Source organism: Protopterus annectens, chromosome 1.part1 (assembly GCF_019279795.1).
Source record: "Protopterus annectens isolate FY-2018-M chromosome 1.part1, PAN1.0, whole genome shotgun sequence".
Taxonomy (NCBI): Eukaryota; Metazoa; Chordata; order Ceratodontiformes; family Protopteridae; genus Protopterus; species Protopterus annectens.
The window spans coordinates 1,975,693,198-1,975,765,286 of record NC_056726.1 but is presented as its reverse complement, the minus strand read 5'-3'; positions in this window follow the sequence as shown (position 1 = coordinate 1,975,765,286).

Below are 72,089 nucleotides of genomic sequence, written 5' to 3'. Positions count from 1 at the left end.
TGTGTATTTGGACTGACATGGTGAAAATGACAATATTATAAAAGAAAGACAAAGTCAAAGGAAGATTGTCAGGGGTCGTACTGCAGACATATGAAATGAATCAGGAAACTGGACAGTTTTGCAAGGGATACTGTACTATGAGAACTTTTTGTAAGTCCTGGACAGTGTGGTGGATCATATGTAAAGTACAGATATATATATATATATATATATATATATATATATATATATATATATATATGGGTTGAATTGCAGTTAAAGAAAAAAGGGGCCTAAAAAGATGAAAGAAAGTACGTTGAATAGTTTAAAAGAGAATAATACTGATTTTCTCTGTAAAGAAAGGAAGGTTTATGAGAAGAATACAAAGAAAGTTGAAAAATGATTGTATAAGCAAAAATATTCTGTTAAGGAAAAAAAGGAAGCGGTATTTATATACTTGACAAAAATGGTAAAATATGACAAGTGTGTGATAAGGAAATTGAAAGATGAAAAAAGAGAAATAAAATACAATCAAAAAATATTATGGATATTATGAAAATTTATGTCAATGACGTTTATAGAGAAAGCAGTGCTGTATGTAATTACATATTCTGTGTAAAGTAGAAGTAATTCAAAATTTGCAAGGTAAGATCGCTTTTGATTAATTAAATAGTGTGCTTAAGCTAGTAAAGCAAGGCTTATTACCAGGGAAGGATGTTATATGTTATAATGTACATAAAAATTAAATGAGCAACAGAGAAAGTTTTTTTTGAAATATTGAATAAATGGTTTAATAATGGGATGCAAGAAAGTAGTATATGTGAAGGTATTATAAGGTTTATATGGGAAAAAGGAGAAACAAGTGATATGAAGAAACTGGAAACCAGTTACATTGAAAAATGCAGACTATAAAATATTAATGAAAATATTACAAATGAGGTTTGGCAAGGTTATGCATGAAGTAATGTTACCTAATATGTATTGACTGAAAGGTAGAATAAGTTATGAATTATTAGTTGTGGTAAAGAAAGTAGTAGATGATACTCTATGGAAGGAGTGGTGACAAATTAATGGTGGGAGATGTAAGCAAGTCATTTGATTATGTGACTCATAAAGGTTTATGTTAATTTTGATGCAATATGGTCTTAAAGGAAAAATAATGAACTTATTACAGATGGCATATAGTAATAACAAGTTAAGGATTAATTGATGGTTTACTGAACGGGTGTGTGTGAAGAAAGGTATAAGACAGGGCTGTCCTATAAGCAGTGTATTATTTTATTTTGTGATGAATGATATTGCTTATGTTATTAGTGATATATTTGGTTGATTGGGCATATAAATTATTTAATTCTGTTGAGATTACTATTTTTTTCATATGCTGAGGATGTTATATAGTTGTTGCAAAAAATGAGAGTTGAATGAAAAAATTATGACAATATTGAGTGATGTTCTAAAGAAAGTGAGATTAAAGCTGAATACAGAGAAAAGTAAGGGCTTAGGTGATATAACTAAAATGGATGATATTTGCTTTTTTCTGATCAAAAATTGAGCTGCTTGGAATAGTGTTTGGTGAAGTGAAAGAAGTAAAAAAAACAGTGTGAGGAAGGAAAAACAAACAAATAAATAAAAGGAATAAGTGCTGTCTGGAAAACATTTAAGTTATTTAAATAAAAAAGTTTATTTGATTAATTCCATTACTGTAGGTATATTAGGTTATATAGCCAATATACATATGAGTCCAAGTCAGTAAAATAAATAATGCATCTGGTGTTTAGTGTCATATAAGGATCAAGACTGAACCCAGTAAAAAGGAGGACTTCTGTACCTGGAAGAAGAAAAAGGAAGGTAGACTTAATACATCCAATTGTGCAAATGGCATTTTTGCACCTATACTGGGTATTGAGATGTAGAAGGAAAAAAACATTTGTTGCAAAAATAGTTGAAGTTAAGTATGGGGTATTTTGGGATAAAGTGAAAGTAGGAAAAGGATAAAAAGTTTATTAATGAAGATGTTGATACCAGAAAAATATTATGAAAAATAAATATTGAAGAATTAGAAAACATAGGAAAGAATGGTATCATAAAGCAATGTTTATTTTTTATTATATTAATCCTTGGGAAGGATTAGGAAATGTGGTTGTTGAGGCTACTAGGAAAGGAAGGAGGTCAAGAATATTGTGCTTTTATAGAGAGTAATCTGATAAATTACCTGTAAAAGGGAATATGTCATATAAGAGAATATGTGATAGACTGTGTATATATATTACAATCATATAGAAACAGCAGAACATTTTTTAGGATGTGAAAGGCAAAGAAAGTCTGGGATTGGGTATGCAGAAAAAAATTCTTATAAGCATAAGAAAAGCAGAGGAAGTGAACATGAGTATGATTTTGTATGGATATTATGGGAAAGAATATGATGGTATAAGGAAAATACCTGATAAAATAATGTTTGAGGTGATATGGTAAATCTGGAATAAAAAAATTAAGAGACATTGTTTAAAAGATGTATTATTTTGGACATTTTGGAAGGGATAAGATTGGTTGTGGAAAAAAGGGCCAACAAATGCATTAAGGAAGTTATTAATAGGGGTATGTACAGATAGGGATTCTGCAACCAGTGCACACTTATTTTAGATGTGGAGAATGTTAATGTGACATGATACTCACATATCATTTCCCCCAGTGTTCAATTTGATTGTAACATCAAAGAGGTGGTATTTGTGGAACAATGCTTCTTTTGTCCCTTTTTTACTTGGGTAAGACTGAGCAAATGTTGAGAAAAATAATTTAACTACATTTATGTGCTGTAAAAATGGTGATTTGGTCAATGCCTTGTACAAGCTCTCCAAGGATTGTGTGCAATATAAAAAAATATATATTTTTTGTTCTGGAAAATGTAGTACTGGATTTAAGAGGGGGGGGGGGGATTGGCATGCCAGGTTTGAAGCCAGGAAGATTCATTGGCAGAATGAACTGAATGCCTCTAGCCCCACCCATCTCCATGCCTTCAAAACCAGGTCTAACTATGAACTCCTTTCTAATTTTTATATAAAACATGTATATGTGGTAAGTTTTGTTGCGCAAATGGTTTTAAATTATTTTTTAAAGTTTTATTACAATGTATTTATGTGTTGTGTTCTTTGAAAGGAAATGTTTTTTGCATTCATGTAATTCATTCTCTGGCTATGTGGTGATAATGGATATGTTTATAAAGGAGGAAATGGTGAATGAATGTTTGATCTGATAACATTCCCCTCCATTTTTTCATGTTTCAAATGAAAGCACTTTTTTTTTTAAACTTGTGCTACTTCCCTAGGCTGTCAATTTTTTTATGCTTGTTATTAAAGATTGTACTTTTCCTTGCCTCATCCTCAAAAACAGCCTCTTGGGTGGTGAACCTCCTGCTTCTATATTTTTCTTCAGACGCATTAAAAACCTTGCCAGTTATATCAGTTTTGCCATTATCAGACAAGCTGGCTCAAATGGTATATATAAATAAGGCAATATGTTAGCAGATAAATCCTCAGATAGTAATGGAAGATTAATTATAATTAGATATATACTGAACAAGTCAGGATGGCACAGTGGTGTAGCGGTTAGTGTTGTCCACTTACAGCAAGAGGATCTCTGGTTTGATTCTCAGCTGAGGTGCCTTCTGTGTGGAGTCTGCATGTCCTCTCTGCATTCGCATTGGTTTCCTCTGGGTGCTCCTGTGTTCCTCCCACATTTCAAAAGACATGCATCTGGAGCATTTCTCCTTGGGCCCCCACTGAAAATAGGCTCTGTCACAGTCAGACTTTCCCTGTAAAGAAAGGTTAAATAAATAAATAAAGCAGAACATAAAGGACTAATTTAAGAAGTAAAACAAGCAATCTGAAGAGCTATACTCAGAAACAGAGCAGCCAACCACTAGTACCACCTATCTTCCATGTGATTTCACAACTGGTTGCAATTGTGGTGTTTGAAGCAGTCTGTATCTGTATTTATGAAGCTGTGTTTATCCACTGATTGATCTAATATAAGTTGTCTTGCCTACTGTGTACATAATGAATTTTCTCTTGGATCATGGTCAAAAGGAGTCATTGGACGTGTCAACATACACATTATACAAATATATAAAATAAAGCAGGACAAAATAGAAATTTACTGGAAATTACATATTATTATCTCTAATTATTTCATAGCTGATAATGTTTATTTGAGAGGCAGATATTTTTGTCTGTATGACTTTAAGACCAACTTCTGTCTTTAGTTTTTTTAGCCATGTAATGTTTCATCAGTCCATCTAACTTAAAGCTTAATTCCTATTAAATAAATTTACTTCTGATTAATATGCGAGGTCTTGGGAATAAAACATTTGTAATTATTTCTTTGTTCAGACTGTAAAATGTCCTGTTCCTTTTCTGTGTTGTTGAAACTGGATTACAATTGGCATGGTGGTTAAGGTCTTCACTTCCCATGCACAAGGTACAAGGTTTGATCCTGACCTCCAAACAAAGCCTGCGTGTTCTCCCTGTGTCTCTGTGGGGTTCCTCCCAACTCTGAAAAACATGCTGTGTGTTTTCATCTAAAACTCACCAATGAATGGAGCTGTGGACAGCAGCACAGACTCTACATGGTGCCCTATAGGGGGAAGAGATATACAGATCAACCACTTTGGGTATCTACTGTGGTGTGTAGTATCCTCAAGATAGGAGAACATGGATCATAAGTGGCAGAGCTAGCCACTTGATGATGTAAAATGTGGCTGTAGGTGACTCATGTTGACTAATGCTGCCAAAATGGATAAGTGAGATGAGGACTCAGCCTACTCCAACCTATGCCAGGGATCTATGCTAATGGTGGGAGGGGTGTATGTGCCTGTATTGGTCAGTGTGTGCTCACCATATAAGCTAATTGCTGACTGGTGTCTAGTTGCCCATGCTGGGTTACCTGGTATACCTCTGTTGAACAAAAGCTGGACATAAAACCAATCAAACCAATCATGAACTGAGCTACACTTAATGTAGCTTCACTGAAAGGACACAGCTTGGAAGTGGATGGCATAGTGATATGGAGGAAGCTGGGCATCCTCTGTATCCAAGGGCAGTGAAGCTACTCAGGAGGCGGCATGCTAGAATTGTGGTGAGGAAGAGAGGCTTCAGAAATGTGTGACTGACTCATGGCAATCAGACTCCAGTGTAATTATACGGCAGCATCAGCCTATAAGTCTCAGCAGGGCTGTAATAGTGAGGAAAAGAGTGCATTCAGACAGCAGTTGGAGGACCTGCTAGATAAAGTGGGACAATGGTGTCGATACTGGGGGACTTGAATGCACATAGCAGGACAGAACAGGATTTGAGGATTGCCTGGGTCTAGGATAGGGCATTCTAGACTTCTGTCCGGCAAATGGCTTGATACTAGCCAACCCATGGTTCAGCAAGAGAGAGAGTCACAAGATCACATACAAGAATGGTCAACATGCAACTCAGGTAGACATCATCCTAGTAAGGACTCAGTGATTGCAAAGTCATTCCCAGTGAAACAAGTCGGCCCACAGCATAAACCACTGGTTGCCACAATCAGCTGCAAGCAGTGGACAGAGAAGGCTGTAAGGCTGAAGGCCTGGAAGTTGATAAACTGATACGCAGAGTAGGAGAATGTAAGATGGGAGATGAACAATTCAGATTCATATCAGGATGCAGCACGGCTGACAAAGTGTTTGCAGTGAGACAGATAGTTGAAGAAGCTAGAGATGAGGAACGGGACTAACTGGGCATTCCTAGACTTGGAGAAGGCAAATGACAACATCCCAAAAAAGCTGATTTGGCCACTACTGTGAAACTCTGGTAGAATTAGTGCAGGCTATGTACAAGGACCCAATGACTCAAGCACAAACAGTGTTCTGTCTCACAGAGTAGTTTCCTTTGGAAGTGGGTGTACACCAGGGTTCATCTCTGAGCATGACCTGCCTTTGACAAAACCAAACTGGGATGGGACAAGTGTTTGGAGGTTTCCTATGTCCTTATGGATTAATTCCATGATAAGTCTTTCCATGGGTTTAGATATAGGCTGGCCACACTTATGGGTCAACAGTTACATTCCCTTGTACAGGAGTTGCTGGCCTCCATTTGCTTAGTAAAAATCCCAGTTGGAGGTTGAACAGTGTTGTTAGGGGTATGGATAAGATGTGCTTCATGCTATTTAGGATACATCCAGGGATATTGCCAGAACACATAGGTGCAGTATCTTTGGCTTTTGAAAGAGAACTTCCAGGACTTGGTTCTATGCAATAATTGGGGGGGGGGGGGTGCATTTATTGGTGACTGATATTTCATGTGAGATATTTGGGGGTGAGAGAGCATGATGTTGGAGTTGAGTTTGTCAGCCAGCAGGTTTTCTACATGTTCAGTTTCAGTATAGGTGGTGGTGGTCACAATCAGCTCAGTGCACTTGTTGCATAGTGCTTTTGAGATTACGGACACAGCTGAAGAAGGCCTTGTGGTTGACCTTGGCCTGGGTGGCTATTTTTGACTCTCAAATAATTTGGCCTTGGTAGTTATAATTATACACCTGGACTGATTATTTAATTTAATGATGGGGTTTCTAACAACTGGATGCTGCATTTCTTATTTTGGGCCACTGTTTTCTTCCTTTTGTTGAGCTTATTGATATTGTGGTTCCACCAGGAAGGTTTATTTTTAGGGTTCACCCTGCACTTGTTTCTTCTGGGTACAGCTATTTTTATACAGTTGTTTGCATGTTGATATAAGTTAGCAGCATATGTTCCCACATAAACAGCAGAATTTTCTGAGTTTGTGGGGGATTTGGAACTTGCCACGGTATCACTTGGCAGCTTACCTTGGACAAATTTCTAAACGTTCTACAGGCAGTGGAGATCTCAGGGGATATCACTTAGCAGTTTACCTTGGATACATTTTTAAAAGTTCCACAGGAAATGGGGATCTCAGGTTTTACTTTATTTCAAAGGATACTACTTTGTGGTTGAACCTTTGAAGGAAGGTTGTTACATAAGGAATGGAGCATAAAACCCCCATATTTGTGAGGACAAGGTCAAGGATGTTGTTTCCCCTAGTGGGTACTCTGATTTTTTATCTAGAGGGTTTGTGTGTTAACAAAGCCTGGGAATTTCTGAGCTTGCACACTAGTAGTGGTATATGTATCGCAGTCTATAGCTGCATAGTTGAAAAGGCCCACAAAGATGGTATTTGCTTTAACACTAAGTGACTCCAGTTCATATAGGTTGGTGCTATGACATTCCTTGGTCATAGAGGGTGTTTTGTAGATAGCTAGAATATACTTTGTTGATGGTGAGCTGGACATGAAGAAGGTCTAGGGCATTATGTTGCTTTACCAGCCTTGATGTTAGTCTCATCTGTATGAAGACTGAGACATCTTCACCTTTTTCCCCCTTCTTGTCAAGTAACTGATCTAAATGTGTAGATGGCATTACAGTCTTGCACAGCTGGAGTGCCCTCTGCTGATTTAAGTCATGTCTTGGTCATTACATGGACATCTATGTTCTCCAAGATGAGGAGGGCTAGCAGAGAGTTTAATTTCTTGTTTAGGCTCCTAGCATTGGTCAGTAGCACTGTTATATTTTCCTTTGCTTGTTTCATTATGTTGATAGGTTTATCTTGTTGGCATTGCTGACAAAAGGCACTATGGGGGATGGATAACATTTTAGTAAATATTCAAGAGCCTATAAGGGACGGGTGTGGACAATATATGGAAAAGCAGTGTGGCCTGGTGATCTTATTCGCCCAGACAGACAAATACCCATGGCATGCTTGGCCACTTGTGTGTCATCCTATGATGTCATTTTCTTGCACTATGGAGATTGCAGTGACAAAAGGGGAGTGCACTACTGGAGATGAGACCACTCCTTGGGCAGATGTGTGTCTGCATCTTCCTGTCCATTGGTGTCATTCTGGATATGTGGATTAAGTTGCACAGACATACACTCTGTACCTTTGAAATAATGTGGGGATGTGGCTATCACATATCCTAGGTCTACCACTCACATCATGACTGCTGACCATACTGGGATTTGGCTAGCATCATTATCAGAACTATGCAGTTCCCCAATATCAGGCAGGTCTATATCCATGGTGGAGGACCTTGATAACATGATACTTGTGAAAACTCAAAAAAAGTTACCCAAAATAGATATGAAGCTTTCAACAGCCCAGTAAAAATACTGCTGTTTAATAGACCGGCATAAGAAAATAATGGGTAACATACCTTGGGCAGGTGGCCTTTGCAGCTGTACACTGGATGTTCCTGTAAAATAGAGTCATGCTTGAATGCTGTATCACCTCACAGTGCACTACAAATGTAAATAGTAATCCATGTTCGAGCATACTCACCTGAGGCATCTTCAATGGATGTTTGCATTGCTTCTACAACTCAGCACTGATGTCTATTATTCATCCATGGAGGTCAGAACAATCTGCACACCCATGCAGAGATGCCAAACTCTTCTATCTCTGTCAAAAGTGATTTTATTGGTGGACCCCCTCCTATGGGTCTGCTCCTGTACCTGGCTGGCTGTCCTAGATTATGCAGCAATGATCATTTTGGTGGCCCTTCATCAGACTGGTTTCTAATTCTATTTTGGGCCCTTGACAGCACTGATGTCATCTATCATATCCTGCTAGGTACACTCATTGAAGGCCCAGTCAGAGCTGTCATGAAGGAGTATCCACTGACTATGCTATAATCTGAAATGTCAAACAAATATACCTGTGGGATGTGGTAAGGTACTAAACAATATGCCCTTACACAGCTGCACAAGTAACAAGGCAGAGTTGGTAAGACACGTGTCCTTTTAGTATGTTAGGGGGATTACACATATACACCAGTAATCCTTGTGGAGGTGCTATATATGTTGTGCCTGCAGATGTGTTATGCACATGGGCAGTGGTGACCAAGTATCCTGGAAAAGAACACAACATGCACACATGGGTGTATGCAGGATATCTCCTGACATCTGTATGTGCCTTAAATACACAGTCAAACATAATGGCTCCATGCACTTTTTAGAGCAACTACATCAGTGTTTACTGGTATACTGGTACACTTCCATAAAGTGTAGGTGCCACAGACCCAGAGCAGGCTCTGACTATCGCTGTTTGGTAACCTCCATCTCAATCACATACATTCCTGCCACATGATTCACTACATCTGGTCCCACATCACAGTTACCCTAGTATGACATTAGACAGCATGTACAGGCATCCATGAGGTAGATACAGGCCTACAGTATTACATCCTGTAAAATGGGAATGCATTCACCTTAGACTGTACACAGATGCCCTGTATGTGGGTATGCTCTGTACACAGGTGTCCCTGTATGTGGGTATGTGCTGTACACAGATGTCCCTGTACGTGGGTATGTGCTGTACACAGATGTCCTTGTATGTGGGTATATGCTGTACACAGATGTCCCTGTATGTGGGCATGCAGTATACACAGGTGTCCCTGTATGTGGGTATGTGCTGTACACAGATGTCCCTGTACGTGGGTATGTGCTGTACACAGATGTCCTTGTATGTGGGTATATGCTGTACACAGATGTCCCTGTATGTGGGCATGCAGTATACACAGATGTCCCTGTATGTGGGTATGCCCTGTACACAGATGTCCCTGTAAGTGGGTATTTGCTGTACACAGATGTCCTTGTATGTGGGTATATGCTGTACACAGATGCCCCTGTATGTGGGTATGTGTTGTACACAGATGTCCCTGTATGTGGGTATGTGTTGCACACAGATGTCTCTGTATGTGGGTATGTGCTGTACACAGATGTCCTTATATGTGGGCATGTACAGTACACAGATGCCCCTTTATGTGGGTATGTATGTAGGCTTTTCCTCCCAAACTCCACACTCCACACCAAAGGAAATAGCCTAGGCTGACCTACAATGTCCCAACACTAAAATATGCAGATGATGATACTAAGTCTTGCACTGGTCTTGGAATGCACAACCCCTAGAATGATTCCTCACTAAGGATACTTAGCTGTGGTCATTCAGGAACCCATGGAATCTATAGCCTTAAAGCAAGATGATTCTTTGGAAATGTAGGCTTCTCATAATTTTTTAACTAAAAAAGTTAAATGCCTTAAGTTAAATCTTTTAAACTATCCCAAAAGATTAGCACAGCTCTCCTTATACTCTGTGGCCTACAGGCTGCTTTGAGGTGACCTGGGCCTCACTTTTTTTGAGGCATGAAAGACCCAGTCTTATTTCTTCTCCTGTTTCTTCACAAATTCAGTAGTTCTAAAACACCCATATGAGGGACCTAAAGTTACATCAACAAATAAAAAATACTGACTGGAGGGATAACTTCCTAACTCAATATATTTCTAGCCTTTGGAATAAGTTACCATTACAGCTTAAACAAAGTGCTACTTTGTCTGCCTTGAAGGTTAGTCTTGCTGACTGAATAGGTTATCATATATGACTCTGCTGATCTGGGAGGGGAGCACTGTTAAGTACTCACAACGGGTGACAGGAACTTTAGTGCATCTACTGAAAGTTGTATATGGTTAGACCTCTTATTGTTCTAGTGTTGTTCCTATGTCCCAATCATTACTACTACTACTGCAGACACTTCTCTAGTATCTCCATTACATGGGGGGGGGGTCTTGTGCAGTATGCATGGTAACATGTAAACATTACTGTCCGGGATGGCTACTGAATGAATGCTTAGTGTATGTAAGCCTTTGCCCTGTGCTCCCTCCCAAATTTATAGCAACTTCCACAATAACCCCACCATAATGACAAGTACTAGGTATAACACTCCCACAGAATAATATGCACGTGAGGTATGCAACCCTCAACACATCACCCGAGCATTACTGTCACAGCTCATGTTGCAATTATCACCCAGCACAACATCTTCTAACACTGTTATATGAATAGTTAGCGGGGTGAACTTTCATTCCTTGGCCTACACATAGGACTATTGTAGATATGAAATCTAACAAGACAAAACCCTTATAACTTAATAAAACATGCCATGCAGCATCAGTTCACCTCCATGTTCCTGCCATGGCAGTAGACTCTGTCTGTACACAAACTAAAAAAAAATGTGGTATTCCTGTACGGAGAAAAAACAAAGTGCACTAAAAGTAAAAAACAAGTTTAATGGTAAGCGGTTTCACTGTTAACCACAGCTTCACCAGACATCAAAGAAAGCTATCCATTTATATTCAAAATATCCAATCAACATAAAAAAACAATCAACTAATTGATGGAGATGACTGATGAATCTGTTGTTAACAATGAAAGCGCTTACCATTTAAACTTGTTTTTTACGTGGTTTTTCTGCCTACAGGAATGCCACATTGTTTTTTTAGTTTGTACATTTGTTTTACTTCAATTGTGTTTCGTTTCATGATCCCTGCATTTTTCATTTTTTTCCTTTCTGACTGTATACAGTTTCCCCATTGTAACAGCATGTTGACACTTACAACCATCAACCTAATCAAATGTATACAGTGCACACTGTCATAAACACCAAAAAAGCCCAACAGCAAAACCATTCCTCACTAACTTTCCTTTCTGTAAGACCCATTTACTTGTAGTAATCAGCATAAATAAGGTATCTGCCCCACAGTTTGTTCTGCAGCAATCTTCAGCAGCATGTCTGCTTTTATGCTGTAATTTTGCAGCTTCTCAAGTGGTCCTGATGCTAATGAACCTCATGTGAATGAATGTTCTGGAATCACACATTTATTTCTTTGTGCAGTCTGCCAGTGCTGCACTAAGGCTTGCTCAGCTTCATGAATTTAAATGGGCACTTGTGATGGGCATTGAACACTTGTAAGAGGGACATTGACCCCAGCTGGGACATGGGGAAATATACTGTAGTTGTATAGCCTTTACAGGCATTAAAGAGCAAAATTGTTAATGGACATAGGTACCATGATGCTTGAACACTCTTTCTATGCCATTGTCCACACTTAAACACCATCATTCCCTGACATGTATTTTCACATTATGCAGTGGAGGCACTGTGACTTATGTTGCCTCATTATGTTTCATGTGTTGACAACACCAACATTGATGATCATGAGAGTGTTATAGTTATTTGGACTGTGATTTGGTGGATTACCATGGCTTCCAGGGACACTAATGTTGGCAGGGCTTCCACATTGTACTCTAAATGAAGCAAACTCTTTCTTTCTTTTCCTACTACACAGGTACCATGAGAAATGCATAATTTGGGACTCTTATGAAGGTCTTCAGTAAAAAGTGGATGCTTGGAACTGTCTTGCAAGGTTGTTGTCTGATGCCATTGTCATACCTTGGTCTGGTGGACAGTGCTGACACTACTTCAGTGACTAGAGGAGGTGCCATCCTGACCATCTATGCTGATAGGAAAAAGAGGTCAGATGGAGGGCCACTGAGATGTACTGTAAGTATGTAGGGCTCATCACTGCCCATTATTTGTGATCTTCGTGGACATTTGACTGATGACTACTGCATTTCATTTTATTGTTTTGCAGCTTAGGAGGGGATTATAGTGAACTTCCTCTTGTTCCAGAGGAGAATGGAGTGGCTCTCCAGGTGAAAGGGTGAGTATGATTTAATCTACTGTTACGTAGTACTCTGTTATAGTACTGCAATTTAGCTTATATCATTATCTGTAAACCTTTTGTGGTAGTTTGTTAAAAGTTCTGCAGCTTATCTGTTACCACTGTCATATGTTGTATAGGTATTAATGAAAGTTATGTAGTATTTTCTTATAGTATTGCAGTTTAGGTATAACAGATGCCACAGTTTTTATAGACAGAAGTGAACTATCTCTGTCTCATTAATTTGCTCGGTAAGACAAACCCTGTAAATATGTACTGCTTTGTACACCCACATGCAGAATACACACACCCATGGCATACAATTAGTAGTTATCTGTAATGAGATGACCAGCTCTGTCTTTTTGCAGTGCATGCTTCTTATAGGCTAACATGCAGGGTGGTTATACCCCTGAGCTGTGCACACTGTCCAACTCAGGATATATGTGGGTGGGGGAGTTGTGCGGGGGGAAAGGGGGGGTTGAGTGGGAGTCATGGGGAAGGCATAATGTGGAGTGATGTATGGGGTAGGTTGTGTTCTGGGGTGGAGGTGGGCACCTTGGTGGCATATTGCTCATGCTTTACTCTAATGTTTGTCCCTGTTCATAGTTTCATCTGGCATAACCCTGATTTTCTTACTACAGCCATGTTACTTGGGCTGAAGCGTACTAAATAACATTATGGTCTTTGCAAAGCACCTGTTGGAAGTACTGTCTGTTGCACATAGTTGCTTGTCTACTTATGGTACAACAGAGTGCCCTCACAGGAATGTTGGGTTGCCAATGTGTAAGTTCTCATGGCATACCTCTGAGCATGTCCCTTCCAGCAGGTCACTACCTTACATACTGGCCATAATGTTTGCTGTCCAACATTCCTGTGCCACAACTGTAGCCTCTACATCACCACACCTATTCAACACTACATATAGCCATATCTAACAGAACTAATAATAATGTAAGTTTTTGTCTCTCCCTCTTTTTGTTTCTGTATTTCAATTAATGTATTATCTGTTGCTTGCTGTTTCATTTCTCTCCATTTAGTTACAGATTTTACTGCAACTGTGCCAGTGGTGTAGCACAGGCCCCTAGCCACCATCAGGCCCAGCCTTCTCCCATCAGCACTCTATATGGCTCCAGATCTGCCTCCCCATTGGGTGCAGTTGGGGAGGGAGTGACCTGATGACATTGCCACTGGTCACTAGCAGTTATTCACTGAAAAGGAGTGTTACTGTTCCCTCCAGTGGTACTGCCAGGGGCTCACAATTTGTCACATGGTGGGAGCTGGTGGAGGTGCTAGGGAAAATAGTGAACTGGCAGCAGGAGGGCAACACTGTCCACGTGGAATGGTCTTCATGCAGCTTCAAGAATCTCAATACTTTCTGATTCTCCCTTCACTACCTCAGGTGAGGCCCATTGGGGAGGGTAGTCAGGGTGGTGACTGACATGTTCCTGGGTCTAGCTCAGGAAGTGTGGTGAAAGGAGTGGTATACCTAACCTATTCCCCCATCCTAGTGCTGTCTTTCCTTGTGGGTCACCTTGCTCTTCTGTTTGCTGTCCAGTCCTTCCCATCACCATGTCTTCCCTTTGTCTGTAGGTTCATAGGTAAGTACTAGGCTAGCTGCCATTATGGACACTTTTAAGCCTAGCCAAATTCCCTTTTTGTTCCCAAATAACCTATTCAGTTTAATTATAGATTGGCCTTACCCAACTCATGGTTGATAATTATATTATCATCAACCCTCTTTTTCCTATTTTTCAAGGTGGCATCTGGGAGTCTTGTCAACTGTCTTCATCTCTCTCTGTTCAGTGCCACTCTTCTACCTTCTTCGACACTCATGCCTGACTGTCACAAGTCTTCTCTCACACAATCCATCCACTTCTTTGCTGGACACCCTCATTTCCTCTTGCTTTCTTCATGTCTATCCCAAATCTTCTTCAACAGACTGTCTTTGGCTTCTGCTCTTATGTTCTCAAGTCTTCATTTGTTCCACTGTGTGCATCCTACCACTCATCTCAGGCACTTCATCTCTATCACCTCTAGTTTCCTCAGCTTCTCTGCCCATACTGTCCAGGGTTTTGTACCATACAGCAGTAGTGGCCGCACCAATATTTTGTACACCATTCTTTTCAGCTTCTTTGGCATTCTTCTGTCATACACTAATGCTGCTCCAGTGGCATAGAGGGATAATGCCCTGACTATGACCCAGGCAACGTAGGTCCGATTAGCTTTTTGGGTGATTGACAGAGTGACAGGGAGGAATGGGCATGCCCATTCTGGAGGCAATGGTGGTACATGGGTATCTCTTGATGGTGATCTATAGTGCAGGCTGCAGATGTCACAAGAGGAGATGTGGGCAATAGGTAGCAGTGGGCCTGGCTGAGTTGTGGAGGTAGTGAGATATACTGCATACCCATATTGTACATCTTCCATGGACAATATTATGAAGCCACAGAGGGGACGCGAGAAACAGGGTAGGCCCAAATAAGACCCTCCCCCCCAGACATAAGGGAGAAAAGGCAAAAAAAAATTCTTCTGTCATACACTGGTTATGACACTATATTGCAGTTGGCTGCAGCCCCTCTACTTCTAGCTTTGACTTTCTCATCTCAACCACCTTTCCCACATACTTGAAGCTATTAACCTGTTCCACTATTTTCCCTACTATCTCAGTCCTCAGCTTCTTCTGATTTTGCACATTTGTTGCCATTACAACTGTCTTAGCTGTACTCAGTTACATCCCATTTGCCTTTAGTTGTTTTCATTCCATTCCCCTATCCTTTGCTGAAGTTCTTGCTCAGAGTCTGTCTGTAATGCCACATCGTCTGCATACAGCAACTTTGTTGATCTGTCTCCTCCGACCTGTTTGTTAATATAGTCCATCACTAGTATGAACAGCAGCAGTCTCAGAGCTAAACCGTGATGCATACCCACTCCCACTGGAAACTCCTCTGTGAGACTGAACATTGTTTGCATTTGAGTCATTGGGTTCTTGTACATAGCTTGCACTAATTCTACCAAAGTTTCTGGGACTTCAAACCACCACAGGACTGCCCAAATCAGTTTTCTTGGGATCTTCTCAAATGTTTTCTCCAAGTTTGGGAATGCCCAGTTGGACTCTTTCCTCATTTCTAACTTCTTCTCAAGTATTTGTCTCAATGCAAACATTTGGTCAGTTGTGCTGCATCCTGATTTCAAACTAAACTGCTCATTTCCCTTCTTACTTTCTGCAACTCTGTGTATTCATTTATCAATCATCCTCTCCTGAGTTTTCATGCAATGTGACAGGAGTTTGGTACCTCTGTACCATCCACATTTGAGGAGGTCCCCTTTATTGTCAAACACTGGCACTAGTATGTTTATTCTCCAGTCATCTGGGTTACATCTTTCTCTCCATACTGTCATGAGCATGATAATTATATATTACCCATAATGATAATAACTGGAATCTTACCATAGATAATTTGAGGGGACCCATACATGAGATAAAGCATTTAGAGCTGCATCTGTCCATTTGTAGAATGTCTATAATTCAACTGTCAAGCCCCCAACTGTCCTTTGTCTCTGTTTGTCTGTGTGACCTTTCTTCCAACCCCCTGTAAGCTTTCCATTTCAAGCCTTACCCTTGAATTCTTTCCCCTCTTTCCTTCTAAAATAATTTATCTGCACCCCAAAAAATATAACCACCCCACTCTCACACTTATCTCTTCCCTGTCCTTGTACATGTTCTCCTGCTTACTCTGCCACTGTCTTACTGTCCTGTATACTAATTTTCTCCCCATTTAAAATGATACAAATAGGTATAAACATTTCTACAGGTCATTTGATGTGGCTTCCAGTTATTTTCACAGTGTCTTTATGCATCAGATGTGCAAATGCTTAGATGTGTACAAACAGGTACCCATGCTTAGGAGTATACAAACATCTGTACATGCTTATGTGTGTACATACTACCTGCTCGCCACTTCTCTATATGGTATTATTGGCTAATTAACTGATAATTACCTTTAATTGTGTTGTGCACCTTGGCTTCTCTGTTGTAGCCTCCATGTTATTGTGGTAGGCATGTTTCTGAATCCTAGGGCAAGCTTCTTGGGAACTTTAAGACAAAGTATTATGAAGATTTTTTTTTAACTACTATGCACAAAATAATGGGTTTTAAACTTTCAGGACAATAGTGTTCGCTTTCTTGACGAATATTGTTTTTACTTAGCATTGCACTACTGCAATCTTTTGTTTAATGGCAAGCCATCTTGGTTACGGATTTATTTTAATGTGCAACTTACAAATTGGACTCTGGGTAGATAAGTACTTTACAGATATGATAATCAATAGCTCATTTCTAAACCATTAAAGTAACATTAAAGTAACATTAATCTCCCACCTCATTTTATAATTGAACGCACCATTATTGCTCAATAATCACTAAATGTTCCCCAAAAAGAAATACATTTAATATCTAGCTACCATCAAATAGCTAAAAGTCCTTGCAAAAAATGTGATAAAATTTTAGCATATAGTTGTTGTGTCTTTCGGCTTTTCCCGGTTAGGCATCGCCACAGCGGAACTCCATTCCGCTAATGATTGGCAGTAGATTTTTACGTGCCGAGTTGCCGGCCCTGATGTACAACCTTCAACGAAGGTACGCCCATTCACGCATGTCTCCACACAGAAGATGCTCTAACTGAGAATCGAACAGGACAACGTCTTACTGTGAGGTGACGACGCTACCGCAGCACCACCACTGCAGTACTATGGGTATAATAAATTACTTTACAAAAATGTAAACAATGGTAAATATATGGAAACAAGTTTTCTTATCTTTATTTCACTTGACAGGGTACAGAGTTTTAGACATTGCTATTAGCACTGATTCTTTTCATCAGTTAGAGTCATGGAACATATTTGCTATTGCCATATGTTGTTTTATATATATATATATATATATATATATATATATATATATATATATATATATATATATATATATATATAAATTGCCTGCAGACTAACTATGAGGACATCATAGCTGCATGAGATAAGATAATGCTTGCTTTGTGAGTCCTGACAACACCCAGAGTCTTATTTTTTAAGCTCCTTTTTCAGTCCCTGCAAGTGACTATCAGCTTTTGCTAGTTCCTCTCCTAATTCACAAGGTTTACTGGACAAGCCTTAGTCTCTACCAGGTTATGTCTGTCTCATGCCTGGGGATGGTACTCTACCAGGTTATGTCTGTCTCATGTCTGGGGACGGTGCTCTACCAGGTTATGTCTGTCTCTTGTCTGGGGACAGTACTCTACCAGGTTATGTCTGTCTCATGTCTGGGCATGGTACTCTACCAGGTTATGTCTGTCTCATGTCTGGGGACGGTACTCTACCAGGTTCTGTCTGTCTCATGTCTGGGGACGGTACTCTACCAGGTTATGTCTGTCTCATGTCTGGGGATGGTACTCTACCAGGTTATGTCTGTCTCATGTCTGGGGATGGTGCTCTACCAGGTTATGTCTGTCTCATGTCTGGGGACGGTACTCTACCAGGTTATGCCTGTCTCATGTCTGGGGACGGTGCTCTACCAGGTTATGTCTGTCTCATGTCTGGGGATGGAACTCTACCAGGTTATGTCTGTCTCATGTCTGGGGATGGTACTCTGCCAGGTTATGCCTGTCTCATGTCTGGGGACGGTACTCTACCAGGTTATGCCTGTCTCATGTCTGGGGACGGTGCTCTACCAGGTTATGTCTGTCTCATGTCTGGGGATGGTACTCTACCAGGTTATGTCTGTCACATGTCTGGGGATGGTACTCTACCAGGTTATGCCTGCCTCATGTCTGGGGACGGTGCTCTACCAGGTTATGTCTGTCTCATGTCTGGGGATGGTACTCTACCAGGTTATGCCTGTCTTATGTCTGGGGACGGTGCTCTACCAGGTTATGTCTGTCTCATGTCTGGGGACGGTGCTCTACCAGGTTATGTCTGTCTCTTGTCTGGGGATGGTACTCTTCCAGGTTATGTCTGTCTCTTGTCTGGGGATGGTACTCTACCAGGTTATGTCTGTCTCATGTCTGGGGACGGTGCTCTACCAGGTTATGTCTGTCTCTTGTCTGGGGACAGTACTCTACCAGGTTATGTCTGTCTCATGCCTGGGGATGGTACTCTATCAGGTTATGTCTGTCTCATGTCTGGGGATGGAACTCTACCAGGTTATGTCTGTCTCATGTCTGGGGATGGTACTCTACCAGGTTATGTCTGTCTCATGTCTGGGGATGGTACTCTACCAGGTTATGCCTGTCTCATGTCTGGGGACGGTGCTCTACCAGGTTATGTCTGTCTCATGTCTGGCGATGGTACGAAAGTGAGGAGGCTGGTGAAGCATTATGCTTCCATTGAGGAATGTCTTCACTATTTTCCTACCCCTGTGTGGATACCCCATAACATCTCTGAGGGAGGGACATACATTAGATATCAGTGCTGAATGACCCCAAACTTTTTGCAAATGGTTGATATCAGCAGGAGACCCTGTCTGCCCTCAGTAGCACCTTCATTAGTTATTTTCATGGACTCTACCAAGAAAATCTAATGTGCGCTGTACACTAATCGAACCCAGGCTGTAGTCAAGACTTTACCCGTTGATGCTATGGTGCTGGCATCTCAGGTCTGTTTTTGACAATAGTGGAAAGCATAATAGTTTATCCCTAATAATTTTTATTTAATAAATGTTTAAAATGCAGTCTTGTGCAATGTATGTGTATGTCTACCAGTGACATACTTGTCAATAAAGTCTAAGACAGATTCCAGTAGAAAACAAAAAAGAGCTTCTGTGATTCAATATTTTTGGCTAATTCATTAAAAATGAAATTGGCAAAGAAAGGTTTGATAAATGAAGACATTTGTTCTTACATCCAAGGTATGTGGACCATGGAGCTGATTATATCAAGTGGTGATATATAGAGGAAAAAAATAACCCAAAAAACACTTAAAGGTATGGGCACTTTCCTTGGCATTAAAACAACATTTTGCAATTTGAGACTGAGTGGACTTTTCAACAATTTGCTTCATTTGAAGGTCCTTTCGGTTATAAGGCTCTTGAACATGGCTCATTAGTGAACATTTGATAGTTCTGAAACTGAGTCACAAAACATCAGAATCACTTAATTGTAGGGCACTATAGAGATAAAAGAACCATCAACGAAAGTATTTTTCCAAATGGGTGGGGCAATTGTCCCATACCCCTATATACTTATATATGTACATATATATATATATATATATATATATATATATATATATATATATATATATATATATATCTATATAGGGTCTATATCAGTTCTGCGAAAATCCATTTCAGCGAATACCAAAAGAGCGACATGTATTAATTGAACCACGAATAGACCGAATGTACTAAATCGTGAAATTTAAAATGTCGAACAGTCATAGTCAGCCAACCCCACCACCCGCTACATACCACCTACCCAAACAAAATAAATAAACCACATACATACACTAACCAAACCCTACTCCTAACCCTAAAGTAAAGCACCAAAACCCAACTTCTAACCCTACACTAAACCCCACATAAACAACTATCAATATGCACTATCTTTAACCCCTCCCAAACCCTAAGGTCCGTAACTACCGCACGCTTCCCCTATGGAGATATACCCTAATAAAATAAATAATACACATAAATACATTTAACAAAACCCTATTTCTAACACTACACTAAATCTTACATACGTTACCTATCTATACACTTACCTTAACCTGCACCCTACCCTAAGGTCCATACCTATCGCACACTTACCTTATGGAGTTATACCACAGACGGGCCAACCAAAACACTTCAACTTTTCGGATTTCGCTGTTTTGGATGTTTGGTGTTTACATAGTTCCCGCAATAGGTGTCGATCATTTCATATTCACGGAAATGGTGTTTCGATCATCTGATAGGGAGCCATATATATATATATATATATATATATATATATATATATATATATATATATATATATATATATATATACACCAACTCAAAAAGTGCACTATCCTGGTGAAAAGAGAACTCTCAAAGACAGCACAATCTCAACCTTCAGTGTGAAAACCCTGGTATGGCATTTTAGTGCTCAACTATTTAGGTGTTACTCACTAGTGTAGTGATAATAAACCTGGTAGCCTTAAACATTAACTCTGGACCCAGCACAATGAGATAAGGCCTTTGTGAAATATTTTGAAAATGATTGTAATCAGATTACCAAATAAATTCTGGCAGTGCTCACCACTAATGAATCAAAGCTGATGCATGTAAATGTTTCAGTGTATAGGTTAAGAGTGACCATCTTCTAATAAGTAAATCTTTTCTCTCTAAATTTGTGTTACAGAAACTGATTTAAATACTGCAAAGACATTTGATATTATACCGTAAGATTTTATTGATACCTTGGTTAATCCTAGAATAAAACATTCATGAATTAGCCTGAAGAAAGAAATGGAAGATCTGGAAATATCAAAGAGCAATGGCTAAGGGTCAATCTTCTGATGGACTAATAAAGGAAGTGGGGTAAGGCATGCAAAATTCATCTGTGGATCTTTTTAGTTCAAACCATTTTATCATAACAATTAATCTCAATATGGAATTAAGGGTCCACAAATCTGACACAACTGCACTATCATAGTCATAATTAATAACAGAATAGTATACAATTCTATAGAGCAATAACTAACAGTGTGACACAATAGTTCTAATTTAATGTGATGCTTTTTAATAAAATGTATTATTTATGTATTAATTGTTTACCATAAAAGTGGTCCAGTCATTTGACACTTTTCAGTCTGATGTCCATCTCACCAGGTTGGGTAAGGAGAAAGTCACGTTCACTTGCTTATTAGGGGCTAGGATCTGCCATATTATGCACGTATTCAGGTCACTGGACTACAAGTACCGGTATGACTCAGTCATAATTCATCCATCCGTCCATCCATCCAGCCATCCTCAACCCCTTTTCCCATTTTGCAGATGGGGTCAGGGTGTCACTTCAGCAGTGACAATCATCTTGAGCCAGGGTTTACACTGCCTGGTCATAGTCCATGTTGGTGTAAATGTCGTGAAATGTACCTCCCTAGACTATATGAAGACAGACATCATGGAGCTCTCGGAATATGTGACCCAGGTTGGTATGAGCCTAGCACTGAGCAGTATTCTACCTTCTCCAAGGATGATGCCACAATATGAAATAAAGATGACTTATTTTAATAATTGGCTTAGTTTCTGGTGTCATTCTAAGGGACTAGGGGGTGCAGTATTTGCCAGCATGGAAGGAGATGATCAACAAACCATGCTGCTTTGCCAGGTCTGCACCTCTTCCCTCTAGGCTTTTGAATATTAGATAAAACATTGTCATTCCCCATAATGCCTTTTTTAGGCAATGCCAAACTGTAAGTACGTCCGACATAGCAAATCAAAAACAACAAAATCTAAAGGCATTATTGCTCAATGCTAGGAGTCTAAACAAAAAAAACTCTACTCCCTAGAAGCTCTCTTCACCCTAGAGAATGCTGATGTCTGTGTGGTCACTAAGACATGGTTTATAGCTGCGGAGAGCACACCAACATTGCAAGGTTAGAATGCATTTTATACATTTAGACCAGCTACTACACAGACAGGGACTAAACATAGAGGTGTCTTGATTTACATCAAAAATAAATATACCTCAAGGCTGGTCAAACAAGACAATGCACTTGAGCTTCTCTATGTTCAAATCACCATATGCAAAATCCAATACCACCTCCTTGCAAGCTATAGGTTCCCCTGTATGACTCAGGAAACTCATACCATGTATTTAAACTTATTGGAAACACCATCCAACCAAATATCATATTCATGGGCAACTTTAATTACCCCACTATTAGCTGGGAATTCTATACAACACCATCCAACCCAATATCATATTCATAGGCTACATTAATGACCCCACTATTAGCTGAGAATCCTATACAACACCATATGGACAAACACAGAGATTTCTGGATTTCATAGGATCATAGGATCATAGAAGGTTACTAGGCAATGGCCCCAGGTCCTTACCAGTCTAGCCAAGTTCAACCCATGTTTGCAAGGTTGTCTGATTCAAATAGACACTAAAATCAGCACCTATTGCCTCTGCCCAAGAGGGACAGAGGTGGAAGCCCTGGGGTGAATTTCCAGTTAACCATCCAATCATTCAAATTATGCTTAAATAGGGCCAATGAGGTGCTTTCTTTAACATGAATAGGAAGCTTGTTCCATAGGTGGGGTAACCTCTGTAAGACAAATCTGTATGTCCAGCAAGTTCTGTTGATGTTACATACCAGGTTAAGGCCCTTTCAGTGTGTGACCCATGTGCCATTTGACTTGCTGATGTACAGCATTTCCATTAAAGCTGGATCAGAGATTGCTCTGTATGCAACACAGGTTGCCTCTGCGCAGTTGGTAAGACACAGAGTAAAGTGACAATGATTTCAGTTTGTCTGCATAGGACAGATCTTGAAGACCCTGAATTTTCTTTGTAAGGAACCTTTGTGGTCTCTCCAATTACTGCACTTGTTTTGAATGGAACATACCAAAGGCAGCATTGTACTCTATTGTTGGCCTGATGAGGGAAGAGTACAGGGGGTTATAACCTCTTTTTTCTGGAGGCAATGCCCTTACTTATCAGATGAGCAATATAAAATGCCTGTGTTGCCACTGTGGAGACATGGTGATTGAAGTTAAGATTGCTGTCAACCTGTGTGCCAGATCTCTCACCACTACCAGTGTGCTTAGGGTATTGCTATTGATGTGGTAGTTTGCAGGAACATCATCCTTGCTGAACGGGATGATAATGCATTTTTTGCATTAAGTTTAAGACCATGACTTTGGCACCAGTCATTAGTCTGCATAAGACCTCCTTGCAGGATGTTGACATCCTGAGGGATTTCAATGATCGCTCCCAGTTTGCAGTCATCAGCAAACTTTGCCAGCCACAGTCCTTTAGTTTTAACTTGTACCTCAGAGAAGTAGATTCCAAACAGTAGGGGGTCCCAGAACCGATCCCAGTGGATCACCACTGGTTATGGGTCTGCTTGAGGAGGTGGACTTCCCTACTTTGACCATATGAGTTCTATCAGTGAGCCTGTTTGCAGTCCACCTGACAATATGAGTTTATAACTAGCTGGGTGAGTTTCTCAATGATGCCTGAGTGGGGGATTGTGTCAAAGGCCTTGGCTAAGTCTAGGTAGGCCATATGCACAGAGTCACCCTTGTCTATGGCTTCGGTGACTGTCCTAAAGAAGTCCACCAAGTTTAACAGGCATGATCTCCCTTTCACAAAGCCAAACCTCCTGTATCAAATTGTCAGTACAACAACCAGGGTTGCAACCATATTGGATCTGGTCCTAACTAATATGGGAGAGTGTTGCACATTCCCTAGTGTAATGTCTTCCCTGGTAAGGCCAGACTGCAAAAATAGTCACATCTGAAGTAAAAATAAAACCTGTATCCTCAGCTAACCCTGGAATATTCAGGAACTACTCTAAGGCTAACTTCTTGATATTAGGTTATAAACTGGGAAAATTTCAAGCCCCCATAAACCCTGAGAACACTGCTGCCTATGCAGAACTGTTCACAGAAACCCTATACAAGTACGTTAATAGCTGCATATAGGCAGCCGTACCCACCAGAAAGTACAGAACCAACTCAAAAAACAAGCCACCCTGGTGGAATCACAAAATTAATAGGCTGTATAACAGAAGGAAGAAAATCATGGCAAAAATTAGGAGATGCAGCACCCAGCAGGATAAAAGCACTTTCATTAAACTAAACAAACAACTCAGAGGACAAATAAAGTCTACCAAAGCCATATATGAGGTAAATTCGGCTTCCCAGGTCAAGGACAGCCACAAGGCATTCTTTAGTTATGTGTACAACCTTGAAGGCAATACACAATTGTGTGCAGAACTCATTGCAAATGGAACCACCTATAGTGAGCCAGAAGATATAGAAAACCTACTGGCTGACAAATTCAGCTCCAACTTTACTCCTCTCTCCCCTTCAACCTTCCTTCATGAAATACCATCAAATATACCTCCCACTGCTATATCTAGGGAACAGGTCCTTAATGCTGTCTCTAAGACCAAGAACACTGCATCAATGTACCCAGACAATATCCAAGGATGCCTTCTACATAGCATGAAACATGATCTATCAGGCCATCTGGAATTGCTATTTAACTGTAGCCTCCAAACAGGCTTCGTGCCTCATGAATGGAGAACAGCAACAGCCATCCCTCTGTATAAAGGTGGGCCATCTACAGAGCCTGGAAACTACAGTCCCATAAATTGCACTAGTCTCATAAGATATGAAAAGCCATGGAAAGAATTATCATGGAAATGATCAATTATAATATAATAAACCTCCAGACACTGGCCCAACCTAATTTTTGTTTCGTCAAGGGCAGGTCATGCCTACTCAACCTGGTGGACTTCTTTGAGAAGGTCAAAACAGCAATGGATGAGGGTAAAATGGTTCACACTGCCTACCTTGACCTGACCAAGACATTTGACACAATACCCCACTCAGGAAGTGCTGACAAACTCAAGAGGTTAGGTACAAACCCTTATGTCACCCAGTGCATAGCAAACTAACTCACAGACAGGACCCAGAAAGTTAGAACTGGGGAGTCCACCTCTACAAAGAGGCCAGTCTCAAGTGGAGTCCCTCAGGGATCAGTCCTGGGACTGCTCCTTTTTGCTATTTACTTCTCTGAAGTCAAGGTCAATGTCAATGGCCTCTGGCTGACTAAATTTGGATATGATTGCAAATTAGCAGCTGTCATTGAATCCCAGACCAACACAAATGTTTTCCAGAAAGGGCTGACTCAGACATACAACTGTATCAGCGTCATGAACTAAAACTAAATGCCAAGAAATGCATAATAGTATCCTGTGTGAAGTCAACCACCCCTGGTAACTATCATATTGACAACACACCCCTTAGAGCTGACCTAGTAGTCAGGGATTTAGGGATACACATAGACAATAATCTAGCTTTTGACCATCATGTGTCTACAATACTGAGGAAAGCATTCCATGTTGCACAACTTATAAACAAAGGCATGGCAGCTAGGTCCAAGGAAGTCATTGTTTCACTGTATTTGGCATTCATCAGAAGTATCATTGTGTACAATGCCCCCTTTGGTAAGCACCTAACTAGGCATACCCAACAATTGCAATGTCCACAGAAGTTCCTCACTAAAAGAATACATGGCATAAGTAACATGTGCTTTACAGACTGCCTCAAGGCCCTATCCCTGTATTCTGGCTCCTACAGGCTGTTGAGGTTAGATCTATGCCTGGTATACAGGCCATTGTCAGACCCCACTCCGATGGACCTCCTGCATATCCAAAAAAACAAACAGCACCAGAATTACTTATTTTAAACTTTTAAACCTTGCCTGTGATATAAATAAGACCTGCTGGAGAGACAGCTATGTATCCCAGAGACTACCCCTTTTCTGGAACAGACTTCCCATCCATGTGAAGCAGAGCTCCCCCCAACACAATTCAAGTGTAACTTTGACAATTGTATGGGAGCAGAAATTTCATCCCTGTTCTGGCACCTATGTCTCTAATGGACACAGGCAGTAAATGATTCATCTCCCAGGCACCTGCTCATAAATGTTTCATCTCCAAAGCCCTTGCTTACACTTATCAAAGGTATCAGAACTTGTCAGAGATTTCAGATGCAATGTTAGGCTTAAAAAGGCCCTTGTGGTCATTAGCCTAGTAAACACCTATAAAACCTATGATCTAGGCTCAGAAAACAAAACATAAACAGGAACATACATGGTATACTAAAGTATGTAAATATATACAAACGTAAAAAGATTAAGAAAACAATATGCACAGAAGTTAACAAAGGAAACATGAGAAAACTATATGCAATTTATACAAAAGAGAAAGTAATACAATCAGTTAGCCAAGTGGTAGAGGTAAAACTGAAGTGATTAATTTCAGTTATAGACCTGTGAAGACAAAAACAGGCAAAGTCTGTTAATTTAACCATTGCTATAAAGGTATGTACATTTGTCTCTTTGAAGAGGTGTTCTTTCAGTGAGGCCTTAAATGCCTACTAAGTTTGGTGTTTTAAAACTTCATTTAGGAGGGGGTTTCAAGTAGCTTGCGAAGGCTGTTTTACTTATAAGCTGTTTTGAAGTGTGGTCAGGAAAGGGCAGTGAAGTCTGGGAGAACGTCATTAACGGCCTACTATTTTGGACAATTATCTTCTCAGTATTGTGAAGTTAATTTGTTACTGGAAAATTAAATCAAGAAATAAACTTGAATTTGATCATAATGTGTTATTTTCTGTAGACCGTGTTCTGGTATTATCAAACTGTTATGAGACTCAGTGGCATCTTAATGACAATGTTTGTTTCCTTCGCTAGAGTGGTTATAGAGTACAACTCAGCTGGCTGCCATTATATGACCTCAAGTCAAACAGGTGGCCTGCAATGGGCATTCACAGGGTATGTTTCTTTAGCAAACAACTTATCTTTTGGAGATAAATTTAAACATACTGCAGTTGCATTTGGCCTCATATAAGTTACCTAAGGGGTATGTGTACATGACCTTAAACCCTTTCCTCCTGAATTTTTGTTTAAAGAACTTTAGCACATTATGTTGCTACAACTACCACTAACATTACAGCTCCATTTCTTACAACAATACTTAACAAGTCAGCGTACACAAATTTGTAACATAAAATCATAGAAGATTTACACTATGTTGTAATTGTAATTGGTGTATTATTTCCCAAAGTTTTCAAAAGAATGGTATACATTGACCCATGGAATATTAAGTTTAATACAGATAACTTGTGTTCTTAGCTTCTGTTTGGCTTCTTGCCTAGAGCAGAGCATTTATCTAAGAATATCTGAAATATCTAGACAATTATAGGAGAAATATCGATACTTTTGGCTTGCAAGACTGAAGAGTAAAGGCATCTTTTAAAGTCTAGTAATGTGACACAAAATTCCAGAGAAACTCACTGAAACTAATGTAAGTAAAGCATCACATGGGCATCTTAATGTTTCTCGGTTATAATTAGATGAGCTTGATTCTTGAGTTATGTATGGTAAGTGACACTTATCGGCCTGCAGAAGTGCAAGTCGTTAAAAAGAGTATTGATGAAATCACCGCTGAATGCAATATAAAGATGGTGGGAGGAACAGCTATGTTAAGGAAGTCACAGCAAGAATAAGGCTTGTAAACTTTATGAAATAAATTATACGTTTATTGATAATATACACATTAAATGAGTATAATCCTATTTGGTTAATTTGAGCTTGTACTTTTAGTTTAAGTTTGAACTATACAAAAATTAAGATAACTGTTTTCAAAGGTCACATACTAAACTGAGCTAATAATTACAGGCTGAATTCTACAATACATTAGATGGTTTGTCTTTAGAATTATTCAACTGATTTTAATCACTTTAACTCATAATGAAAGCAAAATTAATTTTAAATCAACATTTGTTGACTGACATCTTCTTTAATGCTTGTTAACCATATATAATGCAGGGGGCACCCTTCTATTTTAAGGTTTTCTACAATATAATATCAAAACATATTTTAAATGCAGCAGGATGATGTCAGTCAACAAATGTTGATTTAAAATGCTGTATTTAAAATATGGAGTGAATCATTATAGAACTCATAAATGGAGAGACTGGGAACCTCCAAACACTTGACCCCACACAGTTCGGCTTCGTCAAGGGCAGATCATGCCTCCTGAACCTGGTGGACTTCTTTGAGACAGTTACACAGGCTATAGATAAGGGAAAGGAGGTACATACGGCTTACCTTGACCTTGCTAAAGCATTTGACATCATTCCCCATTTGGGTATTATTGATAAACTCACCAACCTGAGTGTAAACCCTTACATCACAAGATGGATCGCAAACTGGCTCTCAGACAGATCCCACAAAGTAAGAGTAGCAGGATCTATGTCCGAATCCAGACCAGTAATGAGCGGTGTGCCTCAGGGCTCTGTCCTGGGGCATCTCCTGTTTGGCATATACTTCTCAGAAGTACAGGCAAGCACTGAAGGGCTGTGGCTGACCAAGTTTGCGGACGACTGCAAACTGGGTGCTATAATAGAGTCTCCAGCTGACATAGATATCCTCCAGAAGGGCCTTAATGAGACTGATGCATGGTGTCAAAGCCATGGTCTCAAGCTAAATTCTAAAAAATGTGTAGTAATCCCCTTTGGAAAATACAGAGTACCCGCGAACTACCACATAGGAGGTAACCCCCTGAAATCTGAAGAAGTAATAAGGGATCTAGGGACCCAAGTAGATAGTCAGCTTTCCTTTGATAAACATGTTGCCAAGGTGGTTAGAAAATCCTTCTATGTGACCCATCTGATCATGAAAGGGTTCACATCAAAATCTAAGAATGTAGTGGTGCCCCACTACTCTTCCCTCATCAGACCAATTATTGAGTACAATGCACCAATTGGAATGTACCTGGCCAGGCATCTCCAGCAGCTGGAGAGACCACAGAGGTACCTCTCTAAGAGGACTACTGGCCTCAAACAGTTGCCCTATGCAGCAAGATTGAAAAAAACTAAGGATTTTCTCTGTTGCATACCGCCTTCTCAGAGGCGATCTCTGTCTAACATACAGAGCCATGTCCAACCCAGAACTGTTGAACATGCTCCATCTTAGCAAAACCAAATCTACTCGAGCTACACGCTCTAGGGATATAAACTTCAGCACAACAATGAATAGAACATGCTGGAGGGATAGATTTCCTTCGCAAAGACTTTCCTTGCTATGGAACAAGGTCCCAGTCTACATAAGACAGAGCCCCTCACTATCACTCTTCAAAAGGAACCTTGACGAGTGGATGGGTAACAGAAAGTTCACACCGGGGATCATACCAACAGCTCTACTAGATAGGGACCAAGGGTACTAGCTGCTAGATCAAGGGCCTAGGAAACTAACCAAAGTGGCAGTGAATACTGCACAACGTGGCTGGGCTAATATATGCCTTTGGGCAGATAGCCCAGTACCTACCTATGAACCTATAGGATAAAATCTTTAACATTTCTCTCAGCATATAAATGAGTCCAGTTTCACTGGAATATACATCAGTGTAGAATCAGTACAGAAAGTATTTGAAATGATGTTATATCATTATACAATGAGTAATAATAAGTAATAATGAGTAGTAATACAAAACTAACTACATAGCAGTATGGAATTGCCAGAAAAAGTACTTGCAGTGATGTTATAATATTATACTACGAGTAACAGAAAATTAAAAATAAAGGCTGGGATTAAACAAGTATCAATAGCAGCACTTTTTGGGCAGGGCCATATTACACAACAGAGTGCTAACAATAATCTACAATTCAGAGACATGATACAGCTGCAATAAGCCAATTCCTATTAGCAGCTTCTTATCATTTCTTGGAATCGAACTCTGTACTTTTAGACCTAACCACTCTACTGTTCCTCCTACCAGTCCACCCAACACAGTTCTGGCACCTTCAAAAATGCCAATATACTCTGACACAAAGATAGACAGAGGGGCAGACAGACAGTCAGACAGTCTCACACACAAACACACACACACACACACACACACACACACACACACACACACACACACACACACACACACACACACACACACACACACATATGCACACACAACTTTGCAATACTTACCTGCTTTGGCTCTAACTGCCCTACTCCTGCCATGGAAGTGAATGAGTTTATGCACTCCAAAGGTTTTGCAAACTTTTTTGTTCACTGTCCAAATAGTATAATAGTATGGTAAAGCTATTGTTTGAACTGCTTTACTGTTCTATTCTGATGCTAGTATAATTTCTACCGTGCCCCTGGACTACACATTTGAATACGGCCATCATTAGTGAAACTCTGCCGCATTGTCGGCTAGTGCCTTCATACCATTGTTGCAGTACAACAGTCTCTGAATCACTAAGATACAACATACTGTGAAAACCTGGGCAAAATAGGTTGGAGCAGTTCATTATGCTTTCTGAGTCCCAAGAAAGCCTCAACAAGTGTTATTTGTCTATTAGGTGAAGTTTGTTTTCCTCATTACTAAAAGTGCTACCCTAATGAAAGTGGGAAAAAGACGAATAAAAACCTGGTAATGAAGACTTAGGGAAACAAATCCAAATGTGCACTGTAGCAGAATATTGAAGAAGTTAGTCATGTAAAGTTGCTTCACAACTTCCATGGAAAGATGTCCTTCAAGGATGCATCTGCAGTCCTTACAAATGGGTTGTCCTGTCATCAGGCAGCCCTTCGGTCGGCCGGATTCCAAAGTCTGGGTCTGGCTTCGGCTGGTGTCGCACTTCACCCGACGTCATAGCTGCAGTTCTTCGGGTATAAAGGCATCAGCCAACGCCATTTTCCTCAGTCTTTCTTGCCGCGTGGCGCCCGAAGCAGAAGCTGTTCGCAAGTGCCGGTCGGTCAGATCCAGAGATTACTACTACCGAATACTACTTCAAGACTTCTAAAAGCTAAGTACCCGTTGGGGACTCTTTCTTGCCTCAGCCGATGTCAGAAAAAGTAAATAACTGTTTAACTTGTGGGAAACAAATACCTCATAAAGATTTCCACTCTTACTGCTTACCTTGTTTAGGCCCAGACCACGACGTAGCAGCTTGTCTAGCCTGTGCTTCTTTTAACCGACGGACGCTTAGACGTCGGTCGGAGTTTGCTGAGCAGTTTTTTGGCTCTGATTTTGCTTATATTATGCCGTCGGATACTCCGACTACACAAATATCCAAAAAACGCAAAGAAAAGGACCGACACTCGCGGTCCGTGGTTTCGGCCGAAACCGCGGTTAAGCAAACCGCGAGTGTCTCGGTTTCGGCCGAAACCGAGCAAGTGGTTCTTTCTTCAGCCGAAACCATGCCTTCTACTGAGGCCTCTTCTAACCTGGTAGAATCGGCTTCTGAAATCCAACCTGCTGTTGTGGTTTCTCAGGAATTATCGGACACTATTCCCTTGGATATATCTACCCCTGCACGTGGAGCTGCTAGGCCTCCTGCAGCCATGTCCATTAAGACTTTTGCCAGGGCTAAAGCAGCTAAAGCTACTAAGACTGTGCCTGTTAAGCCCCCCTCTCACAGGCCCAGCTCCAGTTCCCAAATGCTTTCTCTGGCAGAGGATCTCATTTCTTTAATCAGGGGATCCCAACCTCATCCAGACAGGGCCTCTCATCCACCTCCAGAGAAGAGACCTAGAGCAGAGCCCCCTGAGCCAGTGTCCACGGATGATTCCTCTGATGATTCAGACAATACAGACCCTCCAGAGGCTCCTTATTCCCCTTACAAAGACTCTGATGCTGAAGAGTCGATCCCTTCTGCCTCTCCACCTGAGGAATTTTCCTTTGGGGAAACCTTACATGCCATGAGGGAACAATTTCAGTGGCAGGGCCAAGATTTCTCAGACTCCAGGAAAAGGCTTAGAACCTTTCTGCATTTACCACAACATAGGCCATTAGCTATACCTCCAGTTCTTTCTGTTGTAGATGATGCATTTAAAGATGCTTGTACTGCTCCTGATTCATTACCTCCAGCCCCTGCTAAGCCCGATAGGTTTTACAGGGTCCCGGACACACATCACCATTTATACAAGGCTCCTTTTGCAGATCCCGTGACTATCTCCCAGGGGCCTAAGGCAGTAGCATCTACCTCTGCTAAAAATCCCCTCCCCTCTGAAAGGGAATCCAGGTCCTTAGAGAGATGGGGTAAAAAAGTATACACCTCTGCTACTCTGTCAGCTAGGGCCTTGAACTGTCAATTTCATATGATCCAATATCAGGAGTTTATGCTTGATCAGTTAACTAAAAAACTGTCCTCTGATGAACCTTTAGATAAGAAATATGTTCAGGAAATGGTACATAACATTCAGCAAGTTAGTAACCATTCTTTAAAATGCAGCTATGATGCACTGGAGGCTTCCTTTAGGTCAGCCATGACTGGCACAGTTATCAGAAGGCATGCATGGTTGAAAGAACAGGCCTTACCGGACCATGTCAAATCAAAACTATTAGATGCTCCCATGGATAAGGTCAATTTATTTGGTTCTCCTGCACAGCAGGTACTGAAGAAAATGGAAGAGAAGGCAAAATCTGTACAAACAGTGAAAGACTTCTTACAGGTCCAACCTCCAAGGTTTAGCAGGAACTGGCCCTCCAAAAATTGGTCCTTTCCAGACTCCTCTAAAGCACAGAGAGGCAGGAATAGGCGTTCAAGAGGCAGAAATCAATCCAGGGGTGCCTACAGGGGACGCCAGTGGCAGGACAACAACCAGCGAGGCACAGACGCAGCCACCACCACTGCAACAGGACAATCACAGTGACTTGGCTCTGGCACCGCCTACCAGGGAACAACTAGCAGCACCCTTAGGTGGAAAGCTAGCCTTATTTTCAAAGAACTGGCATTACATCACAAGGGACAAGTGGATTTTGCAAACTATAGACCAAGGTTACAGGTTTCATTTCCATACTCTACCAGGAATAAGAGGAATGCCAAACCTACCACCAAATCAAAAGGCAGAAGCTCTAAAACAAATAGCTCAATTAGTAAGAATGAGAGCTGTGGAAAAGGTACCATCTATGGAACAAGGAAAGGGATTTTACTCCAGACTCTTCCTGGTACCAAGAAAAGAGAAAAAAATGGAGGCCTATTCTCGACCTGTCCGCTTTAAACACATTCCTCATTGTTCCAAAATTCAAAATGCTGACTCTACAGCAGCTTCTTCCCATGCTGGGCAAGGAGTCTTGGCTGGTAACTCTAGATCTCAAGGAGGCATACCTGCACGTCCCCATACGACCAAATTGCAGAAGATACCTCAGATTTCTTGCAGGATCAGAGCATTATCAATTCTCAGCATTGCCTTTTGGCTTATCTACTGCGCCCAGAGTGTTCACGAAATGCCTGGCATCAGTAATCGCTCATTGCAGACTTCAGGGAATCCAAATTTATCCTTACCTGGACGACTGCCTGATACAAGCGGACAACAAAAACAAACTAACAGAAGACTTACAAAGAGTCATTTACTTGCTGCAAGCCCTGGGATATACAGTCAATATAAAAAAGTCAAGGCTGATACCATCCCAAAGAATAACCTTTTTGGGTGCAGAGCTGGACACATCAAAGCAGATGGCATTCCTAACTGTAGAAAAGCAAGAACAACTTCCTCTCTACTTCTTGGCATTAACAAAGCAGAACCATCTAACAGTAAGAAAAGTACTGCAAGCCCTGGGCTTCATGGCATCCTGCATAATTCTGGTCCCTCATGCCAGACTGCATATGAGAAAGCTACAGTGGTACCTGAAGAATTTATGGTCTCAACACAAACACAGCCTAGAAACCAAAATTCCACTAATACCATGCCTGAAGCAAGAGTTCCTATGGTGGGCTCAGGCCTGTCAATCAAACACAGGATTGCCCTTCTACAGCATTCAACCAAGCCAAACCATCACAACGGACGCCTCAGACCTTGGTTGGGGGGCCCACATGCTGGACAAGTGCATACAAGGCTTGTGGACTCAAGATCAGCTGCACCTGCACATAAATCTAAAGGAAATGCTGGCAGTAAAATTGGCAATCCAGACATTCAGACCATTTCTCCAAGAAGGACAGTTGATGATAAGGACAGACAACACCACAGTTATGTGGTACATCAACAAACAGGGAGGCACACATTCATACCCTCTATGCCGGATGGCACTGGACCTATGGAATGTGGCTCTGAGCTACAACATTCAGTTACAAGCAATTTTTGTACCGGGAAAAGAAAACATTCTAGCAGACATATTAAGCAGAACTACCACGGATGCCCACGAATGGATGCTGCACCCGGACATCTTCAAAGCCATCACAAGGAAATGGGGACTACCACAAATAGACTTATTTGCATCCCCACTCAATCACCAGCTAAAGAAATTCTGCACAAGGACGTACCACCCGCTTGCTTGGAAGGTGGACTCCCTATCTTTCAGTTGGAAAAACCTGACAGCATATGCATTCCCACCACTTCCTTTGATGCACAAGGTGCTATTGAAGATCAAAGAGGAATGTCCAAGGATCATTCTGATAGCTCCAGACTGGCCAAGACAACATTGGTACCCATTGTTGAGGAGCATGTCTCGGGAACAAATATGGACACTACCCCTGATCCCATTGCTGTTAACACAGAACAGCTACAACACCCTGCATCCAAACCTGAAAACTCTGCAGCTGACTGCCTGGAACATTACATAAGAGCAATTAACCCAAATTTATCCCAAAGGGTTAAAGACATTATCCTTGAGGCTTGCAGACCTTCAACAAGAAAGAATTATGCAGCAAAATGGAAAAGATATCTCATTTGGAGTACTGCAAAGGGAATAGATGTGTCACTGGTAAACATAGCCAACATCCTGGAGTACTTGGCAGAGCTCTTCCATACGGGCCTGTCCTATTCTTCCATCAAGATACATGCATCAGCTATCTCGGCAGAATACAGCTTGGATCCTCCTGTCTTCTCACATCCTCTGCTCAGGCAGTTTCTGAGAGGAATTAAAAATGTAAAACCTCCTAGGAAACCACCATTGCCAGCATGGGACTTAAATTTTGTGCTAGAAAAATTGACACTTCCTCCTTTCGAACCAGCAGCAACAGCAGAATTACAATACTTATCCTGGAAGACTGCTTTCCTGCTGGCAATCACCTCAGCAAGAAGGGTTTCTGAACTGCAGGCATTAATGGCAGTGCAACCCTTCCTGATCTTCCATCAAGATAGAGTGTCCATGAGAACAAATCCTACATTTATGCCTAAGGTGGTATCCAGAGTGTCTTTAAACCAGGCTATCCACCTACCTACATTCTTCCCCAACCCACAGAACAGGGGAGAAAGACTGTTGCATACCTTGGATGTGCATAGACAATTACGCTACTACCTGGACAGGACCAAGTGCAATAGAAAAACTGACCAGCTTCTGGTAGCATATGCAACAGGAAGGGAAGGAAAAGCAATTTCAAAACAGACAATCTCCAAGTGGATAGGAAATTGCATTAGATTTTGTTACTCCTACCATGGAAAGAAAACTCCAGAGAACATCAGGCCTCACTCTACAAGGGCTACAGCCACTACTACAGCTTTCTTACGAGGGGTGGCTACCAAGGACATTATAGAGGCTGCTACTTGGACCTCCGTGCATACATTTGCCAAGCATTATAATTTACCTCTATACTCTAGATCCCGAGCAGGTTTTGCCACTGCTGTTTTGCAAGGGATCCTAACTACACCATAATCTCTCTTTTTTCCTCCTCCACCCCTGGTTTGGCTATGGTATTCTACCCATTTGTAAGGACTGCAGATGCATCCTTGAAGGACATAGTACAGTTTTGTACCAACCATAAATGTAGATGTCCGATAGGAATGCATCTGCAGTCAGGATTACCCACCCGCCTTCCCCTCTGTGGTACTCCTAGGGTATTTGCCATCCTTTAGCTAGGTTGGGGGGGATCTATTATGGTGTATTTGTTTGTATATATGTACATACATGCTTATTTTATGTGTTTGCTCTCTACTATTTGGAAACATTGGCATTTATCCAAATTTAGCCATCCAAGAGGGCACCTGGCATCTGGGGCAAGAAACACTGAGGAAAATGGCGTCAGCTGATGCCTTTATACCCGAAGAACTGCAGCTATGACGTCGGGTGAAGTGCGACACCAGCCGAAGCCAGACCCAGACTTTGGAATCCGGCCGACCGAAGGGCTGCCTGACGACAGGACAACCCATTTGTAAGGACTGCAGATGCATTCCTATCGGACATCTACATTTATGGTAGGTACAAAACTGTACTTTTTGTATCAATCCTCAAACTGGACGTGTACCTGTCATGTATCTCCTACATTTCCAGGAGTCCACATGCAATATTAACAATGGTTCATTTGTTCTTTTACTGCAGCTTGAAGCGCAGTTGTAGTTCAGTGTTAGCAGCTGTGGCTACTATTGAATCCTGAAATATAGACAATACATTTTCCACTCTATTTCTGTTTAAAGATTTTTTTCAGTATAGTAAGACAATATGCAGGTTTACGCAGTTTTATGGTTCATACAGCTGGTACAAAAATTACATTGGGCATTGGGTCTAGTATGAACGAGGTGTATGAAAACTATCTTTCACACACACACACACACACACACACACACACACACACACACACACACACACACACACACACACACACACACACACACACACACACACACACACACACACACACAAACCCACAAAAGGCTTTGAGTGAAAATACAGCTGCATGCATTTTCATTTTGAAAAATACCCAAAAAAGTAAAAGTACATTTACAAAAGTGTGACAACAGTTTTTAATTATTCAAAAACAAGCATATGAAGATAAATCAATTATATTAAACTAAATTAAATTGGTCCTGTATTTCATGTAACACTGTGTGTGAAGCAACCAATCAACAATCTTGTTAAATAGAACAAATATCATTCACATTTCTTATTGTACAAAAGTATAGATTAGAACACATTTGCTAGTTTAACAAAGGAGCATAATTCAGTGATAACTGAATCTATTCATGGCACTGAAGTGATGTGATACATGTTTATCTTTGCACTAAAATGTGTGATGACACTCATCATAACTGCACAAATGTAGATAATTATAAATGTCTGTCATGTTGTTCCATCGTCTTATTGACAAACTTTATATGTTAGTGCCTGCCACACTTTCATCATCACAGCCGCTGTCACCTGCATTACCATCTGCCTTGTCCTTGGTATCAAAGCTATTTGCACTGTGACATGCACTACTTTGTGGAAGGCCATTAGTGTCACTTGTTTGCATATTAGTGATATCTATGATGGTGGGCTGCTTGCTTCCAAAGTCAGAGCTGCCTTGTTCATTTTGCTCCTGCTGGCTTATCTCCGCAGCTTCATGGCTCTCAGGTGTGTCTGCATCAACTTCATCACTGATATCTAAGACAACTGCAACTTCTGAGAATTTCACCCCCTTCAGCTTGCCAGCTGAGGCTTTAGGTTCCAGAGTCTCTGCTTCTTGTTTGAAGATTGCTGGCCTCTCTCTAGTCACCAAATCAGTACTGAGAAATGAGCTGACAGTGTTCTGCAAAGGTTTACAAAAAGTGCAGTTAATCTTTTCATATGAGAAAAAAATAGTATGTGACAAATAACCATACAAATATTTTATACATTAAACTGCCATTCGCATTTATCACCTTGTGAGTACTATGATATAACTAGAATGCCTCAATCTTTCACATGGATTACCCAGACTCATTGCATGACAGAATATGGGAGAACTCTGCTTTAACACACATATATGCAAGTATATATGTGTGTGTGTGTGTGTGTGTGTGTGTGTGTGTGTGTGTGTGTGTGTGTGTGTGTGTGCATGTGTGTGCATGTGTGTGTATATATATATATATATATATATATATATATATATATGTGTGTGTGTGTGTGTGTGTGTAGGTTTGCTATCATGTACTCGACACACAGGTGAAGTCCACCAACACCCAAAACCATACCATGAAAGCTGGAATACCAAATACTGGTATACCTGACACAAACACTGAACCTCAAAAATCCATACAGCTCTGAACCCAGGAACAAGTAACAAATGTTACTATGGGTCTGGGAGGGGGGGGGTGGAGTTTGGACAATTGGTAATGTTGGTTTTTGACATACCAACGTTCGTAATGTGGGACTCGCTGAGATGGACTTGACCACCTGCGAGGTTTTTGCACTTGTATACAGCTCAGCAAGCTCCTGCCTAGTGCCCTGCAGAGTTCTACAGCAGCAGAGAGACAAAAGAGAGACTTTGGAGTGATCAAGTATAATTTTTCTGCATTTTCTTGCTGCCTTTGCTAATTCTGCCTAAAATGCCGATTTATTAGAATTTCTGTGATTTAAAAAGCTTCTTTCAGCTACATATTGTACTTATTTTACTGCCTGCACTTTAACAAAGTCGTTTTTGTTTTAAATTACCTGTTTAACTGTTGTAGGCTACACACTCAAGTGTGATAGCCATTTCTGTGCATTTAAAGTGTTTTTTTGATTGTATCTGCTTTATTTTTTGGAAGAAACTAAAAAAAAAATAAAACAAAAAAAAACTTGTTTTCCCACCTTTCTAAGCTAGTATAGTTCAGTTTTCAGGTTAGTGCTAAATTCAAGGTTGTGTTACAAGTTTCTGTGTTTGGCCATACTGTACTTGGACAGAAGGAAGTTTCTCTGTTCACCTGTAAGAGAGGGGAGCTTTGAGCAGCCTACCTGTCCCTGGAGGAGTTGTTTCAGCTCAGAAATTAGTAGTTTATTGACCATTTTGGGCTAATCTCTCTCTCTTTCATTTCCCTGCTATAAAACTTGCATTGACGTGGTTTTTCACGTGGGGCAGTGCTGGTTAACTAGGGTATAACTATCTGGCTCCACAAAGTCTACTCTTCAATTTTTTCCTTGGAACTAGACAAACTTTCAACTTAAGCACTCAAACCATTCACTTCTCAACCCGGCACTTGCTCAAAACTCATAGCAAGCACTAATAAACCTTAGCACTCTATTCAACCTTACCAGCCAATCAATAAAACAGTTCACTGTACTTATCCAGGCATGTCCAAAGGGCAATTTCAGGCGTACTCTTTGGTCCAGCTGGTGAATCTGGGCATTTTGAGGCAATGTTACAACTGCCTCATGTACACAGAAAACCCTCTCCTCCTACCACCAAACACTAATACATGTGAGAGATGCAATTATACAGCCAAATTGGAGGCTAAGCTCTCTCAACCCAAGATTGGACCAGGCAGTCAAGAGGAGAAGGGAATTACTTGCATCACACCAGCAGTCTCACATAGACCTATGAAACCAGCACCGGCAAAAAAACACACATAAATACACGAAAACATGCTCGGAGGCTCTAAATAAAAATCTGCAAAAGCAGCAGAGACCTCCAAAGCAGACATCCAAACAACCCACAACACAAACCATAAAACACATACTTCACAAAACCAGTGTGCCATGCAATCACAGCCCTTAAGGCAAAATTACATACCCAAAACACTAGTAATAGGTGATTCTATAGTCAGGCACACTGACGTCCCACTCACTTATCTGAACAAGGAGAAGGTTACTGTTAGCTGCCTGTCGGGTGCCAGGATCCGCCACATAACACAAGCACTCAGGTCACTCCAGAGCAAGTACAAATATGAGTCTGTCATTGTCCATGTTGGTGTGAATGACCTGAGCCAGACCTCCCTGGACTACATAAAAAGTGACATGGAGGATCTCTCTGATCATGTAGCCCAGGCCGGTATGACCCTGACCCTGAGTAGCATCCTGCCCTCACCAAGAATGATACCGCAGTATAAAGAAAAAATTATCAATTTCAACAACTGGCTAAGCTTCTGGTGTCATTCAAAGGGGATCCAGTGTCTGTCAGCCTGGAATGACATGCTTGACAAGCCACGCTGCTTTGCTAGAGATAGCTTGCATCTGTCACCCTTAGGCTTTCGAATACTGGCCAAGGCTCTTGCCAACCCCATAGTGCTTTTTTTAGGCAAGGCTCAAAAGACAAACCCACCACCGTAAATAGCACAAGTAACAAAAAACTGAGGTTAATGCTATTCAAAGCCAGAAGTCTAAAACTCAAAATGCACCCACTCGAGGCACTCCTCAGTATGGAGAAAATCGATATATGTGCAGTAACAGAAACCTGGTTTAAGGCTCCAGCGAGCACCCCAGCACTACCAGGCTACAACTCATACCATACATTTCGGCCACAATACCTGGACCGAAATACAAAAGGTGGGGGCATATCCATATTCATCAAGGAGAACCACACCTCCAGGTTAGTGGCACAGCACGATGCTTAAGAGATCATCCACGTGCAACTAACAATGGGAAAAACTGCAATTCAAATTGTAGCTTGCTACATATCACCCACCATGTCCCAGGACCCCCATTCTGCATTTCTGGAAACACTGGCAAGCATAAAGGTCCTACCAAACACCCTGATATTGGGTGATTTCAATTACCCAAACATTAACTGGGAGAACTACTCAAGTACTAAATCCCTTGCCCAACATTTCCTAGAATTTATAAACTCAAATGCCCTGGCTCAACTGGTCAACACAACCCCACCAGAGGTGACAACATATTGGACCTGGTCATCACCAACATGGGTGACCAGTGTTCCACACCGGAGGTCAACCCCTCGCTGGTTAGATCTGACCATAAACTAATCACTCTGGATATCCAGATTCCACTCCCACCCCCAGTCAAAGAAACCACTGTGAAAAACTTTTCAAAAGCAAACTTCACGTTACTTAAGACCAAGGTGGAAAGTTTCAAAGCCCCCATGCTAAAGGATAACGCTGTCCAAGCTGCAAAATCCTTTACTAATGCACTATATGGGCACTTACAAGAATGCATGGATCGTGCTATACCAAGCAAAACCAAGACTCACTCCTCCAAGAAAAGGAAACCAGTCTGGTGGACCCCTGCCATAAACAAGCTATACAATAGAAGGAGGAAACTAGTACAGAAAAGAGTAAAATCCCAAGAAGGGAAGACATCCCTGATCAGTATCAGCAAAAAACTACAATCCCTCATAAAATCATCCATGGCTAGCTTTGAAAGAAAAATTGCCAAGGACTCCAAAGATAACCACAAGGCATTCTTTAGCTATGTCAAGAATCTGTGGCAATTCTCAGATCTGCTCAGAGTTAGTGCAGACTGGCACAAAATACACTGAACCGACTGATATCATCAACATCCTGGCAGACAGGTTCAGTGCAAACTACACCCCTCTCTCACCCCCAAAAGGGCCCATAACCATACCAGAAGAATGTAGTGCCCCTAAAATCACAGACATTCAGGTTAAAACAGCCCTCTCCAAAGCCAAAAACACAGCATCAACGGGACCGGACGATGTCCCAGGCTGCATCCTACATGAGCTCAAAGATGAACTAACCCTCCACCTAAACCCACTGTTCAAACTCAGCCTGTCCACAGGCTAAGTCCCCATAGAGTGGTACACAGCAACAGTTATTCCGCTCCACAAAGGTGGAGCCACAACAGACCTTGGGAACTATCACCCTATAAGCCTGACTAGCTTGGTCTGCAAGGCTATGGAGCACATCATCATGGATCTCATTAACAGAGACATTGGGAACCTCCAAACACTGAACTCTACCCAGTTCGGCTTTGTTAAGGGCGGATCATGCCTCCTAAACCTGGTGGACTTTTTTGAGACAGTTACCAAGGCTATAGACGAGGGAAAGGTGGTCCACACAGCCTACCTAGACCTCGCAAAGGCCATCGACACCATTCCCCATTCAGGTATTACAGACAAGCTCACCAGCCTGAACAGAAACCCCTACATCACGAGATGGGTTGCCAACTGGCTCATGGACAGAAACCACATGGTAAGAGTTGTGGGGGCTAGGTCTGACTCTAAACCAGTTACAAGTGGCATTCCACAGGGCTCAGTACTAGGATCCTTCCTGTTCAGCATATATAGGTACAGGCAAGCACAGGAGGACTATGGCTGACCAAGTTTGCAGATGACTGCAAATGAGGGGCTATAATTGACTCTCCAGCTGACACAGACATCCTCCAAAAGGGTCTCTGAGACAGATACCTGGTGTCAAAACCATGGCCTCAAGTTAAATGCCAAAAAGTGCATAGTCATCCCCTTTGGAAAAAACAAAGTACCCGCAAACTACCACATAGGTGGTAGCCCCCTAAATACGGAAGATGTAATAAGGGATCTGGGGACCCAAGTAGATATAACCTTTCCTTTGATAATTACATTGCCAAAGTGGTTAGAAAATCCTTCTAAGTTGCCCATCTAATCACAAAAGGGTTTGCATCCAGATCAAAAGAGGTCATTGTGCCCCTCTACGCATCAGTCATCAGACCCATCATAGAGTACAACGCTCCATTTGGGATGTAACTTACAAGGCACCTGCAACAGCTAGAAAGACCACAAAAGTACCTCACCAAGAGGATCACTGGCCTCATCAGATGCCCTATGCAGCTCGACTGAAGAAACTCCAGCTGTACTTGGTTGCATACCGCCTACTCAGAGGTGATCTCTGCCTGACATACAAGGCCATGTCCAACCCAGAATTGATGGACATACTCCACCTAAAGAAAACCATATCCCCTCGAGCCACACGCTCTAGTGATCTAAACTTCACCACAGCAATAAATAGGACGTGCTGGAGGGATAGATTCCTGTTCCAGAGACTTTCCATGGTCTGGAACAAGATTCCAGTCTACATTAGGCAGAGCTCCTCACTAACCCTCTTCAAGAGAAACCTTGACGAGTGCATGGAAAACAGAAAGTTTACCCCAGGATCACTTCAATGGCTCTGCTGGACAGAGGCACAGGGAACTAATCTAAAGGGGCGGCGAAAGCCAACATATTCCAGCTAGGCTTATAAATGCCTTCGGGCAGATAGCCTAGTACCTACCCATGAACCTAAGTACATGATAGTAAATTATATATATCTATAAACAGAGATCTATATCTAATCTATATCATCTATCTATATCTATATCATGTATCTATCTATCTATCTATATATATATATATATATATATATATATATATATATATATATATATAAAATGATTTATAAATTCCTTTTATTGTACAGATGCTTAAGTTTCTGAAATGAAGAAGAAAGCCAGAGATTGTGTATTTAATGAACTGTAAGATTCATTAATAAAATAATAATTTACAGTTTAACAAGTAATAAATAATGGGCAGCTTTTGACAGAAACTGTCCTGATTTTATCAAAAGTGGCTGTATACAGAGTAAGTAATCTTATTACTGCACAAGTAAAATAATTACCCGAGGAAACAGGTGTGCCTCATATAAAGCATAAGTCAGATTAGACAGGCTTGTAGTGAGAGGAAAGACACTGATGGATATAAAAGCCTCACCTGTAGGTGACAGATGCATTGTAGACCATTCTCTTATTAATGTAATATTCAACTCTCCTAAAGGAATGGCTGTGGCAAAAAGAATGTAAGGAAAAGTGGGAAAGATTAAGTGAGGAAGTGATTATAGAATCCTACTGAAGAATGAAATTAAAAAGATGCACATTTGGTCGAAAGGTATTAAATGTACAATGAAAGGAAAGAATATGGTACAAAAAAGTTTCTGGAAAAGAGAGGAATGGACATAATTACAGAATGTGAACAATAACTGTAGAGACTGCATGCATCTTAAATGGAAATATTGCAGCAGGGTAAAAAGAAATATTAAGGTGTTAGCTAGAAAGGAAAAAGGGAACAATTACAGAAGTAGAGATTATGCAAATAAGAGAGGCCTTTTTGGTGCAAGAGAGTTTTGGTGAGGGCATGGCAATAAAGGTGAAAATAAGTGGTGTGGGAAATGGGGAAAGAATGAAGAATATTTGGTAGTGTGGTAGTGGCACTTACAGACGTTTTGGGCAGTCTAACTGATGAGAGGGAAACGGAATGGGGGTTGGGAGATTTCTGTAGGAAATAGCACTTTAGGAAGAGACCGAGAGGGGAAGAGGGCACTGCTACGTAAAAGAAGCACACATGGATGGGGACAGTGTTAAACAAGGATCTCAGTGTGCAACTGAAGAAATAAATTGCAGTGTAATAATTGTACAAGGCTTTTTAAAAGCTTTTAAGAGAGAATTCCCCACAGAAGGATGGTTTGACAAATGAACTTTATAAGGGAGTGCTGGAAGTTTTCCTGCAGTCATTAGCTTGAGAATTTAATGAAATGAGAGAGAGAGATGGAATACTGTTTACCTAAAATGAGCCAAAAAAAAAAAAACTATCACCCTATTTATTACTCTTTAAGGTGGGTGCAAAGCTGTTGGCAAATATGTTAGTTCCCAGAGTGAAAAGTAGGATCCCAGAGATAACTGAGGAAGACCAAAGAGGTTATGTAAGAGAATATACAGCAGAAAGCAGTTGGTGATTACTGGAACAATTCACAGCTAAATTATAGGTAGGTGAGTAGGAGCACACTAGTGAAATCATCTTCAATATACATGAAACATTTAATTCATTGGCATGACCTTTTCTTTTTGACATACTCCAATAAACAGAACCTCAAGTTAAGATTAAAGACTTGAGTTACAGCTTTTTATAAAAATCCAACAATTAGTTTGAAGTAGAATTACTGAGGATTACAGCAGAGGGATGCCCCTTATTGCCCAATATATTTTTGCTTGTTGTACAGAGGAAGTAAGGACAGCTATGAAGAGGATGAAGAATGGAAAGGCTGTTGGTCCAGATGACATACCTGTGGAAGCATGGAGATGTTTAGGAGAGATAGCAGTGGAGCTTTTAACCAGATTGTTAAATGATGGAAAGTGAGAAGATGCCTGAGGAGTGGAGAAGAAGTGTTTTGGTACTAGTTTTAAGAATAAGGGTGATGTGCAGAGCTGTAGTAACTACAGAAGTATACAACTGATCAGCCACAGCATGAAGTTATGTGAAAGAGTAGTGGAGGGTAGGTTAAGAAGAGAGGTGATGATTAGTGAACAGCAGTATGGTTTCATGCCAGGAAAGAGCACTACAGATGCGATGTTTGCTCTGAGGGTGTTGATGGAGAAGTATAGAGATGGTCAGAAGGAGATGCATTGTGTCTTTGTGGACTTTGAGAAAACATATGACAGAGTGCTTAGACAGGAGTTGTGGTATTGTATGAGGAAGTTGGGAGTGGCGGAGAAATATGTAAGAGGGGTACAGGATATGTACGAGGGTAGTGCAACAGTGGTAAGGTCTGCAGTAGGAGTGATGGATGTGTTCAAGGTGGAGGTGGGATTACATCAAGGAGCAGCTCTGAGCCATTTCTTATTTGCAATGGTGATGGACAGGTTGACAGAAGAGATCAGACTGGAGTCCCTGTGGACTATAATGTTTGCTAATGACATTGTGATTTGTAGTGAGAGTAAACAGGTTGAGGAGACCCTGGAGAGGTGGATATATGCTCTAGAGAGGAGAGGAATGAAGGTCAGCAGGACTAAGACAGACTATATGTGTATGAATGAGAGGGAAGATAGAGGAATGGTGAGGATGCAGGTAGTAGAGTTGCTGAAGGTGGATGAGTTTAAATACTTGGGATCAACAGTTCAGAGTAGTGGTGAGTGTGGAAGAGAGGTGAAGAAGAGAGTACAGGCAGGGTGGAGTGGGAGGAGAAGAGTGTCAGGAGTGATTTATGACAGACGGGTACCAGTAAGAGTGAAAGGAAAGGTCTACAAGAGGGTAATGGTATCTGCTATGTTATATGGTTTGGAGATGGAGACATTGACAAAAAGACAGGAGTCAGAGCTGGAGGGGACAGAGTTAAAGATGTTAAGATTTGTACTGGGTGTGACAAGGATGGACAGATTAGGAATCAGTATATTAGAGGGTCAACTTAGGTTGGACGGTTAGAAGACAAAGCCAGAGAGGCGAGATTGCATTAGTTTGGACATCTGCTGATAAGGGATGCTGGGTATATTGGGAAACGGATGCTAAGGATGGAGAAGCCAGGTAAGAGGAAAAGAGGAAGGCCTAAGATAATGTTTATGGATATGGTGAGAAAGGGCATGCAGGTGGATGGTGTGACAGAGCAAGATGCAGAGGACAGGAAGAAATGGAAACAGATGATCTGCTGTAGTGACCACTAACAGGAACAGACGAAAAGAAGAAGAAGAAGAAGACGTACAGGTACTAGCAAAAAGACATTAAGAAAGTGCTTAGAGAACACACTGGAATGATACAAGATATCTGAATTCTTTCCTGACTATTACACACTTGGGTGAAGTGTAATGGAAATGGAATTACCAGGAGTATGCCAAATTTGGTGTGGTGTTTGGGTTCGAATGTTATCCTCTATGGCTCTTCATCTTAGAATGTAAAGTATGAGTAAGCCATATTAAACTGGATAATAAATAGGAAATTAGGGATGAAATAGATGGGGATTAAAATCTTTGAAACCTGGACTGACATGAATGAAACTAACAATGAACAATTTTAAAACCTATACGTTGACAGGATGTATTAATATCATACAAATAATGGTACCCACAAAGGTGCTATATTATTTTAGGTACCTGCTGCTCGGATATAAAGACAAATGGATTCAAAAAAGTCAATAAGGTTGTGATAAAGTTACTGGGGGGAGAGCAGCTAAAATAAGGAAGGACAGATTATGGATTTTAAGAAATTTAGAAGTGAGCATGTAATTGTTGGAAAATCCCAGAAGGCATTCTAAATGGGAAAAATGGAGAGGCGGAATTAGCAAAACAAATGTTTTGGCCGACAGGTTATAAGAGAGGGTTGGATAAGTGGTATGAAGAGGGTAAGACAGTTTGAAAGAACCCAATAATTAAAATTCAAGATTATATGGCAGTATGGGACAACTGGAGAATTAAAGGGTAAAATGATGGAATGGTTTGTAATTGAGAAAGAGGAGTATAAAGGAAGAAGACACTTCATTTCATGGGAAGATTTCTGTAATAAATTTGATATCCCAAAGATGAAATGCTTGCAATTCGAGCAACTAAGAAATGCAATTACAAGCTGATTTAAAGGGAAGGAATCATAGCACAGCTGTAAGATGAGGCAATAGATATGACGGCATAATAAAGGTAAATGAGGATATATGGAAAGGATTTTCCATATAAACCATGACATTGCAATTTAAATCTATGTATATATGTATATAGAAAACAACTCTTTGTGCATTACCTTTACTGTTTGTATTATGCTCACTATTAGTATTGTACTTTTATTAACAACAGCTGTGTCACGCTTGTACTGTTGCAACATTCTATTATTATATTGTGTGTGTCTGTGTTGGAGCTTTTCTCCCCGGGCCTCTACTGAAAATGGACATGTATCCAGTTCGACTAGCCCGGTCAACAAATGTAAAATAAATAAATAAAAACTGGAACATTGCAAAGGGTTCTTGTCTACAAAATGTGGGCTGGCACTGGAGTTTGTTATGCATTAAGTGAAGAACAAAAAAAAGAAGATATTTTAGAGATGGACCGGAAGGTTTAGATAAGAACAAAAAGGATTAACCTCATTCTGTTGGAATCAACTAGCATATGCAACTGATTCACAGATTGTTGTGAACTGCATAATTTCTCTAGAGGGCTTGAAGAACTCCAGAATTTATCTAGCGGGCACTGCTGGAGATGTGTGGAAGCTGCAGCCTGAATCCTTCACATATTTTACAGTGTGCTGAAGTACAGAAAATATAGGATGACTGCATCTTAAAATGGGAGGAATTATCTGCAAACCAAGATATTGGCATGTAATTTTATTTGGAATACAGGACAAGGAAAATGGATGGAAAGGCACAGAAAAGACCCATATTACTTTGCTGGTGTGGTGGGTGAAAAGTCTGGTTGCAAAAGTATGAAGAACAAGCTGAGTTCAGAAAAATAAAAGATAGAGTAAATAACATAAACATATAGGGGAGTTACTATAACTTAAGTAAACAGAAGACAGAAGAATAAGGTTAAAGCGAGATGGATTCAAACCCTATAAGGATATGTTTAATGAGAAAGAAGGCAAAGGATGTTTTGGTAGTGACCGGTAGTATCTATAATGCTTTACTATAAATATATTAGGAATAAATGGAAGTAAAATATGTAAAGCACAGTGGTAGGGAATTCTAGCTTCTTGAATGGGAGATGAGTGAAAGGAATCTAGATGGAGTGGCTATATATTATTTGTTTACACTGCAAATGTCTTTATCTACTTGAAGTTATAATAACTGCAAAAAAGTTAAAAAGCTTATTTGTCAGAAGCAAATCTTTATATTGAAACTGCTTTGTTGAAAATATATATAAATGCCTGTGATACAATATTGTAGTTATGTTGATAGGACACCTAAGGGAATGCAAACATATTTATATATGTATATAAGTTATATAACTTGCAGAATAATAAAAATATGCAAGCAAAATTGTAAAGTCATGATGTGTTATGACAGTAATGGTACTGAACAAGGATGGCATGAGAAGCTCCAAAAGGAGGACAGAGAAGTGCTCACATTGTTTTAAATGAGGGTTACAGTAGATGTGGCTAAACACACTATGAAGTACTGTCTAGTATTTTATCAGTCCTGTGGATTATGCTCTAAAAAAGGCATTCTTTGAAGATTTATAAAAGCAATAATGTGTTTTCAAAAGAATGTGCAATTTACTGGGACTATTGAAATGAAAGTCGCTGATACAGTGAAACTAACAAATGCATTTAAAGCACTGAGACATGAGTGCTTGGCAGACTGTTTGTAAGAAAGTGGATTGTAAACTAGACAGTTATAGAAAGAGGAATGCCTTTTCAGAAATACCTTTAAATATCTGGAATTAGAATTATGGAAGCAAGAACTGTGTGCACGTTATTAACCTGTTCTGGACACTGAGTGAAACTGCAAACATGAACTGAAAAACAAAAGGTACAATTCTTTTTTAAATAGTTGCACTTAAAGAAAGGTACTCTCTAATATTGTTGGCAGTTTAACTTGTGAGAAGCTAAAATGAATTCACATTGTGAAGCCAAACTATGAGTGAAAATTTTCACAAATCTGCAGAAATATTTATGATACTGTGCACAAACATTGCAGTGATATCCTACATGTCTATGCTGATTTGTTTATACTTGGAACACTTGACAGAAGAATATCACATGCAAATAAATCCTAATTCTCTACCAGTGATAAGTTCTCCCAGAAAAAGTACTAACAGTTCTTGGGACAAAGCTGAGCATGAGTGGAAGAGAACAGAGAATGCAGTTGTCAGTAATGGGTAATTAGAGTGAAACAGAATCATAGCTGGCTCATTTGGCACTGGTGCCATTCCTCGATCTGGTACCCCCTCAACACTAAGTCGAGGTGCTCCTTACTTCTCTAAAAGCAGTGCCAGGTCCTAAAGCCATATGCCCTTCACATTCCGCATGGGGAAAATAATTTAAAAAAAGTGCCTTCTATGGGCACGCACCCCTCTCTTCTCTGAGCTAGGGAGGAATTGCTGGATCCTAATGCCTTACATTTTCAAGCTCTATGTAAGAGAAAAAGTCCCTTCACCAAGTTGACATTCCTCCAGGTCCTAATGCCCTAATGCTGTACTGTCTCACTGTCATGTTTACATGATAAGTGAAATTAAAAAAATAAAAATAAACAAAAATAAAAAAAGATGGCTCTGCCATTTGGAGACCCTTAACAATTTGCATCAGAATGGCTGCCCCTTTGCCCAACCCTAACTATATCTCAGTGAAACAGAATGGTTGAATACTATGGTTACTGTGGTAAAGAGAAGTTCTTAGGCTTACAAGTTCATAGGTGCTTACTAGGTTATTGATCTGTGAGGATCTTAAAAATCCTAGCCTTACATTCTCATGGTAGTTTTTAGCCCTTATATTTTGTCTAAGAACAACACAGACGTAAGCAGAACAAAGATATGTTGGGATGTTTATTTGTTGCCCCTTTCCATGATGGACATGTGAGGTAAACCAAGGATTAATTTGTGGTTTCCCTTTCATTCATCCAAATTATGCTTGGATAGAGTAAGAGAAGTAACTTGCTTTATGTGCACAGAAGAGGTATTCTCTGTGATACATACCTATCCATCCAACTTGTTCTATTTATGCTACCAAAAAAGATTGAGATCCCTTGAGTGGGTGTTTATGCTACCACTGGACTTGCAAATGTCTACCAGGTCTGACAGGATAGGGTTCATTGATGCTCTATATGTGAGGCAGAGGTCACTACTTAATATCTTGTAGGATACTGAAAAGTGGAAAAAGGCTTTGAGACTATTTGCATAGTTTTTGATTTAGGCCCTTCATTTTTTTAATGAGAAAGCACTGTGGTCAGTCAAGTTGTGACAAGTGTTTGGGCAGACAGATACAGAATGGGGCATTATATTCATTAATCAGCCTGATGGGAAATGGGTACATTGGAATGATTACATCTCTGGATCTGACTGTGACATTCCCTCTCTGGGCCAGTAATCAAGGAGCCTGACTCCTCACCACTGACACTGGAGAGGGATGTTCACTTGGAACAAAAAGAGATGCACACAGTATTTCTACATGCAGCTCTCTGCATCAAGCACAATTTCCCTTAAGAGCACACAGGTAACACACTCAGTCCAGGGTCTGGATTTCTGCCTCTGTCTCATTCCAGGTCCCCAGTAAGACTCACCACTGGCGCAGCTATAGAGTTGAGTCCTCAGCCGAATGTCCAAGCCAAGTCCTCTAGCAACCTCTCTGTGCTGCCAATGCTTTGTATCCCTGCTAGCTGACACACACACTCTTTGAGATTTAATTTTCACACACACGCACACACACACACACACACACACACACACACACACACACACACACACACACACACACACACACACACACACACACACACACACACACACACACGCACATGCACTCACACCTGAGAAAGGCTGCCACAGATTTACTAGCTATGCCCACTTCTGCTCAGACTATAAGGTAGTTACTGCCACCAGACACTCCAAAGCCAGCTACTCTAAGGCTCTTACAAGGGTGTCCAATTATACTGGGTAAAATTAATATTAGTACAGATGGTAATGTTTTGACCAATGCAATAAGGCTTTCAAGAGTAGCCACAGAGTCACCAAATAAATATGACTACTCTCAAAGTTTAAAATATTTAATAATAAATAATAAAAGAATATGAAACTACTAAATTTCTATTTACAATAAACACCAGAGTTTCAGACATAGGAAATATTAAACTAACACAGATGAATAGATTCACACAGATACAGAAAAACAGTACTTAACTAATCTCACTACAGTCTCCTGAATGATCTACAGAATTACTATTTCCTGGTCACTTACTATAGCAGGGCAAGATGAAGTAGGTGAGTGGTCTTCCTTCTTTTGTTAAGTTCCAAAAACAGACTGCTATGAGACTTCAGTTTCATCTAGTATTAACACATCATTACAGAGCTGGCATCACACACACATCTGGTCATAAGACTTCTGGTTCCCATACTACCCCCTTGGTTAGAACCTGAACCAGAATTTAGCACATATGTGTTACATACACACAGACAGAGCTTTGTTGAGATGTGTTATAGCATATGGAAGCTATAAAACCATAAAACACTTCCACTCTTCCTGCAGGAACAAATAAACCAATCTCTGGCACAGACATTACATCTCTGGCTGCAGCTGGAAATGTAAGATACAATCTTTATCAACTAAATTAAGTAATTTCATTTCTTACTAATTTTCAAAATCATCTAGACTGAGATTAACCTCTTCTCTTCCAGTAATCTTTGTTAAAACATTTACATTTAATTGGTTACAATGCAGTCAGGACCCACTGTTGGTACATTTTTAACATAAGCAGCTTTACAAATATATTTTCAACACAAGCATCTATACAAATCAGTTTGCTATACAAATGACATATAATTCTTTACAAAAGTCCAGCTAGCTGTACTGGCATATGTTACATATCCACTGCCCTACATCCCCTGGCATAGTTGGCAATACCTCACATCTCTCTCCCCTTTGAAGACTCAAGCTAGTTTCTCAAGTGGCCCCGGATAAATGTTAAATGAGAGGAATGAGCCTGCCTGGGAATATATTAATCCATACCCTTTCTTGAGATCCCATCTGCACTAGCATTGCTGACCACACTTTGGTGCTACGCTGTCATGTCATATGCCTGCAATCCTAGGCTCCATCTTAATAATGTGGCATTTTGCTGGCTGGCTTGATGTAGCCATAGATCCCCCACCGATTCCTCTTGCCTCCTACTGCAAACAGCATGTGGCCTCCCATTCGTGGTAAGGTTTCATCATGTTAACATGATAGAATTTGTGCCCCCTCACTCCTTCCTAGCAGTTCTACCATGCAGTTAACATCACTGACCTTCCTTACCACTTTGAAGGGTCCCTCCCAAGTTGCCTGCAGCTTATAGTGTCTAACAGGAATGACAACCATAACCTGCATACTTTTGGGCTCCAGCATTCCTATCATGCCAGACCTTTTTATGCTGTTGGGCTCCTGCCAGGTTCTTCTGGGCCAAGACCATGAGCTCCTCTAAGCCTTGTCCTGAAGTTTAGGACATACGCCACAAGACTCCTTGTGGGGTTCACACTCACGGTCCCACTCATCACGAATCTAAAGGCCCCCTCACCCTATGCCCTTACAGCAACTCAAAGGGTGAAAAACCTGTGGATTCCTGGGGTACTTCTCTGTATGCAAAGAGCAGGTGGGGCACATATTTCTGCAATTCTCTCCTAAACTGGTCTGTAAATGCCTGTAGCATGGTCTTTAGTACAGAGTTTAGCCTCTCCACAAGACCATTAGTCTGGGGATGGTAGGAGATGTTTTTTAGGTGCTTCACTCCACAGCACTTCCACAGACAATCCAGCAGGTCTGACATGAAATTGGTACCTCTGTCAGACTATATTTCTCTCAGGAAATCTAGCCTGCTGAAAATCACTAAAAAGCTTTTGCCATCTTCTCTGCCTCAGGGCATCCAGTAGCATAATCTACTACCATCAGGATATACTTCTTCCCTGTGGAACTTGGGGTACTCAGAGGCCCCACAATATCCATAGGTACCCTCTGAAATGGCTTCTCACTCACAGACAAAGGCATCAAAGGAGCTTTGACCTTATCTCCAGCCTTGCCTATGTTTTGGCACAGGTCCTGCAGTACCCTGTTACATCCCTTGCAATCCCAGGCCAATAAAAATTCTACATAATACATCTCTTGGTACATTTTATGCCCATATGACCTGCAAAAGAAATGTCATGGGCTATGGGTAGAAGTGCCAGATGGTAGACCCTGGGCACTAACAATGGCTGTATTACCTCATCCTCTAGCCCTCCCTCAGGGGTCCACTCTCTATACAGTAACCCTTTGTTCCAGTATACAGACTCTCCTCTTCCTTCAGAATCAGGTGCCTTCCTAGCTACCTCCCTCAAGCCTCTTATTGTAGGATCCGACAGCTAAGCCTGTCTCAACTCTATCTTATTAACTCTTTCCCAGCTGCAGGAAGTCTGGTATCTTCTAACAATGGTGCCTCACTGTCATCCTTTTGTAATAAAGAATTGTTTTAGGATGTTTTTTGGCTTTTTCTCAGCTTTGTTGGTGTGCTCACATCTTGTTTTTAAGCGGTACCTCACTGTCAGCCTGGGTACTACCATTCACCTCTGCCCTTGCAGTCACTCTGCCTAAGGAAACATCAGTATCTACCAGCAGCTGTGACTCACTTTCAGGCTCAATGCTACAGGGGAGTGCTCTCCCTAAAATAGCCACCTTACCAACCCTGACTTCAGTATGGGGTCTGTACTGGTCTCCACCAGGCTACTAGACTCACATGGCTGTTTCCAAGTCTGACTGTGTGAACTGCATGCAGACAAGGTACTGCATTATCAGAATCATTCCCTATCAAGACATCTGCAGGGATATCCTGAAACACACCTACTTGCTTGCTTCCTTTTCCACCCTCCCAGTCAAGGTGAATCCTGGCTAAAGGCATTTGGAATGGGGTCCCTCCTAAAGCTCTGACTGGCATGGACTGCCCAAGCAAGAACTGCTACTCTTTAACTACTGCAGGCTTCACAATGGTTATGTCAGAGGCTGCGTCTCTTTTAGTAGTGGCCTGTTTTCCATCCTCTAAGATTGGATATAAACTCTGGTGATAGCTTGGTACCCCTCTTGTCTACAGACAACATACCACTGGCATAACGTTATTCCCACTTTCTGGATTTCCAACCTTTTGTTCCCCACCTTGCTTCTGTGGACATCTATATGATACATGGCCCCACTGATTACATTTAAAACATTTAACCTTTGATCCTGGCCACGTACCTGAACTAGTGGCTTCCCCTGTTACTGGTGGGCTCTGTTCGTGTGGTTTAGGCTGCCCACCATGGGTTCCCTTATATCCATGTGCAGCACTGGGCATCCCCTTCCCATGCAGTGATGCCCTGCTTGCTAAGTAGAGATCCCCCTTTTCCACAGCTTATCTGCAGAGCTGCACTCCCGGTCTGCTAACCAGATTCTCATGGCCACAGGCAAAGTGCTAAGGGCTAGTTCCCTCACCAAAAGGTCTGCCAGTCCTTCAAAAGTGGAGACCTGACACACAGTCACCCACCTATGAAAATAAGTGCTTAACTCAACAATACAATCACACACACTTTCATTTGCCTTGCGTCTATGCTCACAAAACTTTTTTCTGTAAGCTTCAGGTGTTAACTTAAAACATTCTAGTAAACAATGCTTGACTTTATCATAATTTAAGCAAACAATATCAGACAATTTAGAACAGCAGTTACAGCTTTACCATGGAGTAAGGAGGCCAGGAACCATTCTCAGAGCCCTTGGTCAGTATTATACTGTTTACAAACCCTTTCAAATATATGAATAAAACTATCAAAATTATCACCCTCTGCAAGCTGCGGAAGAAATGTACCGACTGTTATTGCTTCTGGGGTTCAGTTATTCCCTTCCCTATTACCTCCTTGACCCTGGGGTTCAGTTATTCCCTTCCCTATTACGTCCATGACCCTGGGGTTCAGTTATTCCCTTCCCTATTACCTCCTTGACCCTGGGGTTCAGTTATTCCCTTCCCTATTACCTCCTTGACCCTGGGGTTCAGTTATTCCCTTCCCTATTACCTCCTGGACCCTGGGGTTCAGTTATTCCCTTCCCTATTACCTCCATGACCCTGGGGTTCAGTTATTCCCTTCCCTATTACCTCCATGACCCTGAGGTTCAGTTATTCCCTTCCCTATTACCTCCAGGACCCTGGGGTTCAGTTATTCCCTTCCCTATTACCTCCATGACCCTGGGGTTCAGTTATTCCCTTCCCTATTACCTCCATGACCCTGGGGTTCAGTTATTCCCTTCCCTATTACCTCCATGACCCTGGGGTTCAGTTATTCCCTTCCCTACTACCTCCATGACCCTGGGGTTCAGTTATTCCCTTCCCTATTACCTCCATGACCCTGAGGTTCAGTTATTCCCTTCCCTATTACCTCCATGACCCTGGGGTTCAGTTATTCCCTTCCCTATTACCTCCATGACCCTGGGGTTCTGTTATTCCCTTCCCTATTACCTCCATGACCCCGGGGTTCAGTTATTCCCTTCCCTATTACCTCCATGACCCTGGGGTTCAGTTTTTCCCTTCCCTATTACCTCCATGACCCTGGGGTTCAGTTATTCCCTTCCCTATTACCTCCATGACCCTGGGGTTCAGTTATTCCCTTCCCTATTACCTCCATGACCCTGGGGTTCAGTTATTCCTTTCCCTATTACCTCCATGACCCTGGGGTTCAGTTATTCCCTTCCCTATTACCTCCATGACCCTGGGGAAGTCAGCATCTCCCTCTCATATTGACTCTGCCTTTCCTTTTTCTTCTGTCTCCAAACACCAAGTCTCTCATTTTCTTCAGCCTCCAAATGCCGCAGTCTCTCTGCTGATTCTAACTCCAAATGTTTGACTTCCAGTTCAAGTATCTTTAACTCCAGACAGATTTTTTAAGTCCTCTGATTCTCAGTTGAACTGTCCTGTTTTTGAGGGCTGCAAATTCCCATCACCAGACTGGTTATCCTCCTGGTTGCTGGTCTGAGTTGTGACAAAGCCTGAAATCATTTCCTCTGTAGTCAGGTTGGCATGCACCAGTCCTTTGGCTTCGCACACCTTGGCTAACTGGTTCTGTCAGCTTTCCATAATCTTCTACTGACATCTTTGCCTGCTTTCCCTAGCTAAACCAAACTAACAAATAATAAATAAATAGACAAAACTCTTGTGAAATGAAATTCTGAATGTTTACCTTTAGCTTTAAGCTGCGCAATAAAAAGGAATTCTTTACAATAGTGGATAAATGGTGATCAAAGTATAGCTCATAGGTTCCTGGATCCTTAACTACAGGCTCAGTGTTCTGTGGTGTGATGTCAGTGTAATAGATACAAGGAAGTCATGCTTGCTGAAGGATATTTTTACACATTTCTTGGCATTTAGTTTTAGTCCATTGTTTTGACACCAGCTATTTGTTTATGAAAGGTCCTCTTGGAGGGTTTTGGTGTCCTTTGGAATGCTAATGATGGCACTAAGTTTATAGTCATCTATAAACTTGGTGAGCCATAAAATCTTAGCATTTGCTTTGACCTCCAGGAAGTAAATTCCAAAGAGGAGTAGCCCAAGGAATGAATCCCTAGTTACACCACTAGTGACAAGTCTTTTGGAGGAGATAGAGCTGCCCACCTTAATTGTCTGGCTTCTATTTGAGAGACAATGTTTTATACAAAGAGTTATATAGGATTTACGTTAAGCTGGAAGAGTTTATCTATGATACCTGAGTTGAGGATGGTGTTGAATGCCTTTGCGAGGTCTAGATATGCAGTGTATACTGATTTGCCCTCATCCATTGCTTAAGTTACCTTCTCAAAGAAGTTGATCAAGTTAACTATGCAGAATCTGCCCTTGACAAATCTTAAACTGGTTTGGGTCAAGAGTTTGTAGGTTACCTATGTATTTATTTATTAATTCCATAATGATCCTTTCCATAGCCTGGCCAAACAGATGGGCCTGTAATTACCTGGATCCATTGATGCCCCACCTTTGCACAAAGGGATGACTATTACCATCCTCCATTCTTCTGCTATGAAGCCTTTTTGGACACTGATGCTGAATAACTTATATGGGGGGGGGGGGGTTTAACAAATCATGTTTCAGGCTGAGCAAAATGCAGCCTGACATGTTTTCTAGCCCCACAGAAGTAGTATTGTTACCCTTGCACATTGCCTTGAGGACTTATTCTTGGGATATTTGATGCAGATGCAGGTGTGTGATCTGGAAACATAGGAGGGGAGAGGGTGGTGAAATTTGAACTAAATTTGTCCACTAGTAGACTGGCTATCTCATATTAGTCTGTGATGTACTTTGCTATTAGCTCTGTGCAGTCCTGGACATTGTTTCTGAGATTTTTAACATAGTTAAAAAAGGCTTTGCGGCCATTTTCACCTGGGTAGCTATTTTCATCTCATATATGACTTTGGTTCATTGGATCAGGCTCCAGAGTTCTTTAAGTTTAACAAGGGAATTAGAGTTGCACCATAGGAGTTTTACTTTTAAATTTGGCATTGTATTTACTTTTGAGGGAGACATATTTACAGTGGCATAGACTTTGGCAATAAAGTACTCTGCAGAAGTAGTGCGTTTGTCAAAATGGAAGGGGTTTTTGAGTTTAGCCAAATCATCTCTTAGTTTTAGTAGATAAGCCTTGGCATAATCTCTGAATACTGAGATACTAGAAGATGCTTCTAGCTTAAGTCTTAATGTGAATATAACTGATTTGTGGTTGAGTTTGACCAGGGAGGAAGTTACAAATGGTGAATTGCAAAGCTGCCTGCTTTTGGTAAGGACCAAGCCCATAAGTTTATTGTTACTGGTTGGGGTGCAAAGTAACAGGTATATGTAAGCTATGGCAAGATATACAGGCTGCATCTGTCCATTTGAGACACAGGTGCAAGACCCAAAGCATATTTCCAATTTCCCCCTTCCACTGGTTCAGATTTCTCTTGAAAAGGGTTAGAGAAGAGCTCTTATTCACATGGATGGGAAGCATGTTCCAGAGAAGGAGAATTCTCCGAGACACATACTTGTCCCTCCAAAATGTCCTATTTATGTTGCAAGCAAAGTTTAAATCCCTAGATCGAGTAATTCTGATGCTATTAATTTTGCAGATATGCAAAAGGGTCATCAGAGTGGGATCTAAGGATGCCCTGTATGTCAGGCATAGATCAAGTCTTAACAATGTGCAAGAGACAGGGTATACAGATAGGGCTTTGAGGCAATCTGCATTGATGGGCCCAAACAGGATGCCCTCTAACTAGCATCAAACATGACCTGACAGGCTGTCTGTAATTGCTGTTTAAAAACAGACTCCAAACAGGCTTCATGCCTAACGAATGTTGAACAGCAACAGTCATCCCTCTGCACAAAGGTTGGCTGTCTACAGACCCTAGGAACTACAGGCCAAAAGTCTCACTAGTGTCATGTGCAAAGTCATGGAAAAAAAACTATAATGGAAATGATCAATAATGACATAAGAAAACTCATGCCAACTAACCTGGAAGACTTTTTCTTTGGATGAGGGCAAAACAGTTCACACACTCTGCATTAAATTATATCATACTCCAAGAATTTAGGACACAAGGATGATTCCTTTATGAGACCAGGTGTGACAGACAGTGGTCCATGACATAAATGGAGTGGGAGACTTCAATCAAACATTGCAGCAGTGTTTCAAGCATGTTACTGACATGTTACACCATGCCAAGGCAAAGACTTGTTCTGTAGCTGCTGAGTGGTTGGCCAAGAGGAGGGTCATCTGGAAGGAGCAATGTAACAATGCCAGATGTGGTTTTTGTATTCCTGCAGGGGGTTAATTGTTCTGTTATCATCCATGGAGGAGTGGACAGTAGTTTGAGGCTGGAACCTCACATACACATCACTATGGAAAATGCACCAGGTTTGTATGATAGGATCATAGGAGAATACTAGGCTAACAACCCTAAAGGCCTTTTTAAGCCTAGCCATGCATCCCCCAAAATATTAGAAAGTTATTGGTATCTTATGTTTTGTAGGTATATGAACTTCAGCATGAGTGGCTGAGCATTTACAAGCTTCCTGTCTCTAACAGACATAGGTGCTAGACCCAGGGTAAATTCACACTCGCACAGCCACTGATCCAAATTTCACTTCAGTAAGTGCAGGAAAAAACTTTACTTCACATGGATGGGAAACCTGTTCCAGAGGAGTAGTTTCTGAGACTTGATGGACCAAGAGAACTAGTAGCAACATTGGGAGGAAAACAGTCTTAAGCATAACATTACTAATGTTATTATTGTTGAGACTGTGATACAGTTGAGGTTATTAGCATCTATGTTATGCTTAAGACTGTTTTTTCTCCCAATGTTGCTACTAGTTCTCCTATTAATAATAGTGATGTTAAATTTAGAAAGCCGAGTGCGTTTTGCTCACAGATGTGTAATTATGTTGAATTGTTTTTAAACAAATGTGAACGTGATTTATATGAGTTACAACATGAGTGCAATAGAAATGTTTTTGTGAATTTGACACATATTGAAATTGCTGCCCTGAATTATTTAAAAGAAAATGTTGACATCCAGATTAGGCCAGCAGATAAGGCTGGGGGGATTGTTGCCTGTGCATCCCCTGGTGTCTGCCTGTGTGTAACTACATAATTTTCTGTTTATGTATGGTGACATATGAGCAGGACACACACACACACACACACACACACACACACACACACACACACACACACACACACTTGCATACTATTAGTCATGTAGCTTAAGGGATATTTGTATAAGACTGTGACTTGTGTCAGTTGCCTTACCATCTTTCCTTACAGCTACCACAGTTCTTTGATGTGCATGACAGAATACGGCAGCAACCATGTGACCTACTTCAGGAGGCAGGAGAAGCTTGCAGCCAGTTAAGGTGACATCCACTAACAAATGTTGGAGAGGATGTGGCCATATTAAAGGCCACTCTGATCCATCTCATGGTGACTGATTCTTGTTATGTCCCTTTGAGTCAAGGTGACAGATGGCATACTGCTGCTTATGCCCTATCTGATCTACAGTCATGTGTGCTCCCTTTCTCTTATGTCACAATTCATACCCTGTGCATAGCCCAACTTTTTCCATCACCATTTGTTTACCCTTGGTTTGTCTGTGTTCATTCTATGTGTCCCCATCTAAATATCTGTCCTTCTGTCCCTATTTGTACTGTTCTGCATGCGTTTGTCTGCCCACAACACATTCCTTATCTCCTTTTCTAGCCTACTTTCCTTTTTTACTCTTTTCCTTCATCATTTGGCCCTACCTGTAAAAATGTTACCCTCCTCCCCCCACCTTGCTCAGTCCTACATGTTATTCCTGTTGTGTGACTTTCTACTTATTTTTCCCATTTGCCTGCTTTCCTCCGATGAGACTCACCCACCACTGTTGTGATACTGTCAACTTCCAGTAATGGAGGTCTATGGGATATATGCAAATGATCCCTTATAGGCATCAAGTGCGTCAGCTATATGGCTTTTGAATGCCCATAGCTTTTTACCTTTTAAATCTTTATTTGTACATTCAGGACAATTAAATCAACCCCCCACTAGCTGTAGACATGCATGTTTCAGCCTTTTTAGTAACTTCATCAGCACAGCATAAGTGGAGTGATTGGCTATATCTTAGAAACACAGGGCTTTAAATCCTGCTGATGCCCATAAACATTAAGGGGCCTGCAAAATATCCCAACTAACTTCCAAACCAAAGGTTAAAAGGGTCACTCAGACAAATCATTCAGTAAAAACTGCAAGAAAAACCCAGCCAAGATAGAGTTTTCATTATGTGATACTTTAAACCTCCTCTCCTGTGCTTCTCTAAAAGATTGATATGTAGTACCAGTCAGATTTTTTATATGGCAGTACATGAAAATAGCCCCACTTATGGGGCTATTTTGCAACAGTTATTAAAGAAAAATTCTTCCTGGCCTGCAGTAATAATATAGAGGAATGTGGTTGATTTGCAATAACTGACCATAAGTAGTTCATTAATGTGTTCTCAAAATGGTTTGAAGAAACATTGCATTTCTGCAATCCATTTTGAGAACACATTATCAGAAAGTTATGACTGGAGACTCAATCATAATTCTTTATAGTATATGCAGGTTTAGCTTCCCCATTGTACTACAAGCTAGAGAGAGAGAGTGAGAGAGAAAGAGAGAGAGAAGGATAGGAAGAAGCAAAGCGCCAACCACATTTTTGTGTGTGGCAGTATGAGCTGGCTTACTGCTTTTAAAGCTGTCAAGACACTTTTGGTGCTGGCCAGTGGTGGATGCTTTGTGTGTGTGTGTGTGTGTGTGTGTGTGTGTGTGTGTGTGTGTGTGTGTGCATGGTTGTGCATGTGTGTGTGTGTGTGTGTGTGTGTGTGTGTGTGTGTGTGTGTGTGTGTGTGTAAGAAGTAGGTAGGTTGGTGTGTGTGTGTGTGTGTGTGTGTGTGTGTGTGTGTGTGTGTGTGTGTGTGTGTGTGTGTGTGTGTGTGTGTCTGTGTATGTGTGTCTGTGTGTGTGCGTGTGTGTGTCTGTGTGTCTGTGTGCCTGTGTGTGTCTGTGTGTCTGTGTGCCTGTGTGTGTGCGTGTGTGTGTTGCAGTGTGAGTAATTAACATTTGCCAACGGTACATAGTAAAGTTTAAGTGACATCAGAAAGGTGGATATCATGCTCATCTCTGCAGAATTCAGAGGATAATCAGAACAATTCATGTACTATAAAATGTTACCTTGATGTCAAAATCTAACAGGTACTACCTAGGTATTCAGAAAATGCAGCACTATTACTTCATAAAAGCAGTGTAAGTATTACCTGAGTTTCTTCCTTTATTGGACTAGGATGTAGTTCCTTCTCAACAGGCTCCACGTTTTCTTTGCTTTCATACCACGGGACCAGTTCTACATTACTGGAAAAGAGTTTCAAAACATAAAAATAAGAAGTATTCTTGAATTTATATACAAATGCTACAAAGAAAACATTCTAAGCAGTTCACAAGCTGCTCCAGGAGTGCCCTGCTGAAGACCTTGAATTGCTCTCATGTCACTGGAGTACTGGCACTGTGTAGAGTAAGTACTGTAAGGAAAGTAAAAGGTATATGCCCTTTTCCCCACTGTAGTGCAGATCCTGGAGTTAGCACATATAATTAGGGGGGTGTGGGGGCTCTGGGAGGGCATAGCCCGCCCCCCCCACTTAATTTGGGTTTATATTTTCTTCTGGAAAGAGTTAGTCACTGGTGTTGTAAGAATGCATTTTTAAAATCTATTGTTTTAAAGCTTTCAATGAAATATAATATAAAACCAAACTACATGGGGGCTATGCCCCTCACACTCCCGTAACTATATATACTAACTCTAGGATCGCACTACAGTGGGGAAAAGGACATATACCTTTTACTTGATTTACAGTACTTACTCTACACAGTGCCAGCACTTCACTTCAGTGAAATGAGATTCAGTGAAAATAGTTTTCAGTAATTTGAGCTTTCAGTGAGTTGGTCAGTGCGAATTGAAATTCAGTGAAATGAGCTTTCAATGAAACAAAGTAGACCCATATATATATATATATATATATATATATATATATATATATATATATATATATATATATATATGTTTATATAAATAAACCCAAGGCTGATGCACTTCACACTTTCAATATTTTATTAGTTTTTGTCACAGTGTGTAATGGGATTCTATCTCATAGTAAACCTAGTAACACCCACTTAACACCCCTTACTGTTGTAAGGATCCCTTTATGTTATTTTTTTATTTCTCTCCAGTAAACCTGGGATATGTTAAAGAAAGGAGATTGCAGTATGTCCATGATACAGACATTTTGTTTCTGATGAGGCCAAAGAGTTTACAGAATTCAGTAATTATGCTAAAGCAGACCTCTGTGATAGTCCTGTGGTTAAGTGTGAGTCCCTCTGTTGTGTGTGTCTGTCAATAATTGCAAAAGGTCATTTTTTTCTTCTGCATTTATCCCTTCCTTGAGGTGGAGTGCTTTCACAGTTAATATATTTAAAGATGGGAGGGAGGTATGTGACGCAAAGCCCTCACAGTGGAATGAAGTGGGCTTGCCTGCCACTGAAACAAAACAAAAAAAAAAAAACACGGAGAATCAGAATTATTGTCAGCCACAGCAGAGGCTCTCACATACAGTATGGAGCCATCTAGTGATGAATTTGCATGATTTCCTGGCATGTCATCACAAAGTGAAAATGTTATTCTGTTTTTAAATTTCAGGACTTTCCTATTAATCTAGCTATAGAAGACGTATTCTCATTACAGGACAAATATTAAGTACACATTCCACTGAGGATCAGTACTAATACACGTCATTATATTGTCTGCATGTGCTGCAGACCATTCTGCTGTTGCATCTGATAAAACACATCACTGTAGACTAGCTGTCTGTATCACTTAGCAGCTACAGCTGTTTTAGTGAAGACTCAGTGTCTATTTTTTGGTCACAATCCTCGTTTGAAGGTTGCCAGTTTAGTAAAAAAAATTTACAGAAAAGTCTTAAGAGTACAGTGTAAAGAAACTCACAGATGGTAAGTATAGCATGTGGGGAAGGTGTGTAGTCTAAGAGCTCAGTGTGAGTAAGAGCTTTGCAAACCTGAGAGTAAAGCATGATGAAGAGATGCATGTATAAGGATTATGGTCTGAGGAAGATGTGAACAGACAGGCAGTATAGAATGAAGAGATGTGCAGGCAGGGAATACAGAGAATATAGGATGAAAAAGAGATGTGCACACAGGGAGTACATTGTCAGGAAGAGGTGTACAGACTTACAGGGAGTACACTGTGAGGAAGAGGTGTACAGACTTACAGGGAGTACACTGTGAGGAAGAAGTGTGCAGACTTACAGGGAGTACACTGTGAGGAAGAGGTGCACAGACTTACAGGGAGTACATTGTCAGGAAGAGGTGTACAGACTTACAGGGAGTACACTGTGAGGAAGAGGTGTGCAGACTTACAGGGAGTACACTGTGAGGAAGAGGTGCACAGACTTACAGGGAGTACATTGTCAGGAAGAGGTGTACAGACTTACAGGGAGTACACTGTGAGGAAGAGGTGTGCAGACTTGAGATAAAGTGTGAGGAAGAGGTCTGCAGACCTGTGCAGACTCACAGTACAATCAGTGTGAGAAACAGGTTTGTAGAATTGGCAGTACAATGTGAGGAACAGATGTGCAAACAGACAGTCCAGTGTGAACAATGTGTGTAGACTGGGATACAGCGTGAGGAAGAGATCTGCAGACTGTGATACCATATGAGAAAGAGATGTGCAGACTGGGACACGCTGTGAGGAAGAGGTGTGCAGACTGGGATGCAGAGTGAAGAACAGGTGTGCAGATATGTACAGACTGACAGTACAGTCAGTGTGAGGAAGAGGTTTGTAGACTCAGGAGTACAACATGAGGAAGAGGTGTACAAACTGACAGTCCAGCATGAACAAGATATGTGCAGACTGGGATACAGTGTGAAGAAAAGATGTGCATACAATCAGTACAGTGTGAGGAACAGATGTGCATACAATGAGTACAGTGTGAGGAACAGATGTGCATACAATGAGTACAGTGTGAGGAACAGATGTGCATACAATGAGTACAGTGTGAGGAACAGATGTGCATACAATGAGTACAGTGTGAGGAACAGATGTGCATACATCAGCATGTACATACAACATGTCCTACATGGATTGATACAAATCCCTGTCACTATACTCAGTATCCTACAGACTGCTAAGAGATGACCTGTGTCTGGCATACAAGGCATCTTATGACTCAAAAACTGATGGATTTACTCCACTTCACCTAGTCAAATGGCATTAGAAATGGCTGGTCTGGGGATCTAAATGTCTTCTGTAACATCAACAGATTGGTTTAGTATGACAGTTTTGTCTTGTAGAGGATACAGCTGCTCTGGAACAGACTCCCCATCCACATAAAACACATTTTATCCCTGTCCATATTCAAGTGCAACTTAGATCTATGGATGGGAAACAGAAAATTTACCCCAGGACTGCCCCCTGTACTACTAATGAACAGAGGCAGCACCTAAATGCTTTACCCCATACATGTGTGTCCTTAAGTTATCTGTGGTATGATCTCAGTTATTCTCATTAGGGATATATATATAAATATATATATATATATATATATATATATATATATATATATATATTTATATTTATATTTATATTTATATATATATATATATATATATATATATATATATATAAAATTATTGTCTAATATGACCACAAAAACAGAAACTGGCTAGGATTAAAATGTCCTGCAAGGATAGCTACCCAAGTACTTACCCATGAACCTATAAACCTATACAGGCAGTACAGTTTAAAAAAAAGAGATGTGCATACAAGGGGTACAGCATGAGGAAGAGATGTGCGCACAGGGAGTACAGTGTGAGGAAGAGATGTGCAAACAGGGAGTACAGTGTGAGGAAGAGATGTGCACACAGGCAGTACAATGTGACAAAGAGATGTGCACACAGGGAGTACAGTGTGAGGAAGAGATGTGCACACAGGCAGTACAATGTGACAAAGAGATGTGCACACAGGGAGTACAGAGTGAGGAAGGAAGAGATGTATACACAGGGAGTACAGGTTGAGGAAGGAAGAGATGTGCCCACAGGGAGCACAGTGTGAGGAAGGAAGGAAGGGATGTACACACAGGGAGTACAATGTGACAAAGAGATGTGCACACAGGGAGTACAATGTTACAAGAGATGCGCACACAGGGAGTACAGTGTGATGAAGAGATGTGCACACAGGGAGTACAGAGTGAGGAAGGGAGAGATGTACACACAGGGAGTACAGATTGAGGAAGGAAAATATGTTTTCTCAAGGAGTACAGTGTGAGGAAGAAGAGATGTGCCCACAGGGAGCACAGTGTGAGGAAGAGATGTGCACACCACACAGGGAGCACAGTGTGAAGAAGAGATGCGTACACAAGGAGTACAGTGTGAGGAAGACATGTTGAGACAGGGAGTACAGCAAAACGAAGAAGTGTGCAGTCTGACAGTGCAGTGTAAGAATGAAGTGTGCAGACTTGGGGTATAGTGTGAGGAAGATGTGTGCGGACTGATAAATGGTAGTGCAACTGAAGATTATGGACAACACTAGTGATCAGAATACCTTAATGCCATGCAAAACAAAATAGAAAGGGATGGATGGGTTGCCTTGAGAAGTAAATGGGTTTATCTGATAATGTCAGTGCAGTGTGGCATATTGAGAATGCATGTGGTCTGCAGATTGTTTCATGGAAACACACAAACCAGGGAATTTGTGTAATGGTCTGAAAAAATGAATGCTGAAATTATACTTATCATTTCCGTGTTTTCATTTTATTAGCTGCAGTGTTGGACTCTGGTTGAAAATTATATTCTGCGAAATTAACAACATACCCAAATTGTAGCACCCTTCTATAACAATGATTCATCATATAATTCTCTAATAATCTATAATCTAGAAATGCAAGCAAATTTGTTATCACTATGGAAAAGGTAGACAGCATCATAAATGTCTGCCTCAGTGCAAAAGTAACCTTCAGTTGTGTATTTGTAGCAGCAACGTAATGTAGAACAGGGCATGGTTCTGGCATATGTATAAGCACATTGCATTTTGATGCTCATTGCAAAGGTAATGCACATATATTAACTGGTAGAATGTTCCAGAATTTTCTAATTTCAGTTCATATACTTATACCATTGTTACTGCTCTGACACATGCACTTCAATGCTTATTCCTTGTTTCTTGCATAAGACTTTAGCTACACTCATACTGTAAGCTCAACATTTTACTTACATAACAAAAAGTAAGAAGTAAACTTTTTAAACAGGTGAAGATTGTAATAAACACTCACATAAACAAACGTTTCATAATATATTTTTCATTTTTCTTTTTATCCATCCTCTGATCAGAATTAATGCATTTTATTTAATTTGCATGCCTTTTTGTCATTTTGTCAACTTTTCTCCCTATGTCCCCCTCTGAAAACAGCCTCTGCCCAGCAGGATTAACAAAATTAACTAAATAAAGATAAATAAATGCATACATAAATACAACTAAAAAGATACTGACTGTTTTATTGCAATATAATTGATGTATTTCTCTTCCTAGCCAGTTCAACATTACCTTTACTGGACTACATATTTTTGCTTGACAACACTATGTCACATCTGCATAGTATGATTTGCTTTTTACAAGGGGGAAACGTTGCTGATCTCTGGTATAAAGCAAATTATTCTTTCTGCCAGTTTCACCTGTGTAACCTGCATATCTTTTAGATTACACTAGTCCTTTCCTCAGATATAACCCACCTTACTGACATCTATGTATAATTTTGTAGTGCGTGGCTGGGTGGAGTTATCTCTATTTGTTTATAGGCACGCTAAGTCAACACAGCATTCTCCTGTGATTGCCTGGTGAGATGGGTATGCAATAATAAATCAACATAAAGTAAGCTGGTGAAATCTGAAGCTGTCACAGCTAACCTGAATTCCTGATCCCACTTCCTGTTGCCAAGAGAGTATAGCAAATAGACCAAAGATACAAGGTTGATCCAGCCACACACTTTTTATTAAACGACCTTTGTGATGCTACCCAAATGTACTTCTGTCACAAGACAGTGAACACCAGTACAGAAACAAAATGTTATGCATCAGGAATAGACAGGTGGATAAAACTACCCTGTAGGAGAGGGTACTATTACTGACTATTACTATTACTGTGTTATGACTCACTGGCTAAAGGTGCAGTGACAATAGTTTGTAATAACTAAATCTGAGACTGAGAGTTAGGTTTCCAAAATTTTCCTCAAGTGTAAATATTGTTTCTTCCCCACCCCATCCTGTTGGATAGCACATTGACTCCCCCTAACTGCACAGGTGCAGGGGGTGAGAGGCTGACCCATTATTCCCTGGACAGTAGAAGAACCCTACAGCTCATTCTTTCCATGACAAGGACGGATCATAATCAGCTCATTCTGCACTCTGGGGTGAGAGTCAGGTGTTTGGGAGTGATTCAGGTTGGGACAAACCTATCTCTCCTTGTGGCTGTGACTGTCATAGCTGCTTGCTATGGGATGCACACAAGGTGGCTGTGACTATCATAGCTGCTTGCTATGGGATGCACACAAGGTGGCTGTGACTATCATAGCTGCTTGCTATGGGATGCACACAAGGTGGCTGTGACTATCATAGCTGCTTGCTATGGAATGCACACAAGGTGGCTGTGACTATCATAGCTGCTTGCTATGGGATGCACACAAGGTGGCTGTGACTATCATAGCTGCTTGCTATGGGATGCACACAAGGTGGCTGTGACTATCATAGCTGCTTGCTATGGGATGCACACAAGGTGGCTGTGACTATCATAGCTGCTTGCTATGGGATGCACACAAGGTGGCTGTGACTATCATAGCTGCTTGCTATGGGATGCACACAAGGTGGCTGTGACTATCATAGCTGCTTGCTATGGGATGCACACAAGGTGGCTGTGACTATCATAGCTGCTTGCTATGGAATGTACACAAGGTGGCTGTGACTATCATAGCTGCTTGCTATGGAATGTACACAAGGTGGCTGTGACTATCATAGCTGCTTGCTATGGGATGCACACAAGGTGGCTGTGACTATCATAGCTGCTTGCTATGGAATGTACACAAGGTGGCTGTGACTATCATAGCTGCTTGCTATGGGATGCACACAAGGTGGCTGTGACTATCATAGCTGCTTGCTATGGGATGCACACAAGGTGGCTGTGACTATCATAGCTGCTTGCTATGGGATGCACACAAGGTGGCTGTGACTATCATAGCTGCTTGCTATGGGATGCACACAAGGTGGCTGTGACTATCATAGCTGCTTGCTATGGAATGTACACAAGGTGGCTGTGACTATCATAGCTGCTTGCTATGGAATGTACACAAGGTGGCTGTGACTATCATAGCTGCTTGCTATGGAATGCACACAAGGTGGCTGTGACTATCATAGCTGCTTGCTATGGGATGCACACAAGGTGGCTGTGACTATCATAGCTGCTTGCTATGGAATGTACACAAGGTGGCTGTGACTATCATAGCTGCTTGCTATGGGATGCACACAAGGTGGCTGTGACTATCATAGCTGCTTGCTATGGGATGCACACAAGGTGGCTGTGACTATCATAGCTGCTTGCTATGGGATGCACACAAGGTGGCTGTGACTATCATAGCTGCTTGCTATGGAATGTACACAAGGTGGCTGTGACTATCATAGCTGCTTGCTATGGGATGCACACAAGTATTCTGTCATACATGCTTCTGCTCTTGGTGAGTGGGGAAGCTGCTGATGCAAGCATGGTCATCCAGCCATACTAAAGGAACCAGCTGTGACCCCTAACCTTTGGGACAGGTACATTTATCCTTCCTAGTCATCTCCAGCAGAAGCCTAAGTCACTAATCAAACTTGAGTGGCCCTGAATGGGAGATAGTCAAAGTTTTATTGTTCTATGGCTGTGAAATTCAGACATTTAAATTATGCCTTGTGTATTTAGTGGTATGGTAAATATTAACTTCACTGGGTCTGCTTTAAGCAAAACATGATTCACTAACTATATTGAAAAGTGGATGAGTTTTGTGACATAAGAGTTTATTATATTAAGGAAAGAGGTAAGGAAGCAAAGCCGTCTGCACTGGGAGTATACAGCTTTGCCTCCCATGCAAGACAGCTCTGTAATTTCAAAGTCATTTTTCAAATCAAGCTCCAGTAACTGAGTTTCGCTTGAAGTGGGTCATATGAAAACTAAAATATTCAACAGAAATGTGAAGTTAGGTTTGATTGATAAGATAAGAATTTCATTACTTTAAGATTAAATCTTGCTTTCATGCTAATATGGGACCACAGTGCTGGGCAGTTCTGGAACCATTAAGCATTCATTCATTCATTCATTCATTCATTCATTCATTCATTCATTCATTCATTCATTCATCCATTCATTCATTCATTATTTATGTATCTGTTTGTGTTTGGTTTCTGGGGTAGAGCACTGATCTCTGTGAACCTTTTCAGACTCATTCTGGGAATGGTGTCTGGTTAAGTGACTTGCTCAGAATCACACAGTTAGGCAATGGAAGCTGAGGGAATCAAACCTTGCACTAGTGGACCACAAGAAATAGTTTAACAGAATTACACTCATTATGCATACAGGTTTCCTGACAAGGATGGACAGGATTAGAATCAGTATATTAGAGGGTCAGCTCAGGTTGGACGGTTTGGAGACAAAGCCAGAGAGGCGAGATTGCATTGGTTTGGACATGTGCTGAGGAGGGATGCTGGGTATATTGGGAAAAGGATGCTAAGGATGGAGCTGCCAGGTAGGAGGAAAACAGGAAGGCCTAAGATAAGGTTTATGGATGTGGTGAGAGAGCACATGCAGGTGGTTGGTATGACACAGCAATATGCAGAGGACAGGAAGAAATGGAAACAGATGATCCGCTGTGGCGACCTCTAACGGGAACAGACGAAAGAGAAGAAGAAGATGCATACAGGTTCCCACTCTTAGTACTAATAACACTGCTGTAGGAGATTATTTTTAGAATTCTGTAAAGTCTAGATGGGGGACATGTAGGAGTCATGAATGCTTCAGCCAGATGCTGGAGTACCCTTGAGGTAAGGGGCAGTGGTCAGAATTAAGACTATCTAGGAAGTGTATCAATGAGAGAGGTAGAGAACAAATACAGACTATGTGGTCATATAGCCTTTATTCATCATCAAAGTTTATGTTCTGTGTTCCTAAAGAAACTGTTTTTTTAAGCAGTAGTATATAATTTCCTTACGTACGGATTATTTTTCATCACTCCAGAAGAAATGCTTCCACCATTTTCAAAGGCTGCATATGGATTCTTATAAAGAGCAGATTTCCTGTAGCTGGCTCCAAATGTATCCTTCTGTTTTTTATTTCTAAAGAAGAAACAAAAGTAGATTAATTAGTTTTTAACTTAAGGCATGGTAATAGTTTATTATTTATGTACATTTTTATCATTGCTGTCTACCAACCATCAGCTCTCCTGTGATTGATCAGTGTAGCTTTTCCAACATGGGGGTGAGAGACAGTCATTGGAGACTAACATTCTGCTAGCCATCAAGTTTTTTTTTCCTTAGATAAACTCCCCACTTCCAGGCAGCTAATGTGCATTCTCATAAAAGCTTTCTATACCAATGAGCCCCCCCTCCAAACACGTCACCTACTGCCTATCAGCTGCAAGGTACAGCCAACTGCGTATCCCATGTCCATATGATATTAGCTGTTCTCCCATTCTATCAAGGGATATAGCATGAAAATAGGCCAGACACACTCCCTCTCTCTAGAGTGGGTGACCTGGTGTCATCTGTTCACTCTTACCATCCATGGTTGGCTCTTCTGTTGCATGGGCTGCTAATCAAACCCAGGCCAACTAGGTCTTAGTCAAGCCATTATTCTTCTATGCTACAGAGGTGATTGTATGTCTGAATGCATGTTTCACCATAACAATAGACAAATGCCCCTTTATTTCCAGTAATTTCTTGTCTTGGTTATGTTCATGCAAAAAGGAAACCTTAGGCAACCCTAGCATCTCAAGCAAAGGATAGTTTCTCCCTGCATAGTCTAATATTGCCTACCTGAGATATCAGTCATGGTGCCCAAGAGAATAGACTGGTCACCTGACCTTAGCTGAAGACAGCACATTTGAGCAACCTTACAACACCATAATGTTTGTCCCATTATATCATGTACC